General features: G+C 43.0%; 1 protein-coding gene across 1 annotated transcript; it reads right to left on the reverse strand.

The window, feature by feature from the left end:
- Nucleotides 1–5713: 5713 nt before the first annotated feature.
- On the reverse strand, nucleotides 5714–37774 carry COMTD1 (catechol-O-methyltransferase domain containing 1). Its single transcript, XM_073596780.1, has 7 exons — nucleotides 37577–37774; nucleotides 30015–30142; nucleotides 26217–26316; nucleotides 22196–22314; nucleotides 17278–17332; nucleotides 14613–14749; nucleotides 5714–8979 (listed from the first exon to the last, which is right to left on the reverse strand). The coding sequence occupies exons 1-7, from the start codon at nucleotides 37656–37658 to the stop codon at nucleotides 8827–8829; spliced, it is 774 nt and encodes a 257-aa protein (XP_073452881.1). The 5' UTR covers nucleotides 37659–37774; the 3' UTR covers nucleotides 5714–8826.
- Nucleotides 37775–72089: the final 34315 nt, after the last annotated feature.

Here is a 72089-nt window from a genome sequence, read left to right on the forward strand (position 1 = left end):
TTTGCGTAATCTCTGTGTATCACCTGAGGCTAGTCACTTCCCTGGGTATATGGAAGGGTTTATAACCACCTTAATTCAGGAGCTTTTTCCATTTACTAATTTAGGAAACTAGACACTAGTTTGTAACTTTTTCTTTGGTTGTTTTTTTTGTTCTTTTAATGCTATTCAGGGCACACACTCGCAAATAAATCAGTTTGTGCAGATCATTAGGGTAACACTAATGCCGCGTACACACGATCGGACTTGACGGCATACTTGGTCCGGCGTACCGGAGTCCGTCGGACAATTCGATCGTGTGTGGGCTCCAGCGGACTTTGTTTTCTCAAAAGTTTGACGGACTTATGCCGCGTACACACGGTCGGACTTTCCGGCATACTTGGTCCGGCGGACCAGAGTGTGCCGGACAATCCGCCCGTGTGTGGGCGGCGGCGGACTTTTCCGGCGGACTTCTTCCCAAAAGCCCGCCGGACCTAGATTTGAAACAAGTTTTAAATCTTTCCGTAGGACTCAGTTTCGGGCGGAAAGTCCGCTCGTGTGTGTGTTGGTCCGACGGAAAGCCCGCTCGTGTGTAGGCTGGTCCGACGGACCAGATACGACGCGAGGGCAGGGTATTGCATCTCGCGCTCTCTGCAATAGGAAAAACAAATTTTCCTATTGCGGTGAGCGCGGTGCATGCCAGGCCCTTAGGTCTGGTATGGATTATAAAGGGAACCCCCTACGCCGAAAAAACGGCGTGGGGTCCCCCCTAAAATCCATACCAGACCCCGATCCGAGCACGCAGCCTGGCCGGTCAGGAAAGGGGGTGGGGACGAGCGAGCGCCCCCCCCCCCCTCCTGAACCGTACCAGGCCGCATGCCCTCAACATGGGGGGTGGGTGCTTTGGGGGAGGGGGGCGCCCTGCGGGGCCCCCCCACCCCAAAGCACCTTGTCCCCATGTTGATGAGGACAAGGGCCTCTTCCCGACAACCCTGGCCGTTGGTTGTCGGGGTCTGCGGGCGGGGGCTTATCGGAATCTGGGAGCCCCCTTTAATAAGGGGGCCCCCAGATCCCGGCCCCCCACCCTATGTGAATGAGTATGGGGTACATGGTACCCCTACCCATTCACCTAGGGAAAAAGTGTAAGTAATAAAACACACTACACAGGTTTTTAAAATATTTTATTAAACAGCTCCGGGGGGGGGGGGGATCTTCCTCCGGCTTCGGGGGTCTTCTTCCGGCTTCGGGGGTCCCTCCGCTTCATCTTCTCCCGGCGTCCGGTTGGTTCTTCTCCGCTCTCTTCTCCCGGTGTTCCTGTTCTTCGGCCGGCTCCTCTGCTGTCTTCAAGTAGCTCTCTTGCCAGCAGAGGTCCGGACTTCTGGGCTTCTGGGCTTCTCTTCCCCAGATGTTGACACGACGCTCTCTCCTGCTGGACTGCTCTCCGAGGGCTGCGTTGTGACTTATATAGGTGGAGACCCCGCCCCCTTTTGATGTCACAGTCCCTGGGCATGCTGGGACTGTGACGTTTTAGGGGGCGTGGCCACTGGGTGATGTTGACCACGCCCCCTAAAACGTCACAGTCCCAGCATGCCCAGGGACTGTGACATCAAAAGGGGGCGGGGTCTCCGCCTATATAAGTCACAACGCAGCCCTCGGAGAGCAGTCCAGCAGGAGAGAGCGTCGTGTCAACATCTGGGGAAGAGAAGCCCAGAAGCCCAGAAGTCCGGACCTCTGCTGGCAAGAGAGCTACTTGAAGACAGCAGAGGAGCCGGCCGAAGAACAGGAACACCGGGAGAAGAGAGCGGAGAAGAACCAACCGGACGCCGGGAGAAGATGAAGCGGAGGGTCCCCCGAAGCCGGAAGAAGACCCCCGAAGCCGGAGGAAGATCCCCCCCCCCGAGCTGTTTAATAAAATATTTTAAAAACCTGTGTAGTGTGTTTTATTACTTACACTTTTTCCCTAGGTGAATGGGTAGGGGTACCATGTACCCCATACTCATTCACATAGGGTGGGGGGCCGGGATCTGGGGGCCCCCTTATTAAAGGGGGCTCCCAGATTCCGATAAGCCCCCGCCCGTAGACCCCGACAACCAACGGCCAGGGTTGTCGGGAAGAGGCCCTTGTCCTCATCAACATGGGGACAAGGTGCTTTGGGGTGGGGGGGCCCCGCAGGGCGCCCCCCTCCCCCAAAGCACCCACCCCCCATGTTGAGGGCATGCGGCCTGGTACGGTTCAGGAGGGGGGGGCGCTCGCTCGTCCCCACCCCCTTTCCTGACCGGCCAGGCTGCGTGCTCGGATCGGGGTCTGGTATGGATTTTAGGGGGGACCCCACGCCGTTTTTTCGGCGTAGGGGGTTCCCTTTATAATCCATACCAGACCTAAGGGCCTGGTATGCCCCGCGACGGGGCTCGCAAGGTGTCAATCTCGCCGATAAAAGCGGCAAGATTGACATCCTTTTCTAGTCCCGTCGCACCTGAGTCACGTTCAAAATGAACGGACTTGTCCGTGTGTGGGCAAGTCCGTTCATTCTGAAAGTCCGCCGGAACTCCGGCGAAAGTCCGTCGGAAAGACGGGCGGACTTAGCCCGCCGGAAAGTCCGGGTGTGTGTGGGCAAGTCCGTCCGTTTTAAAGTCCGGCGCACCTGGCGGACAAAGTCCGTCGGAAAGTGTGCCGGACCAAGTAGGATAGAAAGTCCGACCGTGTGTACGCGGCATTAGATTTGAAACATGTTTCAAATCTGTCCGTCGGACTCGAGTCCGCTTGTCTGTATGCTAGTCCGACGGACAAAAATCGACGCTAGGGCAGCTATTGGCTACTGGCTATCAACTTCCTTGTTTTAGTCCGGTCGTACGTCATCATGTATGAATCCGTCGGACTTTGGTTGATTGTGTGTAGGCAAGTCCGTTCATTTGGAAAGTCCGTCGTAAAGTACGCCGGACAAAGTCTGCCATAAAGTCCGCTCGTGTATACGTGGCATTAGGAACCAATTTAAATCAGAGTGGATACGGCTATCTAATTTTTGTGAGTTGTTGCACTATTGTTCCACACTACATCTTGCATTTTATATCTCATTTGTAGAATGCAGCCATACCACTGCTTTTTAAATGGATCCCCAAAGGTCTGGTTTGTACAGACCAAAACTGGTGTGATTGCAGAAATGCTGAATGATAGGTAGGCGATTTGTTATCTGGAGTAGTGGTTCTCAGCCTTCCTGACCAAGGCCTGGTAAATTCTTTCAAAACCTTTCATACGCCTACACTAAAAAGTTTACAGTTATACAATACAAGGGAGTATTCCCTTACAAATATGAGTTATTGTAACTTACACACAATTTTTCTGTATATTTAAGGCTCAGTTCCCACTCCTGCAACTTAAAGTAGTAGTAAACGATCACCTTGTAAAACAACCCACTCAGTTTGAAATAAAAAAAAGAAAAGAAATGAAAGGCAAAACATTTGTGTATAGATTAAAAAATAAAAATTTTAAAATACCTTTTTTTTTAATTTTTTATAAGTGATCACCTTCCCTCTGGTCTCAGTTGCATAAGAGCTAGGGGGAGGAGAAGCAGCAGCACACTGAGCTTCCCAGTGAAAGGCTGTGCAAGAGAGGCATGTCAAGACAAGTGTGATCCTTGGAGGAGAGCTCACTGAGTTCCCAGCATAACTAGAAAACTGACCACGATGTGCCCCCCTGCTTAGTGTGGTCAGTTTTTAATAGGAAAGCAGAGGGACTTGACAGGAACATCAGGGATTTCACATAAAGCAAGCATACAAAAAGAACAGGAGACTTTCTTATACAAGTACACAGCACAGCAGGCACATATCAGAAATATGAAATCTTGGGGTAACAAATGCTTTTTAGACCCAAAATGTGAACATGTGAAATGCCATGTATGTCTGAGAGCCATTCCAACTGACACTGCTGAAAAGATTCCTGCACCACTTTGATCCGACTTTGACACGGCTTCAATGTCAGAGAGTCTTAGGAAATTTGGACTCCAAAGTTGCACTGAAAGGAAAATCTTTGAACTTTGGAGTTGGCTAGTGTGGACTAAGCCTAAAGTTTTATCTTTCATTCTTATTGCTAGTTCTTTCCCTCATCCTTTTTCTTTTCTCTCCTACCTTCCTTTTTCTCTTTATTTTTCCTGTATGCCTTTGTGTCTTTTTGTCTCCTTTCTCTTTTGCTTGTTGATCTTGTCCATCCACATTTTTGTTACACACAGGCAAGTGGTGGATAAGCAAAGGATAGTGTTTAAACAGTCCATATAAACCATATAGTGGTATAAATGAGCTATGTATTTTGTTGGACTGCCAGCAGAGGGCGAAATTGCAACACATAAAAAGCAAGCATTTTGAAACATTAAAGCCCCATACACTATTAGATTTACTGCAGATTTGTGTCTTTAGATTTACCAAAACCATATAATATGAGGTCAAACCCAATTTGTATGCAATTAGGCAGGCCCTTGCACTACATGGTTTTGGTAAATCTGCAGAAAATCTAATAGTGTGTAAGGGGCTTTAGACGGTGACGGTGGGCCTGGTGTGACTTTACTTGAAATGAACCTCACCTCTGTCATGCGACTGACACTGGTGAAGATGTAAACTGTACGTTATTCCCCTCCTATTTATTTATTTATTTTTATCTGGAATGGATGGAAACCCAAACCAACCTCAGGGAGAAAGACGGAGAAAAGATGAGTGGTTCCAAAATAGTGTCAAAAGTGTCCGATCTGTCCGCTGCAATGTCACATCACGCAGATCACCACTATTACTAGTAAAAAAAATAATAAAAATGCCATAAATCAATCAATAACCTATTTTGTAGGCGCTATAACTTTTGCGCAAACCAATATACGCTTATTGTGGTTTTTTTTTTTTTTTTTTTTTTTTTTTACCAAAAATATGTAGAAGAATACATATCGGCCTAAACTGAGGTAAACTCTTTTTTTTTTTTTTTTTTTTTTTAAATTTGGGATATTTATTATAGCAAAAAGTAAAAAATATTTTTTTTCAAAATTTGCGCTTTTTTTTTTGTTTAAAGCGCAAAAAATAAAAACCGCAGAGGTGATCAAATACCACCAAAAGAAAGCTCTATTTGTGGTGAAAAAATAATCATTTGGGTACAGTGTTGTATGACCGCGCAATTGTCATTCAAAATGTTACAGCGCTGAAAGCTGAAAATTGGCCTGGGCAGGAAGGGGGTGAATATGCCCTGAATTGAAGTGGTTAATAATACCGAAATAGGGAAAAGAAGGAAAACAAATTATTATTTTGGTGTTAAAAGCATTCATTTTATTTGTTTTTAATCTGCTGTCTAGTTTACTTTCATAATAATAAAGTCTTCCAATAAATAAAAATGCATTTCCGGCTAATTCAAGAGGTCAGTAAATGTAAAATGAGCATTCATTTGATCCACAGGATCTCCATGAAGCATAACGTGTAAGATGAAAGTAAGGACAGGACAATGGAAACCTATTCTGTACCCTGCAGTACAATAGGTGTAGACGACACATGCAAGTTACAATTGGCAGGAACTTAGTGTGTGCCTAAATAGTGAATTATCTGATCTTCCAATCCGAATGAAGGTCTTAATCCAAAACTCTGGTCCATTTTAGAAATGCCCTCAGAATTGGTCATATTAATTGGGCATTAGCAGCACTGACTATTCATAATTGTTTCATCCCTTATCTGTGTATGCATTAAAGCAGACTTAAAGTGGTATCTAAAAACTAAAATAAAATATATTGCAGCTTACCAGTAATAAGAGGTGGTCGCTGAATTTGTTTTATTGTTCAGGCTTTTTACCTTTTATTTTTACCTGATAATCCTGTGAATAACACATTTCATGTTCCTGGTTGGCTAGACTCACTCCTCCACTGTGTCTATGGAGGGAGCCATGGTTGTAGTCCAGGTGGAACTGTTTCTGCTTTCAGTTTCTCTCACAGGAAGTGACAAGGGCACTGCATTTCTGGCAAGACCAACAGTTATTTTCTGTACTTGCTAAAAAATATTCCTAGCCTGAAAAAAAAACAAAAAACGAATGCAGCCACCACATCCAAGGAATGGTAAGTGGCAATATATTACATAATTGTTATGCTTTATAATGCCTTGAAAAAGTATTCATTACCCTTGAAAGTTTACATTTTTGGTTGTAACATGACAAAATGTGGAAACGTATTTTATTGGGATTTTATGTGATAGACCAACACAAAGTGGCACATAATTGTGAAGTGGAAGGAAATTTATAAATGGTTTTCAAAAATGTTTTACAAATAAAATATGTGAAAAGTGTGGCGTGCATTTGAATTCAGTCCCCCTGAGTCAATTCTTTGTAGAACCACCTTTTGCTGCAATTCTTTTTGGGGATGTCTCTACCAGCTTTTCACATCTACAGAGTGAAATTTTTGCCCATTCTTCTTCGCAAAATAGCTCAACCTCTGTCATATTGGATGGAGAGCGTCTGTGAACAGCAATTTTCAAGTCTTGCCATAGATTCTCAATTGGATTTAGGTCTGGACTTTGACTGGGCCATTCTAACACATGAATATGCTTTGATCTAAACCATTCCATTGTAGTTCTGGCTGTATGTTTAGGGTTGTTGTCCGGCTGGAAGGTGAACCTCCACCCCAGTCTCAAGTCTTTTGCAGACTCTAACAGGTTTTCTTCTAAGATTGCCTTGTATTTGGCTCCATCCATCTTCCCATCAACTCTGACCAGCTTCCCTGTCCCTGCTAAAGAAAAGCATCCTCACAACATGATGCTGCCACTACCATGTTCACGATGGGAATGGTATGTTCAGGGTGATGTGCAGTGTTAGTTTTCCGCCACACATAGCGTTTTGCTTTTAGACCAAAAAGTTCAATTTTGGTCTCATCTGACCAGAGCACCTTCTTCCACATGTTTGCTGTGTCCCCCACATGGCTTCTCGCAAACTGCAAATGAGACTTCTTATGGCTTTCTTTAAACAATGGCTTTCTTCTTGCCACTCTTCCATAAAGACCAGATTTGTGGAGTGCAGGACTAATAGTTGTCCTGTGGACAGAATCTCCCACCTGAGCTGTGGATCTCTGCAGCTCCTCCAGAGTTACCATGGGCCTTTTGGCTGCTTCTCTAATTAATGCTCTCCTTGCTGTCAGTTTAGGTGGACGGCCATGTCTTGGTAGGTTTGCAGTTGTGCCATACTCTTTCCATTTTTGGATGATGGATTAAACAGTGCTCCGTGAGATGCTCAAAGCGTGGGATATTTTTCTGCTTTAAACTTCTCCACAACTTTATCCCTGACCTGTCTGGTGTGTTCCTTGGTCTTCATAATGCTGTTTGCTCACTAAGGTTCTCTAACATACCTCTGAGGGCTTCACAGAACAGCTGTATTTATACTGAGATTAAATTACACACAGGTGGACTCTATTTACTAATTAGGTGACTTCTGAAGGCAATTGGTTCCACTATATTTTAGTTAGAGGTATTAGAGTAAAGGGGGCTGAATACAAATGCACGCCACACTTTTCAAATATTTATTTGTAAAAAATGTTGAAAAACATTTATCAATTTCCTTCCACTTCACAATTATGTGCCACTTTGTGTTGGTCTATTACATAAAATCCCAATAAAATACATTTACGTTTTTGGTTGTAACATGACAAAATATGCAAAATTTCAAGAGATACGAATACTTTTTCAAGGCACTGTAAGAGCCCTTTCACACTGGGGCGGGGGCGGCGTCGGCGGTAAAACGCCGCTATTATTAGCGGCGTTTTACCGTCGTTATTCGCCCGCTAGCGGGGTGGTTTTACCCTCCGCTAGCGGCCGAGAAAGGGTTAAATACCACCGCAAAGCGCCTCTGCAGAGGCGCTTTGCCGGCGGTATAGCCGCACCGTCCCATTGATTTCAATGGGCAGGAGCGGTAAAGGAGCGGTATACACTCCGCTCCTTCACCGCTCCGAAGATGCTGCTGGCAGGACTTTTTTTACCGTCCTGCCAGCGCATAGCTCCAGTGTGAAAGCCCTCGGGGCTTTCACACTGGATACACAGCAGCGGCACTTTCAGGTCGGTTTGCAGGCGCTGTTATTAGCGCAATAGCGCCTGTAAACCGCCCCAGTGTGCAAGGGCTCTAAGCGTAAACTTCCATAAGTTGTGCAATTTGTATCCAATATTACAACAAAGACTTAGGCTCCTTTCACACTTGTGCGACTTACGATCTGACTTGTGAGACCCCAAGTTGCAGGACGTGTGAAATTATTATTATTATACAGGATTTATATAGTGCCAACAGTTTTCGCAGTGCTTTACAGCACGAGGACAGACAGAACTGTTACAATACAATTCAATACAGGAGGGATCAGAGGAAAATGCCATGTATCACTATAACAGCCGTTCCAATTGACACTTGGACACTGGCTGCAACTTAAGAAAAGGTGCCTGCACCACTTTGATCCAACTTTGACATGGCTTCAATGCCAGAGAGTGTAAAAGTCTTATCCAAGTCACTTCAAAGTCAGACTCCAAAGTTTTACTGAAAATCACCAACTTTGGGGTCGGCTAGTGTGAAAGGAGCCTTAAGAAGTAACTGTTATTGAGATAGGAAAAGTGAGATTTAGGCCCAACTCAAAGAAATTTGCCTCCTTGAACCAGCTGCTGAGAAATTTCCCATTGTGCTGGTTATATTACTTACTGGTGATCTTCGCTGCTATATTACTGCTTATTCACAGGATTATGCAAAATCCACTTCTTGCCGTTGAAGCTCATTATGATCACAGTAGATGGCTTGCACAGCATTATGGACTTTCACTTTAAATATATTAAAATACATACAGCATCTAGTTTGAGGTGATAAAAAATAAACTTTACATCAAAGTTTAAAACATAACATCAGTCCATCAGCAAGAGGTAGCATACTTAAAAATATACGAGCGTCCCTTAGGATGGCTTCATTCAGCTGATGCATTCCCTGTACACTCTCAGTCTTAGGGCTCATTCTCAGTACAGCTCCACTGCACAGGACCTGCCAAATAGTAGAAAAGACTTTCATTGAAAAGACAACTTCCCAGTAGGAAAAAAAAATTAATAAGGAAACGGTCAATGCTGTGCAAGAAATACTGCTGCTATGCCAACGTGACAATGTTTTCCCATGATTCCTAGCAGCCAAACTGATCATGGCTTTTAATGTGCTTCTTTGAAGGATCACAGGTTCTTGGAAGCCATTCTTTGCAATCTTCCTACCTTAGCATTTGTAGCTGCCCATACATGTATGATTCAATAGAGATGCAGATTAGAATATGCCTGTGGTCTCAGATTGGCAGAGTGGAGAGCTTGGGAAAATTTAACCTGCTCATTTGCAGGCTAGATAACAAGCAAAACCTGAAGACCAGGTTGCAAGTGAGCGCAGGGGTTTGCAGTATGAAGTGCAGAATGTGTAAGGAAGAAAATTAGAAAAACTAGAGAATGTAGACTATGTTCTTCATGTCTATATACATGGTAAATCTCAATGTTTAAATGGAGAAGTGTGGGCTACATAACAAAAAAACCCTACATACTCACCTACAGTATATAGCTGCAGTATCGGTGTGATGCTGGAGCTCCCTTGCCAGATCTAACACTGAGAACTGAGCGATCACATGACTGCTGACCACTCAATTCTCGGTCCTCTCTGAGCAGAGACTGGTGACTGTCAGTCAACTCTCTCTGCCCTGCCCCTCCAGCGCCGAAGCACCAGGCTGGGAAGGGGACAATAGCATTTGGCTCAGGCTATCAGCAATGCGCTGACAGGCTAAGCCAGTTGCCAATCAGGCATCTGGGTGGATCTTGACATTATTGTCGGGATCTTTCCAGAGTCTGGACCAGCTCTGTGATGTGCACTCCTGCAATCCAGAAAGAAAAGCTTTGGCCATACTTCTCTTTTAACTGATGTGCACTGGACAAGTATGGAATATAAAAAAAAAACATTCATACTTACCTCCATGCTGCAACATCAGTGTTGAGGATCAGCTGTCGGCTCTAAGACCAAGAACTGAGCGATCACATGATTTTCTGATCACTCAGTTCTCTGTCTGCTCTAAGCCGAGAGCAGTGACTGTCAGTCACTGCTCTCCGTTCTGTCTCTCTGACTCTCACTGAAATGCCAGGCTGGGGAGGGGATGGGCATGGCTGGCTCTGGTTCAAACAGGTGGAGCCAGCAGTTAGGCAGTCAGGTGGATCCTGACAATATTGTTGGGACCCCTTCACAGCCTGGCACAGCTTTGCCCTGTCAGCTGATAGCAGTCAACAGCCCGCTATAAGATTACTCTGAATCACAGAAGAACGAATGTAAGTCTATTCCTGTGACCTACAAGAAAAGTGAAGTATAGCCAGAAAAAAAAACTTTGATCATACTTCTCTTTAAGTGTCTTTACACATTCAAAACAATAGTCCTTATACAGTATAAAAGCAAACAGTTCTCAAGAAGTGGTTGTTTCTATATATAAAAGGTCTACTCTTCTAGTATTCAGTGAACAGCTTAAGGAATCAGGGAAACCTGTTACAGCTTGTGTTCATTTCTCTTCTAGTAGGAATTTGGCAGCTTTACAGGTTACCTGTATACAATATACCTAAAAGGGAAGAAAAACACCAGCTGCTTCTAAGCTGGCCATAGACCACTCAAATCTTGGCTGATTCCTACTGAATGACCTTAAATTTGAGCCATGAGTGACCCTGTCAGCACCACCCAGCACAACAAAATTTGATTCAACAGAGAAGTTCACCTTTGGGAACATGTGACACGTTCCACCCATTTTTAGGAAGAACATGTACATTTGTTCCTACTCCTGCAGCAGCTCCCTGTGACAGTGGGTCGGGAATCTTCTCCCCGCACCCGCTGCCACTATTTGAAAAAAGCGTGGCCGTGCGGTGCTTCGACCCACATGGCCTTGTCATTCATTCACAGAGTTCTATGAAGGAATGAACTACAAGTACCAACAGCCTTTGCGGCTGATGGCTTGTTGTTCTCAATTAACTACCACGGCGCTGTTGAGCGCTCTAGGTAGTTCATTGATTCTTCCTGTCATTGTGTAACTTCCTGCCTATACGAGGTACAAGCAAACAACTTACACTGACAGTCTGCAGAAGCCCTGCACTGCACCCATGATCTGCTGATCGCTGGTGCAATGCTTGGCAAGCTCCTACAAAAACAGATAGTAAATGCACATTTCTTTTACCTGCAAATAAATGTGCATTTATTATTTTTTTTTTAAAAGGTGAGCATATCCTTTAAAGCTAAAGTTTAGTTAAAAAAAAAAAAAAACGTATAGTCTTAGTCAGATCACTTACCAATAATGAAGTATGTCCCACCCTGCGCAAGATATTATATCCTGGAGAAATCTTCACTGCAGGGATGTCTGTCCTCTTCTTGTCTCTGAACTTCTGGCACTGCAGTGGGTAGCAGCTTCACCTCTTCAAGAACAGCAGTACAGATAGTCCAACCCAGAAATGACCCTACTTCCTCCTCCTCCATTGAGAGGAATTCTTTCATTGATTAAAATCAATGAATGGGGGGAGAGAAACCTGTGTCTTATCAGAATCTCACCCATTCACAGATTGTTGAGTATTGTTACAGGCAGTGTAATCAGAGAAAGAACCAGATCATCTGTACTGCTGTTCTGCTTGAAGACCCGAAGCTGTTAACCATTGCAGCACTAGAAGTTCAGACACAGGAAGAGGACAGGCATCCTTGCAGTGAAGATTTATCTAGGATCAAGCTGCCTGAAAGGATGTGGGACATTCTTCATTATAGGTAAGTCATTTGACTAAAGCTGTAGGGAGTCTTTTTTTTTGTTTTTTTAGCTAAACTTCAAGCGGTATTAAACCCAAAACCAAAATGTTATATTGTACAGCTTACTGATGATTAGATATGGTGGCTGCATTCGTTTTCTTTTTTTTGGCTTTTCCCCTCTGTTTTCACCTGGTGATCTGGCCAGTAACACTCCTCCTGTATTAGAGTGCCCCCACTGTGAATAAAGGAACACAGGGGGCACCATTGGACATCAGCATTGCCAGTCTGGGGGGAGTGTTAAATGTACTAGCATACTTAGATACGCTAACACATTGAAGCCAAACTCAGTTACAGAAAACAGTTTTGTTCCTTTTAGGATAGAGGTTTTACATATTTAAAATATAGCTGTTCATCGTAAGCACCAATGGCAGTGTTAAATGGTTTCTCTCATCCCTGTAACTGATACATCTGCAGGAGAGCTTGATCTTTTGAAAAACAGCAGACTTACTAGCTTGATCACCAGGTGAAAATAAAGGAAACAAAAGCCTAAAAAAGAAAACAAATGCAGCTATCATATCCAAGAATTGGTAAGCTGCAATGTAGTCAATGTTTGGTATTGGGTTTAATTCCGCTTATAGCTTTAAAAATTGACTGAGGCAGGTGGAACAGTGACCGCAACAGATGCGACCATTTCTTTAGGTGATAAGGCAGCCAACTAAAAATCTACAAATTAAAGAGACAGTGTGACTATGTATAAAACAATCATAACAACCAAAGGAAAACATACAAAATATTATTTACAAATTATATAAATGTTTTGTTTTATTTTTTTGCAACTAACTTCTTTACCTAAATAGTTTTAAACAGTCCATAGAAATGGACTATAACGATACAATTTCAAGATGTAGTAATAGTAACTTCATCACAGTCCATATAAATGGTAAGCAGTCCCAAGTAAGGGCAATTCTTTATTAAAATCCAGCAAAGTGGGAGGAGGGGGCATTGTGGTACTCATGATTATTACATCAGATTCTCCTTAGTTTTGATTCCGGGACCACAGGACTCAACTCCAGGCTAGGGCTCTCCGCCAAGGGGGGAGAACCCACACAACCTTCTACATCCTGGGGTCTCCCCTCCTGTACTACAGTAAAACACAAAATACTTTTATACATGTGCAGCTGGGAAGAGGCAGAGGGCAGTTAAGGGAACCTTTTTTGTTATCATGCAGGATTACCCACCTGAACTCTGGAAGGTTTTACCCCCCTTCATGACCAGGCCATTTTTTGCTATTCAGCACACGTTTAACTGGCAATTGTGCACTCATGCAACACATGCACTTGCACAAAAAGAGCTTTCTTTTTGCAGTGTTTAATCACCACTAGTCTTTTTGTTTTTTTGCTATATAAATGAAAAAAGACAGACATTTTTGAAAAAAAACCCAATATTTTCCTTACCTCCATGACTAAGCCCCAAGGGTGGGGCAAAACATGTTGGAGGGCGTGGCCTGGATGGGGTTAGGCTATCATCACCTATTATATGCTGGGCTTGTATGGTGTGCTGTAGCTGAGATTTTTCTCTGCTTGTTCTGCGGATTAGATGGAGTCAGCCCCGGTTCACACAGGGGCGGCACGACTTGCAGGTCGCCTCACCGAGGCGACCTGCACACAACTTCCACGGCGACTTGCAAAACGACTTCTGTATAGAAGTCTATGCAAGTCGCCCCCAAAGTAGTACAGGAACCTTTCTTCTAAGTCGGAGCGACTTGCGTCGCTCCGATTAGAACGGTTCCATTGTACAGAACGGGAGGCGACTTGTCAGGCGGCTAGGTCGCCTGACAAGTCACCCCTGTGTGAACCGGCACTCAGGGTGGACTTCTAGTCTGACCTGCACCCTCAGTGGAATACATCGTATGGGGGACATAGATGCGGGAGTCCCTAAAGTTGGCTAAGACTTTATATAGTTTTAAACTCACCCCGTAGCAAAAGATAATGGCAAGGCCCTCAACTGCAGCTACCATGACACCAATCCTTGCCACAATCTTACTTGTGGCCCGAAGGCCCTCCTACCATCAAACTGGCAGATTAAACACCTGGAGCTGTTTCCTCGCCAACACTATCTTTTACATTACCAATTAAGCTACAGCTTCGCCCTCATCCGTGGGGGTCAAAGCCCTCCCTCATACACTCATGAATCTTTCCTCCCTGTCAAAGTGGTAGACCACAATCCTTGACCTACAGCTGGTTTTGAACCCAGGGACGGGACAAGGGGTGGGCAGGAGGGAAAGCTGCCCTGGGCACAGCAGAGCAAGAGGACAGAGAATGGACACAGGGCAGTAAACCCATTCTAAAAGGAATGCATTAACAATGGGGGAGGGGGCACAGCTCCGCATCCTTGCCCTGGGCACTAGACAAACCTGTCCTGAGACTGTGTGAACCTACAAAGGTATGCATTCACAACATTCTGTTTACCTATTGACTGCTTTTGCCAACTCTATAACAAAAACTGAGTACAATGCAAATAGACATCTGAAAAGCAATGGAAAGGTGTGGATCTGATTTCATAGTGGCTGAGGCATCTTCGTGCCTCTCTCACACTTCACATATATTTCAATAACAAATCTGGGAAAGTTACATTTGATTTTTCATAAAACATTCAGAGTGGGAATTTAAACTTAATTTGTACCTAATTTTTAAGTTTTTGCTTCAGTGAACTGAAGTGAGCCTAAATGTGCTTGTCTGGTGCTTTTCTAACAAAGCTGACCGCTTCAAGACTGGATGAATGATAACCCTAAAAACAGTGATATTGTTTCTGTTGCATTAAAGTTGAACTTCCACCATCTTCTGGGATTAACACTCTTACTAATTAATTACAGCATCAGTACTTTAACATACCCCATCTATGGCTAGTATTCCTCCAATCCTCAAGAGACGCAGACATTTTTCATAGCATTTTCTGCAATTCTGTTGATGAGCCATATTTATGGAAATTAAGTCAAATGTACCAGCTTGTCCAGTAGAGAGTAGGTCATCTATACCAACAAAAATATAACATTTTAACGCACTGAAACCTTTAAACACTCCTTTTACTAAATTATCTGATTTATTTTAACTAGACAAACTTGTTTGACATTATAGGATCTGACATTATAGGATCTTACTCACACCGGCAATTTTTGAATAACGAGGTATTCGTGAAACGATAATGAAGAGTTTTATAACGCACAACATTCTCATTAATCATATGTGGGACAATCACTATACATTCCAGATTTTACTGCAGCTGCCGTAAAATTTTAGATGACCTTGCTGAATATGTGATAAAGTGCACCTTGTTAGGTGAGAAATATGGGGGATGACCTTTCCTCCAGAAAATGTGTTTCCTGGCTGTTCTATTGATGTTTTGGCCTTAATGCTTTCTAGGCATTGACCCAGAAAAAGTTGAGAATAAAAAGAAATAATAATAAGAAATAGTAAGGAATTTCTAATTTTCTCCAATTTTCATTTGCTTAGTTTAATACTAGGATTTGATACAGAAAGGTTAAAACTAGACACAGCTGGGCAGCTATCATTTTCAGATGAAAGGCAGCAATGGCAACACAGCTATCACTCTCATGATAGATGCACCTTAACTGAAAAATGTTTCCCCTTTTTGTCCATGTCCCCACTGCAGTTGAAGGTTTTGCAGAGCAGTGTTCGCAGCTAGTGCAAAGCTCAGTTTTCAGTGTATCTTCTACACTGAGCATTTGCTCCCTATAAACATCTGAGCAGCCTATGTGACTTCTAAGTCACACATGTGGAAGTATACACAGTGGTAAATGACATCCCACTCCCTCCTTCCTCCTCCATGCCCGCTAAACAGCTAAGCACAATGGGGGTGGGATATTACAACTTGATTGATGGAGGCTTTGCCTCCCTCTTAGTCAAAGACAACAGGCTGGAGGGGCATGACACAGCCTGTGATTGGCAGAAATTTTCCCATGCCATGTTATTGCCAAAAAATAATAATCATTTAATTTCAAATGTATACTTGTATGACAATTTAAAACAGCTTATTGATTATTTATTTTACTCTGTATCCCAAAGGCTGTTTTTTTATTTTGAATATGTGACCAGCAGCAGAGCACTAGAAGTTCCTCCTGCCACTGTTTTCCTACAAACAGGCTGGGAAAGAGCTGGGTCATGTGACAGCTGTTTATCGATTAGTCAAAAGGTACTTAGATGTTTGTTTTATTAAAATAATTGCAGTGCCATCATCCACATAAAGAAAGAGAAGGGAGAATGTAAATTTAACAGCGTTTGTTTAGTATCACTTTAAGGCCTCTTTCACACTGGGGCGGTTGTCAGGCGCTATTGCGCTAATAACAGCGCCTGCAAACCGACCCGAAACAGCCGCTGCTGTCTCTTCAGTGTGAAACCCCCGAGGGCTTTCACACTGGAGCGGTGCGCTAGCAGGACGGGAAAAAAAGTCCTGCTAGCAGCATCTTCGGTGCGGTGAAGGAGCAGTGTATACTTCACCGCTCCTGCCCATTGAAATCAATGGGACAGCGCGGCTATACCGCCGGCAAAGCGCCTCTGCAGAGGCACTTTGCGGTGGTTTTTAACCCTTTCTCGACCACTAGCGGGGGGGGTAAAAACCCCCCGCTAGCGGGCAAATACCGACGGTAAAGCGCCGCTAACAATAGCGGCGCTTTACTGCTGCCGCCCCAGTGTGAAAGAGGCCTAAGGATAACGCAGCCAGGGCAAAGTGACAGAGCCAATGTCTGATAACCCTGTTGCAGCTACTACAAAAATAGTTTTTGTTGGCTGGTGTTGAAGCTCAAAGGACACAGTAACATCACCCCCTCTGTCATGTGACAATGCTGGGGCCTAGCAACTGGCCACTAGGCCCGAGCAAGCGGGAGAAGGTCACTTGCACCCCCATACCTGGAAGCATCACATACTTTGCTTCAATAAAACAATACCATTTAATTTCCATTTCACCCCTGAGTAGGCAGTATTAGGGTTAGTTGGACAGGACGACCAAGGATTCTCTAAATGCTCTGGCCACCAAACTCTTACCCTATTAGGGGTCAGCCAAAAAACAATACTTTTGATTTGGATCCTACAAGATCCTTCTCTACATCAATTCTAACAAAAATGCCAACATACCTTTTGAATGGAATGGTAGAGGTCGTTCTAAATGAATATACCCTTACAAAATACTTGTTAAAACCATAGGAAACCTACATTTTCAAATACCAGTCTACCTGATATCTGAAAAATGTATGTAATACAGATGTGCCAATGCTTCAAGAATAGTCTCACACATATAATATTACACCCCCAATACCCCAGTGAGTAATTATTAATGTTTAGCTACCTACTTCCTTACTTTTGTTTCCTGTTTAGCTATAATTTAAACAAAAACTAGTTATCAGTAATTCTCTGTGAAGCTTTTCAGATATAATAACTTTACTTGTCTTATTGAAGAAATATTCTGCTTGATTTACTAATGTAGCACAATAAAAATATTTGGTAGAACATTATTACCATTTAGTCACAGTAGTAAAATAATTACCCAATGTTTGCTCTTCAGACTGCACTTTAACATCAATTTTATGGTCCACACCGGCCTTTAAAAAAAAAAAAAGTAAACGTGATTTACAGGTACTTGAAAACTCGCAAATTAGAAATTTCAAGAGAAAATCAATAAGAGTCAATTTTATTTTTATTATTTTGAGTTAGGATATTTTAAACTCTTTTTTTTTTTACTATTTAATATTTTTAAATTGTTATTTTTTTGAGACCGATAGAGCTTTCTTTTGGTGGAATTTATTCACCACTGGGGTTTTTATTTTTTGCTAAACAAATAAAAAAAAGACAGAAAATTGTGGAAAAAAAAAAAGTTTTTCTTAGTTTTTGTTATAAAATGTTTCAAATAAGTAATTTTTCTCCCTCACTGATGTGCACTGATGAAGCTGCACTGATGGCCACTAATATGCTGCACTGATAAGGTGGCACTTTATAGGTAAAGTTGATCCAGGAAATATCCGATTGCCTCTCTTGGGAATCAGGAAGGAATTTTTTCCCCTGCAGGATCATGCTTTATTGTTTTTTTTTTTTGCCTTCCTACTGTGGGTATAGGTATAGGAAAGTATACAGTATATATTGGATTTTGTATATATATTATTTTTTTTACATTTTATTGGGTGAACTAGATGGACTTCTGTATTTTTTCAGCCAGACTAACTATGTAAGTGATGGGCACTGATGAGGCGGCACTGATGAGCACTGATAGGTGGCACAAGAGGTGGGGTTCTGGGAGGACATCCATGGCCGTCCCAGCTGTCGGTCAAATCCTGTGAGGGAGCGGAGGACCTGGCCGAGTATCACCGTGTGTGTCTATGGATCCACAAAGCACAGCTTAGGAGCTTGCCCACGCGTGTGCCCCCACAGCACAGGGCTTACTATGGGGGTACCCACAGGAAGAAGGGGAGAACAGCACTGGTAGGGAACTGCCAAATAAGACGTAAGAGGCCGTCCTTTGCAATATTGTTGCACAGAGCAGATAAGTATAATCCTCTTTTTTAAATAAAAAATCACTATTATGCCCCATACACACGATTGGACTTTCCGACAACAAAACCATGGATTTTTGTTCGAAGGTTGTTGGCTCCAATTTGTCTTGCATACACACGGTCACACAAATGTTGGCCAACAATTACAAACGTGGGAACGTGGTGACGTACAACACGTACGACGAGCCGAGAAAAAGGAAGTTCAATAGCCAGTGCAGCTCCTTCTGCTTGATTCTGAGCATGCGTGAACTTTTATGCGTCGGACTTGTGTACACATGATCGGAAATTCCAACAACAAAGTTTTGTTGTTGGAAAATTTGAGAACCTGCTAGCCAACATTTGTTGGCGGAAAGTCCGACAACAAATGTTCGATGGAGCATACACATGGTCGGACTTTCAGCCAAGCTCACATCCAACATTTGTTGTTTGTCGGAAAATCCGATCGTGTGTACGGGGCATAAGCCTTTACAACCACTTAAACCAGGGTGAATCCATGACATTTTGCAGATCCTTTTACATTTTCTAAACAGAATATAGCCGTAGCTTTTTGATGGTCTTTCTCTAGTATAATATCCTTCTAAACAGGACAGGCATAGGGAAAGGGGAGGTGAGGTGGAGGGTTAGAAGAGTTAGTCACTCCAGCTGTTTTTTTTAGCTGAACTCCGGATATGTATATATAGTTTAAATACTGGAGTCATGTTTATCCTTATTTGAATCTTGGTGTGCTTTGTGTATTCCTTCCAGATCTGTGTAGTAATCCAGTGTGAAACTTTGCCTGTGTGCAGGGGATTCCTGTAATAAAGACAGACCTTGTGCAGGGTGACTGGTCTTGTCTGTAGGTCCCTCAGCTCTGCCCTCTGCACAGGCTGCAGCACAGTAATAATGTCAGTACTATTTTTGAAAGTTAATATCTGTGTTTGCAAAGGTATTTAATGCACACAAAGTGGATTTTTATTCTTTGTGGCTACTGATGAATGTACTCAAATGAAAACTTTGGTGCCTGGAGATCAGTAAAGGGATATTAGCGGATTTAATCACTTACCAAGTATGGAGCTTCTTCATCTTGAAATCCTTGCACATGTTCCTTTTTAAGCTGGTGCCCTGACCACTGCCTCAGGTTTTCTGTTTCAGAGTGGCAATTTTCTCTTGCTATGTCCTATAGAGCCACCCTTACATACTGAGCTAGATCTCTGTCTCCCTACACTGTGTGCATCAACAGAAACACACAGCCCCATTGCCAAGGATGGCAACTACCCTGCTTGTTCCTGCTTGTCCTGCCTCCTCTCATCTACAAGCTAACAGACTGAATGGAGACTTCACAGTCCACTGTTAACTCTGTTCTGTGAAGACCGGAAGTTCAGGGAAGCAGCACAGATAGAAAGATTTCCCAGCACACTTACCAGCCAGCCTGCACAACAACCAAATTGACCCTAACAGTTTACATTAAAAACAGAGGGTTTTGTTTGCACACATTTGCAAATATATACACATAAGCCACAGTACCCCCGTCTATCCACTGCTATATGTGCTCCGACATGGGCGACTCTGAAAATTATAGAGTTAGGATATCAGTATAAAGAGGTGTCTTGATGGGACACTGCGGCTTACGCATGTATTTGCAAATGTGTGCAAACAAAACCCTCTGTTTTTAATGTTAGTTGGTAGACAGGGCCAATTTGGTTGTTGTGCAGGCTAGCTGGTAAGTGTGCTGGGAAATCTGTGTTTGTGATGTGCATTGCCCTTCCATGTGCACCTTGCTGCAAAGGCTAGTTATAGGTTGGGGTGGTTGCCACTTCTTGTAAAGCAGTACAGAGAGCAGCATTGAAAGTTGTAAACTGCAGTTGCTGGGGTGAGAAATTTAACAATTAGTTTACCGGGGAATGTTTATTTTATTGTGCTTGGTGTGTTAATGTCTGGTCTAGCCTACTGTCTCCAAGCTTAAATTTTCTCCCAGCTCCATTCCAAGCCCTATACTAACTAGCCTGTGAAGGAAAGATGTCTATACTTTCCTAAACTAAGGACACTCCAGTCCGGTCATGTGATTGGCTTCCAGTGCCGGCTTCAGGGGATAGCAGGGACAGTGGACAATGGATGCCCCATAGTAAGTATAAGGGTGACGTCACTGCTCAGACACTACAGCTGTCGTCGCTGCTTTTTCCTCCCCCCTAAAGCTGGTTGCTATGGAGATCACATGACCATACCAGATCCCTTAGATTAGGAATGTATACACAACTTTCCTTTAGTCAGGCTAGCCACGCTCTTGCCGCTGCTTCTTTAAGTTTACATTTACATAGTTTAAACCGGACTTCTACTTGAAGCCAAAAAAAAAAAAAAAAAATGAGGGTTTAATACTTCTTTAAGGTTATCCCAATGAAGAGAAGAATTCCACCTGCATACTAAAAAGTATTATTTATATAATATTATTATGCAATGTTTCAGATTTATTTGATTTAAAGTGATTCTAAAGTAAAAAAAAAAACATGTTAAACTTACCTGCTATGTGCAATGGCGTTACACAAAGCAGCCATGATCCTATTCTTTTTGGGTCCACTGCAGATGCTCCTGACCCCTCCCCCTTGCCAATTGCCCCCATTGCAAGCCACTTGCTATGGGGGCACTCGTGCAGGCTTGCTCCCAAGCCACCCTCTGTGTGTCCATTCACATACAGAGCGTGGCTCAGCCCCGCCCTCTGCTCTCTCCTCATTAGCTCACTTGTTGTGATTCACATCAGCCAATGGCTCCCACTGCTGTATCTAATCCAATGAGGAGAGAGAGAGACTTGGGAGAGCTGCTGCTCTCGTGCACATCGCTAGATCGAGATGGGGCTCAGGTAAATATTAGCGGTCACTGGTTGCAGAAGGTCTTTTTTACCTTAATGCATAAAATGCATTAAGATAAAAATCCTTTAAAACCACTTTAAAACACACAAAAAAAAAATTATTGTTTCGACCTGAGCATAATAAATGAAACAATATATACAGTATATTAAAACACTACATAGTCCCCTTAATACCTGTGATGCCGGAGATGTTGAAATTAATTTACTTTAAAACACTTTTGACAACACTTAGTAGATGAACAGGCATTCCTGGGCATAAAAGAAAATGAAAGTAAACTTCAAAAAAAATAGTTGCCCATCAGGCTTTCTCTTTAGCAGCTCCATTGGTCTTGCCAGGATCCTTTTAGACCCAGCTCTCCCAGTTCTCTGGGCTCTCCTGGCCTTTAGTTACAATTAACACACTTGTTGGATTTATTATGATTTTGCCTTAGTTTTCACAAAGTGCTGTTTAGTATTATTTACAGTTTATCACCATCACTTTTATATCTCCTGATTATTAAAAGCTTTTTTTTTGTGAATTGAGTTTAGTGAGGGTACCGCTGCACTATATAGTTTGGTATTGGTACACATTGAGGTGGAGATTTATCACTTCCAAGTGCTAGCTTGCACCCTGGTGTGATTGTGATAATTGTGCAGATTGATATTGGTTATTTCATAATCTAGGGACAGGAAGAGGTCAGGGTTGGTGGAGGGCAGAAAGACTGACCTCAGGAACAAGCTGAGGTCAGTGCAGAAAGCAGACTAGGGAGTATTCCAAAGACAGATAGAAGTAAGGGTATATAAGAAATAAGGTATTCCAGCGACAGACTAGCTAGCTAGGCTCAGAATCACAGATCAGTGAAACAGTATTTAGAACCAGTGTAGACAGAACTATCACAAGCCCAAATCCCTACAGCCAGGAGCCCGGGCGAGGGACCCGAGAAGAGGAGGATCTGGGCTGCTCTGTGCAATACCATTACACAAAGTAGGTAAGTATAACATGTTTGTTATTTAAAAAAAAAAATGGAAACTTTAGTACCACTTTAATATTTTAAATCAACCTGAACACTTCACAGTAACAAACAAGTACAGTTATGTACCTCACTCCAGTATTCCTTCGCACTGCTGACATCCTCTGTGTCTCGCACATTTGCCACAACCTTTCCATCAGATGGAAGTACCAATGCCAAGATCAAAGGATTGTAACCATAGCTCCACCCTTAGCAAAACAAAAGACAGAGTGGTTAGCAAAAGGAATATAAAAATATTACATACACTTTTATAGGAAAAAAAAATAGCTAAATGAAAATGTCTGCAGTGGACAGTGTAAATATGTCATATAACAGTGTTTCTTAACTCCAGTTCTCAAGTACTCCCAACAGGTCATGTTTTAAAAGTTTCCTTCACCTTGCACCAGTAATCTAATCAATATTGCTGGTTTGGTAGTTATAACAGCCATTTCATATAAGAAAAAGCCTCACCACATCACTTGCTGGGACTACTTGAACTTTTGGGAAGCTCTGGTATAGGGTGTGCAAGAGTGACGCGGCTATGGAAGAAGGAATTGTAGTAATAAAATCCAAGAGAGTCAATACTATAATCTAGGACAAATGATAATGTGTATTTGTTCTATATAGCATGTGGCAGAGCCGATCAATAATACAACACAGGAAATTTGAATGGAATTTGTACTCTCACAGATGGTTTGTAGCAAAGGAGAACTACATTTGTTATGAGTCAGGGCCAGGTATAAACAGGGAAGATCTGCACTAGGAGAGAGCTTATCTGATATGGGATCAAGGTACATGATAGGAAGGAAATGAGCACAAGGTAACACATAAAAGCAGGCCATGCAAGATAGCTAAGGAAACTAGCACAACACAAATTAAAAGATGTGGCTGATTTACTAAAGGAGTTGAGAATCTTCACATTATAGGGTTCATTTACTAAAACTGGAGAGTGCAAATTCTGGTGCAGCTTTGCATAGAAACCAATCAGCTTCCAGGTTTGTTTGTCAAAGCTTAATTAAACAAGCTGAAGTTAGAAGCTGATTGGTTACCATGCACAGCTGCACCAGATTTTGCACTTTCCAGTTTTAGTAAATCAACCCCACTATTTACTAAAACTGGTGCACACAGAATCTGGTGCAGCTGTGCATAGTAACCAATCAGCTTCTAACTTCAACTTGTTCAATTAGGCTATGTTCACATTGATCCAACACGGAAGTCGCACAAATTCCAATCCGACTTTGCCCAGCGACTTCAGGTCCGACTTCCATGCGACTTCAATGAACGGGATCCAACTTTGAGATGATTGCGACTTGTCCTTTGACCAATCAAAACAATTCTTTTGCTTCAGGTATGAATGAAACCTCACACCAAATTTATAAAAAACAAAACAAACAGCCCTTTGAGTCTGGTATGGATCTTGAGGGGAAACCCCACTCCAAAAAAAAAAAAAAAAAGTGTGGGGGTCCCCCCCAAGAACAACCCAGGGTCTGGTATGGATTTTAAGGGGGAAACCCCACGCCAAATAAAAAGGTGTGGGTCCCCCCCGAAATCCATGCCAGGCCCTTATCCAAGCATGCAGCCCGGCAGGTTAGGAAAAGGGCGGGGGGGGGGACAAGCGAGCGCACCCTCCCCTCCTGAACCATACCAGGCCACATGCCCTCAACATGGGGGCGTGGATGCTTTGGGGCAGGGGGGCTCTACCCCCCTACCCCAAAGCACCTTGTGCCCATGTTGATGGGGACAAGGGCCTCTTCCCGACAACCCTGGGCGGTGGTTGTGGGGTCTGCGGTCAGGGGGCTTATCAGAATCTGGAAGCCACTTTAAGAAGGGGGGCCCCCAGATCCCGGACCCTCCCCCTAGGTAAATGAGTATGGGGTACATTGTAACCCTACCCATTCACCCAAAAAAAAAAGCAGTGTAGTGTTACAAAAAACAAGAGACGTTTTTTGACAAATACTTTATTAAATATGTAGAATGTCCCCCGTTGTAGCTCTAACGTCAATCACAATGTCTTCTTTCTCTAGTTCCTCCACCAATGTCTTCTTTCTTCGCTTCCTCCACCGATGCCTTCTTTCTCCGGTTCCGCCACTGATGTCTTCCTTCTCCGGTTCCACCACTGATGTATTCTTCCTCCGCTGCCCCCCTGCTGAATATTAAAAAACGCTCCTCTTCCGACACTGGCTCCAGCCATTTTTTCAGCTCCGGTGTCTGTCAGTTCTTATATAGCTATGGGGCGTGGCCATCAGGTGACGTCACTCTGAGACCCCACCCCTCGTGATGTCACGGACCCAGGCATGATGGGGCACAAGTGGTGGGGTCTCAGGGTGAAGTCACCTGATGGCCACGCCCCAAAGCTATATAAGGAACTGACAGACATTGGAGCTCACAGAAGGGCGAGAGCCAGTGTTGGCAGAGGAGCATTTTTTTTATTGTCAGCTGGTCAGCGGCAGAGAAAGAAGACATCTGTGGAGACAGAAGACATCGGCGAAGGAAGCGGAGAAAGAAGACATCTTGCTTGATGTTGGGGCTATGACAGGGGACATTCCTTGATTTTTGTAAAGGATTTGTCAAAAACTGTCTCTTGTTTTTTGTAACACTACACTGCTTTTTTTTTTTCCGGTGAGTGGGTAGGGGTACAATGTACCCCATACTTATTCACATGGGTGGGGGCGGGATCCGGGGTCCCCTTTCTTAAAGGGGGCTACCAGATTCTGGTAAGCCCCCTGCCCGCAGACCCCCACAACCACTTGCCAGGGTTGTGGGGAAGAGGCCCTTGTCCCCATGGCGACAAGGTGCTTTAGGGTATGTGACCTGGTATGGTTCAGGCCCCCCCTTCCCTGACCTGTCGGGCTGCATGGTTGACTAAGGGTCTGGTATGGGGGGAGGCCACGGCTTTTTTTTTTTTTGGCGTGGGGTTTCCCCTTGAAATCTATACCAGACCAAAGGGTCTGGTATGGTCTTGGGGTCGGACTCCATGCCTTTTTAAAAGTTTTGGCATGGGGTTCCTCCTCAAGATCCTCAGAGCAGTTAAGATGATGATCGGACTTGGACGCGACTTCAATTCAAATCAATGGGCTGAAATTGTGCCCAAGTCGGACAAAAGTAGTGCAGGGCCCTTTTTCAAAGTTGGAGCGACACAAGTCGGACCAGTTGAGACGGTTCTTTGGGATTTTGACATGTCATGCGTCTTGTGCTCTTGAAGTGAGAGCGCATGTCGGACCAGTGTGAACCAACCCTTAAAGTGGATGTAAACCCACCACTCACCCAGTATAAACTAATGGCACAGTATTAATTTATATATACATGCAAGCCTCCTGCATGTATCCCTACCTTGCAAATGTCACCCCCTTCAGCAGTAGGAGCCCCACAAAACTCTGGAATCAGTGTTGTGATGTCACAAGACTCCCCGCCCACCTCTACACTCTCCTTATCCTGAGTTTTAAGTAACATCCAGTCAAAACGCAGGAAAGGCACCACATGACTTCAGCATGCCCAACCATGCTGAAGTGTGGAGCAGCCAATCCTGGGAGAGCTGGAGAAGAAAGGAGGGGGAATGTGAAGCTGGAATCGTAACACTTTCCCCCTCTCATGCTGTTCAGAGATAAAGAAATCAGATGTCAGTCACAACAGTGGGGGATGTGGCAACACAAAACTTATCTGTGTGTCCTTTTTTATCTTACTACAAAAAGACAAGATGATTGCTCAGAGCAGGATTAACTCTTTGTGGCAAGACCGGGCAAAGATGAATTGACATCCTCTACTGTACCAGGTAGAAGTCTTCATTAAAACATTTTTTTCAGGTTTACATCCACTTTAAGCTTTGACAATTAAACCTAGAAGCGGATTGGTTACTATGCACAGCTGCACCAGATTCTGTGTGCACCAGTTTTAGAAAATCTCCCCCATTGTGTGTATTTTCACTTCAATTATCAATGTGAAAAACAAATTCCTGTTTACAGATTTCACCTGTACATCATTGGATAATTGAAGTGAATATTCACACAATTTGTTTGCGTGAAGATTCTCAATCTAGTAAATTTGCCTCAATGTGCCATAGACAAAATGTATGTGTTTGATTTATATTTTCTGGCAATGTTCCATGCATTCTTACCCATATCTAAAATCTTCTTAGATTTAATTATTTTAGCCAGGTTTGCCAATAGTTGGATGGCATCACTGCTTATATCCTGTGGAGTGATCCTTGAAAGATGCTGAAAGGACAAGTCATCATTACTTTACAAGGTATTTTTTATAGGATAAAGCTGTCATGCATTTTTCCAAGGGAACTCATTAAAAATTAAGCATGCCGGTTAAACGCCTACCTGTGTTGTGTCATAAATACCTTAGGTTGATGTCAGACAAGCGGGCTGACATTCATGTCTACTTAATAGAAACACGGTGTGCTATCTCCCACTGGGCTACATAAGCTTCCCACTGAAATACATGGAGATTGCTCTCCCTTCAAGTAAATGTAAACCGAACCAAAAACTGAATTTCTAAAGCACTGTGTATCTAAAACAACTGCCATTTTATTAAAAATTGAAATTGGATACTTTTTTCCCCTTTTTTATCCTTCATCTCAGTGCTGCTGATCTCCTGCAGCCTCTTCCTGTCTACATGCAAACATACCAGTAATATCTACATGGCATTTTTCAGGGCATGTTTCTTGATGGTAAAGGACTGGAGAAGGTCAGCAGCACTGAGATCCAAAAAAGTTGAAAACAGTATTTTATGGAAAAATTACATAGCAATTGACAATATATACAGTGCCTTAGCAAGCTAATAGTCTTCCAGTTGGGGTTTAGGTTTACTTTAGTTCAATCTGATTTTATTAATGTTTTGTAGGTACAAAAGGAGAAAGTATTCATATTACAAGTCATCACAGAAAAGTTTTACGAAGCATCATTGAAAAACAACATAGAGAAGTAGAGAAAAGGGGAAAAGTTCTACAAAACATCCTCCCAGTGATGCAGTACAGTGAGATGAGTTGACATGGATGACATATACAGATCAGTATATTTGCTTTTCATGGATGGACCAATTAGGCTCATGGGAAAGAGACATATACTCTATGTATTTTAGGTAACTCTTGCACTATTCGTCAGGTCACATCAAAATAATTTACAATATTGCCGCGTACACACAACCGGTTTTGCCGTCGGAATAAACTCTGAAGGTTTCTCCAACGGAATTCCATTCAAGCGGTCTTACCTACAAACGTTCAAACCAAAGTCCGACCATCAAGAACGCGGTGATGTACAACACTTACGACGGGACTAGAAAAAGGAAGTTCAATAGCCAGTAGCCAATAGCTTCCGTCTCGTACTTTCTTCAGAGCATGCGTCGTTTTTGGTCCATAGGAACAGCATACAGACGAGCGGTTTATCCCGATAGGAATTGGTTCCGTCGGAAATATTTAGAACATGTTCCATTTCTAGGTCCATCAGAATTTTCGAAAAAAAAAGTCCGATGAGGCATACACACGATCGGAATAGACAATGAAAAGCTTCCGTCGGATTTTCCTGTCGGACATTCCGCTCGTGTGTACACGGCTTTTGTCACTGTATAAGGATTAGGTCTACTTTAACCACTTGACTTCTGGAAAGTTTTACCTTCTTCATGACCAGGACACTTTTTGCTATTCAGCACCATGCTACTTTACTTGGCAATTGCACGCTCATGCAACACTGTAGCCAAATTAAATTTATATAATTTTTTTTTTCCACACAAATAGAGGTTTCTTTTGGTGGTATTTAATCACCACTGGGCTTTTATATTATTTTTTTCCTATATAAATGACGAAATACCGAAAATTTAGGAAAAAAACCCCAAAACAATATTTTCTACTCTCTGTTACAAAAACATATCCATTAAAACCAAATTTCTTCATAAATTTAGGTCAAAATGTATTCTGCTTCATGTCTTTGGTAAAAAAAAATCCCAGTAAGTGTATACACAGGCAGTCCCCGAGTTACGAACACAATAAGGACTGTAGGTTTGTTCGTAAGTGGAAGTCGGAACACTGCATTTGTAAGTGTAACGTCCGCCTGTGCAGGGATGTGGGATGTTCCAGGCGCTTCTGGGCATGCAGTACATGTTATCTGGGGCTCTTCTGGCCATGCAGTACATTTAGTACTGCAGTGTGGGATGTGTCCAATGCTGCAAAATAGCTGCTCGGAGGTATCCAGGACCAGTGCGGAGCACAAGCGGCCGGCATTGAGGCCGTTCATAAGTAGGGGTCGTTCGTAACGCGGGTGTTTGTAACTCGGGGACTGCCTGTATTAATTGGTTTGTGTGAAAGTTATAGCGTCTACAAGCTTGGAAAATAGACAGTATGAAGTATTTAGTAAGAGGCATGGTTAGTTTTTTTGAAGTTGTAATTTTTTTTGTCACAGTTTTTAGCAAAATGAAAAAAGTAGATAAAATGTTTTTTTTTTCACAATTCTTTTTTTTTTTTTTTTTGCATACTATCAGTATACCATCAATATCAGTGCAGTACAGCATCATCATATGACAGTGTGGGCAATGATCAGGAATACTGACTGGTGACAGTATGTTAAAAAAAGAAAAAAAAATGAAATAATTTTTTATTTAATTAAAAAAAAAAATGTTTTTTCCCTTTTTTTTTTTTTTTTTTTACATACTTTATTAGAGTAGTTCTTTGTCACCATAATGACCATAGGGAGCGGTGTGCTGCATGCCTCTAACTTGGAAGAGACAGTATAATGTACATGTACGTGATCCTGCCTGCCAGTGCTTCCCTGCCGTAGTAAATGCACTGTGGCCATGTGGCAAGCGGTTAAAATTTAACTGAAGGCAATTTTTTTTCATTCTGGTTAGAGTAAAGGAGGGTTTTTTGCCATCTGTGTGCCTATTTTTAGACTGGTAAGTATGACAGGAAAAGAGAGGAAATCCCTCCAATTTGAGGGAAATTTCTGATGGTCACCCGAAATAATGGCCTCCTTTGGAAAATTTCCCAATTTTCTCTATTCCTGTTCCCATGACCACCTAAAGTTTGAAATTTTTACTTTAGGTGACAATGGTCACCAGAACAAATAGCGAGGGTGACTCTCAACAGCAGGGGCACAGACAGCAATAAAAACCTGACAGGTCTTCTAATCCTTCTTCACTCTAATATTAAAAAATGTTGGTCTTCAGTTATACTTTAAAGCCTCACTTTGGAATGGTTTCCGCTTTTCCCTCTCATCCACCTACCTCCCCAACTAATCACTAGCCATTTTTACTGACCTAAAGCCACGGTCATGTGATAATGCAGTCCTGAGCTTCTCATTGTCCATTGACAGGGGTTCTCTCAGGATCCAAAAAAGGACTGATGTCAGTGGAGGGGACCAGTGGTCTTGGGTGCCATTGCAGCTCTGGATATGTGGTCCTCTGCACTGAAACTGGAAATGGCAAGGCACCTTAGTGGAGTATAGCTGGTTTTACTAGATAAGGGGGTAAAAAAAGCCTGCCAGGATGGGTTAGAGGGGTTTGCAAGAAAAGGGTGGGAAAAAAATTCCCCCCCCCCCCAGAGTGGAGTTTTCAAGCCTCACTCCAACCTAATGCGCGGGCATTAGGTTGGAGTGAGGCTTTAAAGCCCGACTCTCCAACCCTGCCTCCCCCACAACTGAAAATGATATAGGCAAGGGAACCTTTGCTTAAAAAAGGTATTCTGCCTGGAGATGGGCTTAAATGGTTTTATGTGGTGTGACATTTCTGCTCTTTCAGCTTCTTCTAGTTTAGCATGCTGAATACCTCTCCTAGACATCTCAGAGTTTAATCAAGTGCAAGCAGGCAGATCGGAAAGGTAACTGGAGCGGAAGTGCCCACTAACCTTACATCCTATCATCAAATTTTATTTTGCTTTCAATAAAGTATCCTCATTACAACCCGATTTACCATTCCATACCTGTTTTAGCTTCTTCGCAGATGGGTGCTCTCTAAGGGAAAGGCGGAGCAAGTATGTTCTACGTGGGTCATCCTGTCCATCAAACATTTTCTGTGACTTTTTCCTTCTATACATAAAATATTTTTTACCTAGGAAAAAAAATATAATGATAAATTCCTAAATGAGGCCATTATCACTACTTTATACACTTTTACCTCTCTAAATCATTCTTGATTGGCGACCATGACATTTATCAGAAGAGCCTGTAGTGGTTGTGGCGGAGGATCAGATCAAGTCTGATGATGAAAGGATTAGTGGTTTTGACCTCGGCTACTCTCCAATTAAGTTCTATCCTGCCTAGTTGAAGGCCTGGATGGGTGAAGAAGCAACCCGTTCCCTTTTTGTCAATTTTTCTAGCTAAAAAAAAAAAAAAATGCAAAATTCCACTGCATTTCGGCATGAGGTGGGTGGGTGGCTGATGTTCCTTTCTTCAGTACTATGGTAGAATCAGGAGAATCAGAAAAGCGGCTAGATATTTCATGAAGAACTGTCTGGTAGATGGACAATCTTTCAATTTAAAGTCTAGACATTTCTGAGCAAACTTTAATGGTTTAATTCTTTTAAAGACTTTAAGGCTCCATTCACATTTTGGTGTTTCGAATCACGTGCAGAATCACTGTGATTCTGCCCGCAAGTCGAAATAGCGGCAAATCAGGGGACGTTCGTGTGATCCCTGTCACTTCCAATGGCACCCTGCTCACGAGTACAAGAACTTCTTTTGGGCGGCAGGCGTCCCACAAATCTGTTTGCGCAATTTCACCGCGATTGTCGCCCAACGAATCATGGCAATATCGCGCTGCAATCGGGGTGCCATTGGAAGTGCCGGGGATTTCAAATTGCTGTGATTCCGCCAGCGATTGGGAATGCAGCCTAAAGTAGAACTGTTGCGAGGCCGTGGACAATCAAATATTTACACATTTTTAACAAGCTGCAAATAAACTTTAAAGCAAGCCCTCACTGCTGCTGCAGGCACTGTATAGCCATTTATCCTCAAGTTTGCAGGCAAAGCACAGAAAGGAGGGGAGAGAGAACAGTGCTGGTACTGAACTTGAATAACCTTTGTGTTAACATTGATGATGATTTGCTCCACAGTAACTGTGATTGCAGAGGTCAGCAATGCTTATTTTAACTACCTTAGTACTGCGTCAATGTAAAAGAACGTTGGGTTGGTGTCTTTTTTTTCTGGACAGTGCAGATCACAGGAAAGGGTAAAGGAAAAGGGTGGCTCTGTACCTGCGATCACCTTAGTAAGCAGTCATAAACAGTGTTATACCTAGTTAAATTTTCTCTTTTACTGTGTTCATTCTTATTTGCTAATTTAGCAAAATAAATAAGTAAATAAAAACAGTGGTTAGGGGATGTAAACCCTCATGTTTTTTCACCTTAATGCTCCCTATGCATTAAGGTGAAAAAACTTCTGACACTGAGCAGCCCCCCAGCTCCCCCGTTTTACTTACCTGAGCCCGTTCGTTCCCTCGGCGGAGACGCGCTCTACCTCTCTGCCCGTTGTCTCGGCTCTTGATTGGATAGATTGATAGCAGGGCAGCCATTGGCTCCTGCTGCTGTCAATCAAATCCAATGACGTGGGCGCCGGGGCCGAGTCCTGCCTTCTGTGTGAATACACGCAGAAGCAGGACTTGGGAGCGCACCTGCACGAGTGTCCACCAAGGAGAACGCTTCTCCAACGTGGACACCCGATGCGGGGAGGAGCTACCAGCGCCACCGGGGGTCCCCAGAAGAGGTGGATCGGGGCCAGTCTGTGCAAAACAATTTAAAAGAACCGCGCTAAAAATTTTGTATAATAAGTGAATTCCCGAATACCTCAAATAATGTGATAGGATCAAGGCAATATATTATATTCCGAACCCAAATATCAACACAATATAAATGTGATAAATTAAATAATTAAAAAATGTGACTGTATCAAAAAAACTATAAACAAATAAAATATAAAAAGTGACAAAAAAGATAGAGTCCGTGACTTTAAGAGTGACTTCAGGTACAAACAGTCCTTATTGCAAATACTTCCACCAATAGTGATTGGAGACTTTAGTGAGTGAAAACATCTCGTGAAAAGGATCCACCACCTATGTAGATATATGCTTACCAGAGGTAAGCTTTAATAAAGCTTATGCCAGAAATCCACTCTGTGGGGACACCACCATCGGTCTCAGCATAGAGGGAGGATCGCCCGGAACTCTCCGACAAAAAGGCCAAAAAACTCAGCAATAGGAACCCAGGGAAATAAAAAACACATCCTCCATAGTGTGAATCCGCTTAAATAGTTTATTGAAAAAAGTAAAAGTAGCGCACTTACTAGAAATAACGAATAAAACAGCATGTATAATAAATCAGCCGGCCGGCCTGCATGCACCCGTTCACAGTGGGATAGAAACGATGACGTCAGCGCGTCTGCCTTCCGACGTACGTTTCGTCCTATTGGACGTCGTCATAGGCCGGCAGCACCAACCGGAATGAAAATCACTCTATGTCTCCAGGCATTGCGGCTCTAAAAGAAAGTTATCAAAGTTTGGGGGCAGGAACTTATCAACCCAGGGCTAAAAAATGTTTGTATACTTGTGGATTCTACCCTGTAAAATGGCTTCAATTTTCAATTTATGTTTGGTAGCAAGAATACAAAGTGTTTTCCAAGATCTAGTAATTGTTTGCTTAGCAGCTGTTGTGATTTGGAGTAGGTGTTTGAATTGGTTTTTGTTCAACTCGGATGGGCAACTGTTTGGCAGAGCAATCTGAGGGTCCGGTGGGATATCAATATAAAATAATTGGGAAAAGAGTTGGAATATTTCGGACCAGAAGGACCACCAAGTAATTACTTAGCCAGTCTTGTTGGTACCTGATACCACTGAGATAGTACTTTGTAGGATGTTACAAGTGCTGAAATATTCTGAGACGATTTATGGGTGACTAGCCAAATCCTCAGCCTCTAGTGGTAGATTCAGATCAGCTGTCCATCGTATAACATAGGCTGGGGGAGGGGCCCAAGGCCTAGTTAGGAGGGTCTTATAGACGTGTGTGGGTCTTCTAAGCATAGGATGTTCGAACATGGTCATACTGTCAAGGTCAGTTTGTGACTAAATTTTCATGGTGCAGAAATGCTGAACCTGAAGGTAACAAAATACTTCAGGACTTGGGAATTTATGCTGTCCTTACAGTTGTGAGCAGGGTATAAAACCAGTGGAATTGACAGGATGATGTAGTTTCGTTAGACATAGGCCAGTCATGGAAAGCAGCTGGAGAAGCAAATGCTGGAGAAAATGCTGAGTTGCAAAGAAAAGAGAGCATCAGTTTATGTGGACATAACAATCCCAATGTGTACTTTACCCTGTCCAAAAGACAATGTACAATGCAAAATCCCTTCAGTTGCAATTATTTGTGGATTTGCTTGCATGAACTGCCCACTTAAACTATCCCCATGAAAATCCCAGTGGGGATCAAATCAGGGCTTTGACTAGGGTAGTCCATAACAGTCTATTTCTTCTTTTTGAGCCATTCCTTGAAGGATTTGTAAGTGTACTTCAGGCCATTATGGTATTGAAAGACTGATTTCTAGTTCAACTTCAACTTTTGGACAGATGGTCTCACATTCTCATCAAGCACATTTTGGAATGATGCAGAATGTGTAGTTGACTTGAAGACTGAGCTGCCCGGGACCTGAAACAGCATAGCAACCCCACATCCTAACATTTCCACCACCATGGATCACAGTAGTTATGAGGTCCTTATCCTGAAATATAATGTCAATCTGTTACTGTGACTAAACAATTCTATCTTTCTTTCTTCAGTACATTGTTCCAGGAGGCCTGGAGAATCTTCTTTTTGGGCAGCAAAGATGTCAGGAACCTCAAAAATGTCAAGAACCAGCCATGCTCATGTTTGTGTGCAGGAATGCGCACATACCCATGAGCGTAGGTGTTTGATAAGATGTACAAGATTGAGAATGCATATGCGCATGTACATGCATGCATGGCCATGCCCACAGATCTAGGCGCTCAACAGCCTACTTAGACCTGAGGTCTGCCTAGCATTATCAGATTGTCTTCTGCTCATATCCCGGTGTTCTGTCTTCCTGAAAACCAACTGATATTGCCACTGACCACTCTATGGTTGATGCTTCTCTATGGCTTCTCTATGAATTTCCCTTGCCTGTTATGCCTAAAGCTTGTCCATGTTACTGACCCCAGTCTGGACTTTTGACTACAACTTTGCCTCCTGACCCTGTACCCATCTGTCTGGCTGCTGCTGACCTGATTCCACATTTCCACCCAGTGGATCTCTGCACTTCCAAGCTCATGTTCACTGCTCCAGCTTTCTGGCATCAGCACGCTTTCAGTGCCCTAGCTGTCCCTGTTTCCACTACCAAGGGTGCTTGAACGAGAAACGTGCAAGAGGTTACGCTACAGGTATGCTACAAAAGAGTGCTTCCTAACACACCACACATACAGATTGAATTGGTGCAATTTCTTTCTGATTGTAGATGCATACACTTTGACTCCATCTATTGAAAGGGTTACCAGAACACTCCACAATGTAATTTTGGGTTCTCGGAGACTAGTTTTAGCATCAAATTGTCACTTCTTGGTTTGAGTTTACTGAGCTGGCCAGTCCTGGAGAAATCAGCAGTCGAATAAAACCTATGCCACTTGTAGATTATTATAATTACAGTGAAATGATTAATTTCAAATACTTTGGAAATTATTTAAAATCCCTTGCTTGGCTCATAGGCATCTACAACCTTATTTCTGGGGGCCTTAGAGAGTTTTGTTGATCTTGGCATGATGATGCCACACATGTCAATAGCAAAGTGAACACCAGACCCTAGGTATCTTCTGAATAAAAGAGGTTCTACCTGCATACACCCCAGGGAGGTTCTAATCACTGGCACCTAGTCTGGAACACTGGATACTAATTTCATAGTTTTGAAGTGGTAGTAAATGTAGGGGTGCACTTAATTTTTCCATATCTCAAACCTACATTTTTGTTAATTTTTATCATGAAACTAAATACAGTGTCAATTTTATGTGTCATTTGTTCAAGTACATCACCTTGATCTGTAGGCACTATTTGAATCAAGATCTACAGTTTACCTGTTCAAATATGTTAAAAAAGCCAACAATATCCATGGGGTGTATTCATTTTTTCACATGACTGTATTTCCTATTACAGCAAGTCAACCGACGAAGAGGAAGGAAGGGGTGGGCTGTATTAAAACCATTGACTGGATTAAAACCAGCATGAAAAAAATAAAGAGTGCCAAAATTACAAAAATTGATTACTCCTGCATTAACTCCCAGGTCCCAACAAACACAGGACACACTGGATGACATCTATAGGAACAGCATCATAGCACCAATTCCAATCCCTACCTGTGTCCACCAATGCAACCTACCTGTGTCCACCAATGCAGCCTACCTGTGTCCACCAATGCAGCCTACCTGTGTCCATCAATGCAACCTACCTGTGTCCACCAATGCAGCCTACCTGTGTCCACCAATGCAACCTACCTGTGTCCATCAATGCAACCTACCTGTGTCCATCAATGCAGCCTACCTGTGTCCATCAATGCAGCCTACATGTGTCCATCAATGCAGCCTACCTGTGTCCATCAATGCAGCCTACCTGTGTCCATCAATGCAACCTACCTGTGTCCATCAATGCAACCTACCTGTATCCATCAATGCAGCCTACCTGTGTCCATCAATGCAACCTACCTGTGTCCATCAATGCAGCCTACCTGTGTCCATCAATGCAGCCTACCTGTGTCCATCAATGCAGCCTACCTGTGTCCATCAATGCAGCCTACCTGTGTCCATCAATGCAGCCTACCTGTGTCCATCAATGCAACCTACCTGTGTCCATCAATGTAGCCTACCTGTGTCCATCAATGCAACCTACCTGTGTCCATCAATGTAGCCTACCTGTGTCCATCAATGCAGCCTACCTGTGTCCATCAATGCAACCTACCTGTGTCCATCAATGCAACCTACCTGTGTCCATCAATGCAACCTACCTGTGTCCATCAATGCAACCTACCTGTGTCCATCAATGCAGCCTACCTGTGTCCATCAATGCAACCTACCTGTGTCCATCAATGCAGCCTACCTGTGTCCATCAATGCAGCCTACCTGTGTCCATCAATGCAGCCTACCTGTGTCCATCAATGCAACCTACCTGCGTCCATCAATGTAGCCTACCTGTGTCCATCAATGTAGCCTACCTGTGTCCATCAATGCAGCCTACCTGTGTCCATCAATGCAGCCTACCTGTGCAACCTACCTGTGTCCATCAATGCAGCCTACCTGTGCAACCTACCTGTGTCCATCAATGTAGCCTACCTGTGTCCATCAATGCAGCCTACCTGTGTCCATCAATGTAGCCTACCTGTGCAACCTACCTGTGTCCATCAATGCAGCCTACCTGTGCAGGGGAAGAGAGGAGAGGAAGAGGATTGAGCCTCGAGGATCATCGCTGTAACAGCTTTCATTTCAATTGCTGTGTGTTCCCACCACTCGCCGTCACATACAGCCCCGCCTCCTAGCCCGGAGGCAGGGCTGTATGTGACAGCGAGTGTGGGGAACACACAGCAATGTTCCTCGGTGCTCTGATGATCCGGCTGGCAATCCTCTTCTCTCTTCCTCGGGGCGATCACTGGGAGAAGAGCTCCCATCAACCCTGCCTGCCGGCTGTGCCCCCCCAATCCCAGGCAGCCCTCGCTTGCCAGCCCTTATTTTCTACTCACAAAATACGAGTAGGCGAGTGGAAATTGGAATTTGAGGGCTGCCCTTAGTACCAACTGAGCATCATTTAAATGCCACGGCCTACCTGAGTATTGTTGCTGACCATGTCCATCCCTTTATGACTACAGTGTACCCATCTTCTGATGGCTCCTTCCAGCAGGATAATACACCATGTCACAAAGCTCCAATCATCTCGCCACTGGTTTCTTGAACATGACAATTAGATCACTGTACTTCAATGGGCTCCACAGTCACCAGGTCTCAATCCATGAGAGCACCTTTGGGATGTGGTGGAACGGGAGATTTTCATCATGGATGCTCACCCGACAAATCTGCAGCAACTGCGTGATGTTATCATGCTACTATGGACCAAAATCTCTGAGGAATGTTTCCAACACCTTGTAGAATCTATACCACGAAGAATGAAGGCAGGTGAAAGGGGGCCCAACCACGTACTAGCAAAGTGTACCTAATAGAGCGCCCAGTGAATGTCAAGCTGGAGAGAAAATGACCAGAAAGACATTGGCTCTAATGTATTTTGTTCTTTTCTTTTCTATAAATCTAGAAGTAATAAATGGATCCAAATCTGATACGAAAGCAAATTCCCATCCCACCCAAAAAACAGCTCTATCATTTATTAGGAGAATCTACAACACAGAAATGGTCATCACATCTCCAAAACTCAAAAGCACTCTGACACACTAGGAGTTAAAGGTTATTAAAGGTACTGGAACGTAAGTGGTTAATAAAGCTGTGCCGTGTACTCACCAATGTAGACCCCAGCCACAAAGGTGACCCCCAACACAGCTATGCCAGCCACAGCATCTCGGGTGCCTGCAGAGAGAGGCATGACTGCAGAGCCAGGAGCAGGTACAAAGGACAGCAACAGTCACATTGCACATCCTCTCATTGCTCTGCATTGGCTTCACCTGTCACATGACCTTCTCCAGGAGGAAGTAGACACTCAGGAAATTAAAACAGTGTGCTGCTGCTTTGTTTGAAGACAATGTGTTAGTGTTATGCTGCCACCTTGTGGTGAATTTCAGGTAATACACCTTTGTCAAGCAGTGAAAATCTTGTACTGGGTAAGCCAGCTTTTTTCAACCCTTTTAACATTGAGGAACCCAGCAAATAACTTTATGTCATAGTAGGGGAGGTTGAAAAAAGACACAAGTCCATCGAGTCCAACCTATGTGTGTGATTATGTGTCAGTATTACATTACATATCCCTGTATATTGCGGTCATTCAGGTGATTATCTAATAGTTTCTTGAAGCTATCAATGCTCCCCGCTGAGACCACCGCCTGTGGAAGGGAATTCCACATCCTTGCCGCTCTTACAGTAAAGAACCCTCTACGTAGTTTAAGGTTAAACCTCTTTTCTTCTAATTGTAATGAGTGGCCACGAGTCTTATTAAACTCTCTTCTGCGAAAAAGTTTTATCCCTATTGTGGGGTCACCAGTACAGTATTTGTAAATTGAAATCATATCCCCTCTCAAGCGTCTCTTCTCCAGAGAGAATAAGTTCAGTGCTCGCAACCTTTCCTCATAACCAAGATCCTCCAGACCCTTTATTAGCTTTGTTGCCCTTCTTTGTACTCGCTCCATTTCCAGTACGTCCCTCCTGAGGAATGGTGCCCAGAACTGGACAGCATACTCCAGGTGCGGCCGGACCAGAGTCTTGTAGAGCGGGAGAATGATCGTTTTATCTCTGGAGTTGATCCCCCTTTTAATGCCAATATTCTGTTTGCTTTATTAGCAGCAGCTTGGCATTGCATGCCATTGCTGAGCCTATCATCCACTAGGACCCCCAAGTCCTTTTCCATCCTAGATTCCCCCAGAGGTTCTCCCCCCAGTGTATAGATTGCATTCATATTTTTGCCACCCAAATGCATTATTTTACATTTTTCTACATTGAACCTCATTTGCCATGTAGTCGCCCACCCCATTAATTTGTTCAGGTCTTTTTGCAAGATTTCCACATCCTGCGGAGAAGTTATTGCCCTGCTTAGCTTAGTATCGTCTGCAAATACAGAGATGGAACTGTTTATCCCATCCTCCAGGTCGTTTATGAACAAATTAAATAGGATTGGTCCCAGCACAGACCCCTGGGGGACCCCACTACCCACCCCTGACCATGTCCTTTCCTTGGGCACTGTAAAATTTTATAATGCCCGAGGAAGGAACGTAAAGAAGGTCCAGGAATCTTGCATCTGTAAAGTATATCTAAACCCAAAAACAAAAATGTGTTATATTGCAGATATTATATTATGTTTTATATTGTAGATTACCAGCCCTTGGCTTATGGTGAGTGCATTCCTTTTCAGTTTTGATTTTTTTTTGCTTTATTTTCACCTGCCTAGGGTGACAACACTCACATACCACTTTGGGGTCGATTTACTAAAGACAAATAGGCTGTTCAGATGGCAAGGGAATTTTCCTCAGAGCTTATTTATTTATTTATTTATCTAAGGTACTTATATAGCGCCATCAATTTATGCAGCGCTTTACATATACATTGTACATTCACATCGGTCCCTACTCTCAAGGAGCTTACAATCTAAGGTCCCTCACTCACATTCATATAATAGGGCCAATTTAGACAGAAGCCAATTAACCTACCAGCATGTCTTTGGAGTGTAGTGAATGAGATGAAACTCTGCTGATTTCTATCATCCAATTATGCGCAAGCAAAAATGCGTTTTGTTTTTACTTGAGTATTCTTTGCAAAATGAAACTTCCCCTTATTCACTATGCTCTGGGGTATATTCCCATGCAAAGTGCAACTTCCCTCGTAAAGTGAACAGACTATTTGCCTTTAGTAAATCAAGTTCACTGTTTCTATTAAGGAGCAGTGTTTTCACTCTAGGACTTGCCATGTTTTGGGACTACAGAACAACTTCTCCTCTTCATTACACAGAGGGAAATATTTCATAGTTCACAGAAGATAAACTAAAAAAACTGAGAAACATTATCTGAAATTTGAGTTTGGATCAAACATCACAGCTGAGAACTGTTTTTTTGTTATTTGCACTAAGTTTAATTTTCAGGACAAGCTTTAGGGGTTTATTCCCTTCTTATAGGGACTAAGCAGTACTCCGTAGAAGAAGGGGGTATACCCTAGAAGTTTGTTAACAGGATCAATAGGTATTTTTATATACGTGCAAACAGGGGCGTAGATAAGGGGGGAGTCAGGAGTGTTCAACCCCCCCCCCGAGCATCCTGACAAAATGCCCAGACAGTGTCCCTGCTGTTTAGCCTCAGCATCAGCACAATCAATCTTTTGACTACTAAACGCACACCTCACCCATTATTTCTAAATGGGAAAGGGACCTGCAACAACCCCTGGATAAATCTCACTGGGTGCAAATTTGGGCCAACACCATATCCGGTTCTAGAAACACGGTAGCAGTGGAGACTACTTATAAAGTAATATTCAGATGTTATATGATCCCCAGTAGACTGGCACATGCCTCATTTGCGTCCTCTACCACTTGCCTTGCTTGGTCAGAAACTAGGACTTTTTATCACATTTGGTGATCTTACCAAGTGACTCAATGATTCTGGCAGCAAGTGCGTCAACTCCTAAACAAACTTTTTCACATCAACCTAACTAAAACACAAGGCAGTAGGACTCTCCAATTCCCAGTTCAATTCCCAGTTATTACCCACATACTGACTGCCGCTAATCTAGTTATTGCTAAAGCCTGGCTTTCACCAAGCATTCCTATCTCAGAAGAAAAAATGAGAATGCATTGGACCCTGATAAACAAAAGGTTGACAGCATGCTTACAGAACACCATGCCCAAAATTTCTGGAAATGTGTGATTCTTGGGTTACAACATTCCTTCCGAGACACTTTGACCATAGTCTATGGAACCTATGACAAATCCAACCCACGCTCTAGAAACAGAAATAAGCGCAGCACTAAAGATTCTGTACTGCTACAAAATCATCTGTAAAAAGAATGTGTTCAAAATCGATATAAATCCATGTTAATATAAATTATATATTAAACACTAAATGAGTCCATATAGTGTCCTAGAATTAATAAGTCCATAGAGTGAAGAGATGAATAACGGTGAAAAGAAATTAACTGGATCAAGTGAAGAAAAAACGTGTTCCACATGACATCAATGTTGAGTAAATATACAAAGCGACCACCACCGGTTGTGAAAAGGCTTACTGGAGTGAATGGACTCAAATGGACATACGCTCAATGAGTCAACAAGGCTTATGGTGTGAACACCAATACATGGGACATGCACGCTTGTACTTCTGACCAAAGTGGAAGATGATCCCTCCGTCCAATGGATGGCTCAGATAGACATTTCGCAGATGTGTCCAACAAGATGAGCAGAGTCTTTCTCATGCAGTCAAGCAGTGTGACCAAAAAAAGAAACAGATACTCCACATAGTGTGAACCCGTAAAATTAATTGAAATTTAATAAAATTGGGAACACCCACATTTGGATGAAAAAACAAGCGCTTGTAATGGACAGTATAGGCAACACAATCGCATCAGCAGGGCTCGATCTGATGTGTTTCGTCTAAGAAGACATCATCTGGGGTATGAGCCTGCTGTAGTCACTGCATTTATATAAGACCCCAAATTTGTAAATGCCAACCTGTGATTGAAATTGAAGCCTCCAACATATTGTCACAAGCACTTCCTGTTTAGCAAGATGGTGCTGGTGCGTGCGTTCCAAGCCTCGCTCTGAGGTAGGTTGGATATCGCATTCAATTCTATGAGACAAACTCATGCGGGTCAAGCCTCACATTGATCCACACGCCAAACATCCTCTCCATTTCCCAGTTCGTTCTTATGGCCCACATACTGACTTCCGCTAATCTAGTTATAGCTAAAGCCTGGTTTTCACCAAGCATTCCCTTCTCAGAAGTAAAATTGAGAATGCATTGGACCCTGATAAACAAAAAGTTGACAGCACGCTTACGGAAAACCATGCCCAAAATGTCTGGAAAACTGTGATTTTTGGGTTACAACATTCTTTCCAAGACACTTTGACCATAGTCTATGGAACCTATGACAAATCAAACCCACGCTCTAGAAATGCCAATACCCGGAAGCTTTCCTAGGCTGACTCTCCCCTTCTCCTCCCCTTTCCATCGACCTGAATCAGCCACACTGTTGAAACTTGTTGTTTGTAACTTATATATATCCTTTGATACTATTTTTTATACTTCTGTTGTGAATATGACAAATACCTAATTGTCTATCAAGCTGTGATGCTGTATATAGTTTTTTTTATAAACACGCAATAAAAACTATTGAACAAGAAATGACAGATTAGGCCCAGCGCATGAAGAGTGGAGGCACCCCTTCATTGTAAGGAGGGCTGGCTTTAGTTGATTTGGGTGTCCATGGCTTGTGACGAAAGGACGTGTTAAGCCAGGTTTGGAAATTGACACCTGGGGAGAACAAACCGATCCCTTTCACCAAGTAGAGGTAGTAGCCGTAGTGGCAGTAGGAGATTTATGCTTTTTCTGATGTGGTAGGAGTACCTTTCCCCCAGTGACTTCCTGCATGAATTTATCAAGGGATTCTCCAAATAGGAATTTACTTTCAGAAGGCATGTGTAGAAGATGCTTTTTAGAAGCAGGTTCAGCAGACCAAGCTTTTAACCACAAGATCCTGTGCATATGCAATATGATAAGGGACATTCTAGAGACATGGCAAATTACATTCTCTAGATCAGGGGTCTCCAAACTATGGCTCTCCAGCTGTTGCGGAACTACAATCCCATGAGGGATTGTAAAACATTCACAGACGTGACTAGACATGATTGGAATTGTAATTCCTGAACAACTAGAGGGCCATAGTTTGGAGACCACTGCTCTAGATTGTCAACACAAAACAGTACTGCGGAGGGAATCAGCTATAATTGTTTTAAGAGAACAGGGTCCTCAAAGACCTGATCTCTGTTTATTTCTTTTGTCCAGTTAGCAATAGTCTGTCAAATAGACATAGCAGCAATAGTTGGCAACAGGCAGTACCCGCAAGGAAAAGAATTAAGGTTTTAAGAGAGTTTCCAGATGCCAATAAAAACTTACCATGTGCTAATCACTGTGGCTTGAGTTATAAAAAGCCAGGAACCGGTGCCAACATACAGGGAAACTCTGTCTTACATTATGCATGATGCTGGGCCTACAAAGAGTCCTGGATTCGTCTGTTACAGTTGGTATACCCCCTGTCACTGTGGCTTAAGGGTCTGGGAACCATAGAGATGAACAATGGCCTTGGACTTGGATATCACCCAGTGACTAAGTAAACATGTTGCATTATGTGCTTGAGCAAACTTTATAGGATGGCCCTACATAGTAAGGTCCTCAAGGTACTCACCAAGGGTAGCATATCTGTAAACTGCTAGATAGTCCAGACAGTAAGCAGTCAAGTCCTGAAAGAAGCTTTTGGAAAAAAAAAAAGATATAGTTAAAAAAGAAAAATAATTCTCCAGAGGAGAACAGGTCTATCACCTAAAGACACTAGTAAAAAAATGGAGTGGGCAGGGTTATATTAATACGCTCCGGGGGGGGGGGGGTTGGGGGGGTTGTCCTAGCAAGTTTTTTGCCTGTGTCCAAACACCTGAAGGTAGCCTGCATATAACATATGATGGTCTATGGACCATCCAAGTCCTGTGTCCTGTACTGTATGATCAACAAAAGTTTTTTTTTATAATGTTCCTGTTTAACTCCTTTTTAATCCTTAGTTATCCCTGATCTTTCCTAGTTAACTTCCCCTCGTCTTCTCACTTTAGCTATTTTTTTAAACTGTTCTATAATGTTTTTACCATCCTTTCTGCCCATTGGTGCTTGCAAGACCTTGGTGGGGACCCGCCCACCATCTTGGGTATTTATAGCATCCAACGTCCAGCATTTCAATTCCCATGTCTCCACTGCAGAGACACTTTGATTTTTGTTCACTCAGGCAATCACCCTACACCAGTAAGTTTTTGTTGTAGAATTTTTTGTTCACATATTATTTTATTTATTTATTTATTTTTCCCCTCTTTGCGTTTATTATTGGGCACTTGTTCACTCCTGTTTTTTACATTGCAGATTTTACTAATATACACCCATTTCAGGGGTTATCACCCCCGGTATCTCGAATTTATGCAGTGGGGCCGTTTTTCACTTGGGATTTATTCACTTGGGGCAGGACACATTTTCAGATACAAACACTTTGTCACATTTACTCATTACACTTTTTATATGTGTACATTTATACTTTCAGATTCAGTGTGGATCGGGTGTGTCCTCCCACCTTCCCCTCACATTATCACTTAATGGTTATCTGGTTCGTTGCATCGCTGCACCCTTGCTTTGGGTGGGGGGCCCCCGCCTCAGCCCCGGACCTAGCATTGTATCTGGCATCCTGCGTTTCCCCTAATCAGTGTCTGGGCCTGTTTTCTGAGCTGGCATGTGAGTATGGGATTCCTTGCCCCTTTTTTTTTCCAAACCTAGGTAACTTTTTACCAATACACAATTTTTCTTTTAGGTCTATAACTATTTGTTGCATTGTACTCCTGACGATTGGACAAATCCACGCAACGTGTATAGAGTTCACATCATGCCCTCAATCTTTCGATTTCCATAAGGAACACTCATCATGTACCTATGGTTGCAAACATCACTATGTATTTATCTTTATGAATTAAGCTTTATTTGTTATTTATCATGTGTCAGCTTAGAATGGCCTTTTTTGGGCTCTGTTCTTATACCAATTGTATTTTGTACCTTCATAAAGAGAGCATGCACTGAGGTGCATTAAGAGACGTCCCCTTGGACTTTGATGGCAGAAGTAAAATGTAAAGGATCAAGGTAGGTAAAAAAAGCACAAAGGTGCCAACTTTATTAAAGTACAAAATAGTAGAAAAAAAAAATATGTATCACATACAAACACATGGCTTAAAAAGTATTGCAATGGTACATCAGTAAATCAACATGAACAAGATATAATTAGTACATAGTAACCCAAGCTGGTAGTCAAAGTATCACTAGCTTGACCAGGAAAGGTCAGCCAACTGGACTCTTAGACATAACCCAACATGTTTTGGAAATTGTTTGTGCAATGGTGTGCATTTTCCTTCTTCAGAGGTAATTTTAGAATGGGTAATTATGTTCTTGTCTACAACATAAATATAGGTATATAATAATATTTGCATGACAACATCCAATAAATATTAATACTATCAACAACCTTCTATGGATAATACCGAGTAGCAAAACCAAAAGTACTTACATATAATAGATTCACTGCATGTTTGACAAAGATGACGGACAATACAGGAAAGTTTTACATGCCGGCTGTGCACATCCATACACATACACGATATGGGTGGTTAAAGCGTGTATCCACAACCCTGTTGTCAGAACGTGTTCACAAAAGGCGCCTGACAATAGCCACAGCAGCAGAATGTGCACTGTGGAGACAATGGTAAGAGAAGAGGGATGAGTCCCTCTCTTGGCAAAGGTGCATGTATATATACAAAGTAGGTTGTATAGTAAGTAGCAAAAGGTACTGTGGATAACTGATCCAAAGTTTTGCTCAACAAGTTTAAAGATCAAAGTATTTACCTTCAGAAGTGATGGCGTAAGTGGTGTTGACATCAGGTCAGCAGCCGGCATACTGACAAAGCCGTGTGGGCGTTGGTAGTTAAATACCAGGCTGTGTCTGACGCCAGCCAATCAGAATTGCACCTGCCATCTCCCTTGATCAGCTGTAGGGAAGCAGCTGATTGCGAGATCCAGGCGCCTTTCAGACATGGAGGTGCGCGGCGTAGCCACGCCCACCGGGGCATGATGACGTCACGCATCCCAGCGTCACCGGCGGGAGGGAATTCCCAGCTCGTCACGCTACGGGACAATGAGGGGAACACAATTGCTCCTCCCAGCACATAAGGCCGACACAGAGACAGAACATTCCATCGTCCAGTTGGCCTGCACTGGTGGAGCTTACCTGCCGGGTGTCTACGTAGGGACAAGGGCAGGTGGAGATGCGGCAAAGAGCCATCTAGTGGATGGATAAATGAACAGCCAGAACGTTTACAAGTTACAGAAAATCATCACACAATACAGGACATATTGGGGATGGCAAGAAGAACAAAAAAGGGAAAGAAGAAGGGTGATTAGAGAGAATGGTAAAAATAATAGAGACTTGTTAATGAAATTACAAAATAAGATAAAAATGACATGAGGTCCTACAGGTTTAGCTCACAAACCCCGGATGTAAATCCTGGGAGAAATGATCTAAAATTGACTGCTTCGTTCAATCCAGGTGGTTGAGTGGCCTGTAGGCTGAAAATTCACCTGGATTCGCACTGGAGGAGGCGGTTGTTAAAGTCGCCTCCTCTGGGGCAAAAATGCACTCGATCCAGTGCCAAGAAAGTACCTTGGGAAGTCATTTTGGGTGCACCATGGCCATATGTCTGCCAATTACTGCATCAAGATCATGTTTACGAATTGTTAAAGTATGTTGGTAAATTCTTTTCCAAAATTCGTTAATCGTCTTCCCCACGTAGTAGCAGCCACATTCACAAGTGAACAGATACACTATGCCGGGAGTTGTGCAGTTAACATAGTGTTTTGGCTGGAATCGTTGAAATTAGGTAGGTCAATGTTATTTCTTATGTCCATGTGTTGGCAGTATGGACAGCCCCCACAGGAGAAAGTGCCTAGCATTTTGCATGCATCGCCCCTGTTAGGTTGATATTCACTGCTAACTACCCTATCACCCACAGAACTGGCTCTTCTGAATGTAACAGCTGGTGTGTTGGGGACAAACTGAGACAAGGAGGGGTCCATGGTCAATAAGTGCCAGTACCTATTTAGGATTCGCCTGAACTGCTTATGTTGTACTGAATATGTGGTGATGATCCTACTTGTGTCCTCTGTGGGCGCTTCTTTTTGTACATTAAGTAGGTCACGACGGGACAGTTTAATAGTTTTTTTGTAGGCCTTTTTCAGACAGGTATTAGAATAACCTCTTTCGAGGAGTCTTTTTCTGAGAATATCCGCTTCACTTTTAAAAGTAGTATCATCTGAACAATTTCGGCGAACCCTAAGGTACTGGCTGTAGGGTATAGACATAAGCAGGGGTTTTGGATGGAAACTCATTGCATGAAGCAGCGAGTTCCCTGCTGTAGGTTTACGATATATTTGACTTGATAAACTTCCATCTGGTTGTTTCTTGACAAGTACATCAAGAAATGTAATTTCGGTAGTGCTATGCGACATAGTAAAACTAAGACTGAATTCATTAGTATTAATGCACCCATCCCATATATGAAACACATCATCTATATGAAACACATCGTCTCTGTGATGGAAGGGCCCGTGGAACTCAGAATCCCTTGGAAAGTAGGGGATGCCCTTGTTTCAGCTCCCCATACACCTCTAATGTCTAACTCACCCTGTGCTATCCTGGCACAGGGTGAGTGAGAAAATATATCTCGGACTACTTAAAATGGGACAGTAATATTTGTCCACAATATCTCCAAGGATGTATGTAGAGACTATTATTGGTTTGTTTGATTCTGAACTCAACCTCAATTGAGTGAGCTGATCACATTAGCCTCCAGGACTGGCTAGGAGACGAACAGTCTAGTCTGGCTTACCACAGGTTCTAAGGGTATTCCACACATTGTTGTTTGTCTAATTAACCCTGTGTTGATGTTTACGGTAATGTGTATTGAATAGTCACCTAGTCTGGGTAAATGATTTAGTAAACTAGCTCATGTTAATTAGGTTACAGTTGTATTGTTAGAGGAGGTTCTAACGGCATATAAAGTCTTGTAATTTTGATTCTAAATAAAAATAGTCCATGTTAGCAGTGAAACAAGTGTCGCCTTGTTTTGTGCTTATGAATGGTTGGAATATCTGATATCTGTGTACAGACTGGGAGGAAGTGGTATACTGACGGAAGCACTCAAGCGGAGTGTGGGACGTTCCGTGACAGTCTCCATGTGAGTACATGGTGCATATAGATCGATAGTGATTCATTAGTAAGCAGTGAGTGTTCCCACTCCCCCAGGTACAGGTTGGCGTTCAATGGGGCACAACATGTCTCCATCGCAACGTCCTGTACCTGGAGGTAGTGGGAACCGTCAAAGCAAAAGGCATTATAGTATAATATAAATTCAAGAGAGTTCAGAATGAATTCTGTGTAGGCAGGTTCACAGTCACTAAATTGCGACAACACACAACATATTGTCGCAAGGCCTTTCACATGAGGGATGGTACAATAGAGTGATTCCACATCTATAGTGACTAGTTGAACACCCTCCTCAATATGCAAATCCTGAAGAGTTTGCAGAAAGTGAATTGTATCACATACATAAGATGACAGACACGCCACGAGAGGTTTTAAATGGCTGTCTACTACTCTAATGAGATTTTCAGTGAAGTTGCCGCTGCCAGATATAATGGATCTGCCAGGGGGATTAGTATGTTGCTTATGTAGTTTAGGTAGGGCGTAAAAAGTAGCCTCCTTAGGGCAACTAGTTCTAATGAATTCCCACATTTGTTTTGCAATGACATTGTGATGGAAGGCTGTATCTACCATTGAATAGAAGTCCTTAGTGAATTTATCGAGAAGTGACCGCTTGATAGGTCGGTACCATTCTGGGTTGGAGAGTATATTCATGCACATCTCGATGTACTGAGCGTTGTCCATGACCACGACATTACCACCCTTGTCGGATGGTTTTATGTTGTGGTCACGGGCCAGTGCATCAAGTGCAGCCCGCTCAGGGGGCTCGCAAGATTGGTTCGAAGTTTGGGGAAGTGGTGCATCTTTCTAATGTCTGCTGTTACAAGTTTAAGAAAGGCAGATGCATTAGGGTTGGCACTGGGTGAGGTGTATAGGGTAGATTTCTTTTTTAGAGAGGGATCATGGACATTTGATTCAATTTGTCCAGTAGGGGCATCGTTCACTGCTGAGAGGAGGACCTCTATATCAACAGAGTCGATGAGATTTTCAGGTTCATTTTCTTCCAATAAAATAATTAGATTGTTCAACGCTTGCATATCCTGGTGGGTATGTCCCGATTCTAGATTCTGTTTCTTGGCATAAAGGCTCTTCAATAAAATCTTACGAATGAAAAGATGAATGTCCTTGATTGCCCCAAATTTGTCCAGATTGGAGTCTGGGCAAAAAGTGAGTATTTTGTACCTTGAGATACTGAAATGTTTCAGCTTGTAAAATAAATATTTTTACTTATGTACCCTTCTATGTGATTTACTTTTTCATTTGTGACACGCCTCATTCAAAGTCCCATGACCAATTTCTCTCTGCAAATACATGTTCTATATTGTTTTTCTATTCATTTACCACATGTAAGCATAATGTCTATTCATGATAGGGGAATCTTTTTCTCTTCTGTTCTATTTTAATTTTGTGACAATGTCACGTTAATGCACCTATTTCAGGGCTCATTTACACCAGATGTGCCATGTTGCATTTGCTGCATTTCCCAGTGCAAGCGAATTGCATTGACATGAAACAATAGGTCTAGGAACATGAGCATTATATATCATAAAAGCTGTGGAATGCACAACTTATTGCAGTTAGCACGCTGCATATGACACAAAATGAACACCATATACATATATCAATACTGGACACAAAATGACGGGAAGGGTCCAAGCTCTACCTCTGTTTGCAAAAGAGATGACAGTAGAAAGTTGTGTCGCCAAGGAATGCGTTCAATGTACCAATACAGCATTATCAGAGGAACATCTGGGAGCATTGCCTAGAATCATTGATTGGCGTAATGTCTGTAATAATTGAGTGACATTTTGTTTGTGTTAATTACATGTAGAGTCGACTGCATTAATTCATTGTGGTGTTTCAATAATTTGTTGTTTTATTGACTGTAATTAATTGAAGCACTGGGTCTTCATCTGAATTACCTAATTGGATAACTGGGGTATTTTTCTAATGAAGTAGTACCATGTTAATTGTTCTCTTAATTGAAAATTAAGTTAAAATTTCTCCAGTGATTAAGTAAAATGTGTGGCTGCAGTTCTATGGAGAAATGTCTTATGTTTTCACACAAGTTATCATTTTGCAAAAAAATGCTACCCATAGGAACATATTTATTAAACAGTGAGTTGGACGTTCATCTAACATTTACTGCAGGTGAATCTTCCAGGTAAGAAAAAAAGGAATGCACACAGTTCCGTATTGATTAATAGTTGTAGATTGTAGCAGAAGTGGCAGCCATTCTCAGAGTGTGACCAGCTCTGTGGGGATATGAAATAAACAAGGGGGGGGGGGGGGGGGCGGGCAGGTGACACCTACGTGTAGTATCTAAAAGTAAAATTTATTGACATATGATTAAAAAGGCCCACAAGATGTCGGTGGAAAGGGTCGCTCAACACATTTTAAGGGTCGGCGGCTCATCTCAGTTCTTAGCAGACCACCAAGGGAAGCCTACAGGGTAGAGATGAGCTGCCGACTCTTATCATGTGTTGAGTGATCTTTTCCACCGACATCTTGTGAGCCTTTTTAATCTTATGTCAATAAATTTTACTTTTAAATACTGCACTTAGGTGGCACCCCCCCCCCCCCTTCCTTTATTCTTATTCCCACAGAGCTGGTTACACTCTGAGGATGGCTGCCACTTCTGCTACAATTCACAGATATTAATCGATACGGAACTGTATGCACCCTATGGACTTTTAAAGAATTTATGGACTGGGCCCTTTGCCCTATATATAATAATTTTTAGAACTGCCTTTGAACGATACTAATCAGCTGGATACACACACTCTGTGCGCCGATCCCTTGAATCTTCCAGGTGCATGTGTTTTCAGTGACAGTGTTTGATTCACCACCAGTGAATGTTAAGTGAAAGTTGCATTTTCTATAAATATTCCTTATAATGGGCACTGCCTGCGCTCCTGATTTACCAAAATAAATAAACAAGAGCAGTGATAAACCATCTAGGCACACCAAGATCATGGGCTCACATGTGGGTAAACATTCGATAAACATTCATATGCAAAGTGATCATGATCTCTGAATGTATCTGCCTTCCTCTGGATCAACTGTGGGTATAGAATTGGGTATATTGGATTGTACGATATTTTTTATTTTAATTATTTATTGTTTTTAAGGTTGAACTGGATGGACTTGTGTCTTTTTTCATCCTAACTATGTATCTATGTAACTATGTACCTGATGGTACACCACTGATGTTCAAAGTGTGTGATGCCATGTGCATTGACCATGCAAATTTGTGTTTCTTTTAGTTGCACCACAAAATGCACATTAACAATTTCTTGAAAAATGAATTACAGTAATGAAAAATTAAAATGAAAAAAAAAAAACAGCTCACTAAGCTCTGGGAAATTTTTTTCCCATGCAGTGGGGCTGTGCCCACACTGCATGGGTTAACTGCTCATTTATGCCTAGGGGTGAGAAGAGTGGAGATATACGTAGCTAATCTGCTGATTCTTCGGGTGCAAGACTGGTTCAGCCAAAGTGATGTTGCTCACATGTTGTGAACGGGAAACAAGGGTGCTGCACAGCTCGTCTGTGAGATTCAGTAACATGCACAAGTCCGAAATATTGCTGTACTCCTTGGTATCTTTATTAAAGCATGCGTGCCCCCCCACCCCACCCACATGCTAGCAGTCTTGTGCATGGACTGTTCCTGACGTTATCATGCCCATAGATGACAGGAATAGTCCACCGATGGACAAACGTGGGGGAGCGCTATTTTCGATCGAAGGATCAGATCAAGTATTGCCTTTCGGTATGCTCCTGGACAAGACGAGCAGCTAACCCATGCAGTGCAGGCACAACCCCACTGCATAGGAGAATTTTTTTTTTCCCAGAGTTCTTCTTTAAATGAGTATGAGCCAAGCTAAACAGCATTGGTAATAAAACCTTGTATGCTATGCTATTTTATGAAGAAGTCTGCATAAGCAATGATATTTATCACTGACATTTGACTACTTCTTGAACATCAGTGCATGCAGGATTAAATTCCACACACATTTCATATACAGTGCTTAGCATAAATGAGTACACCCCTTTTGAAAAGTAAGATTTAATTATTAACCTTACTTTCATGTAATGAGCTACAGAAATGTTCTATAAAACTATTTCCAAAATTTTGCCAAAATGTAGTTTTATAGAACATTTCTGTAGCTCATTACATGAAAGTAAGGTTAATATTATAACTTAGATGACAAAATCTTCAGTTTTACTCAAATTAGTTGATGCAAAAATGAATACACCCCACAACAAAAACTACATCTAGTATTTTGTATGACCTCCATGATTTGTAGACAACTCCAAATCTTCTAGGCATGGAATGAACAAGTTGGAGACATATTGCAACGTCTATTTTTTTCCATTCTTTAAGAACTACCTCTTTTAGAGCCTGGATGCTGGATGTAGAGTGATTCTCAACTTGTCTCTTCAGAATTCCCCATAGGTGTTCGATTGGGTTCAGATCAGGAGACATATAGTACTTGGCCACTGAATCACTTTCACCCTGTTCTTCTTCGGAAATGCAACAGTGGCCTTAGATGTGTGTTTTGGATCATTGTCATGTTGGAAAAGTGCATGACGACCAAGGGCACAGAGTGATGGTAGCATCTTCTCTTTCAATATAGCGCACAACATGTGTGAATTTGTGATACCACCAATGAAATGCAGCTCCCGACACCAGGAGCACTCATGCAGCCCCACAGAAGGAAACTGCCACCACCATGTTTCACTGTAGGCACAATCCATTTTTCTTTGTACTCCTCACCTTTGTGATGCCATACAATTTTGAAGCCATCAGTGCTAAAAACATTTATCTTGGTCTCATACTCCAGTGTACAGAGTCCCAGTAGTCTTTTTCTTTTTGAACATGGGCCCTTGCAAATTCTAAGCGGACCTTTTTGTGCATGGGCTTTAGGAGAGGCTTCCTTCATGAACGACACTCATGCATGCCATTTCTCTGCAGTGTATGTCTTATTGTGTTACAGGAAACAATCACCCCAGTTTGGCTTTCTACTTCTTTAGCTAATTGCAGTGAACTTGCACGGCGATTTTCTGCAGCCCTTCTCATCAGAAGACACTCCTGTCGAGGTGTTGAATTCTGTGGATGGTCTCCGGTCTTCTCTGGACGTCTCTGTGAGATGGTTGCAGTTCCATCTTTGTTAAATTTTGGTATCACTTTTGCTACAGTATTCTCACTGATAAGTAAAGCTTTGATGATCTTCTTTTAGCCTTCACCTTTCTTGTTTAAAGAAATGATTTTCTTTCTCAGGCCTTGTGACATTTTTCTCTTCCATGTGCTGACATTGCTGACACTATGAAATTAGAAAGGGTTTTCTTTGTTAAGTAACGCCCTTTTATAATCACCTGTCTGCTGGACACCTGTAGTTGAATTCTTGTTAATTAGGATTTTGTTGCCTAAAATTTAGCCTTGCTCCTAAGACTTTCATTGGGGTGTATTCATTTTTGCAACATGGTCTTGAATGAATTTGTTAGGAAAAATCATTTTTAGTGTGTGCAAATTAGCAAATCTTGGTTGCAATCAATGGCCTGGATTTGTGGGAGTATTTTTTTAGTATAGTGTCCTATAGAGAAGGTTGATTCTAAAAGAAAAGAAAAGTAAAGGTTTTCTGACAAATCACTTGGGGTGTACTCATGAGTGATGAGCACTGTATATATTCTGTAGATTGAACACACACATTTGCTAAAAATAAATTCTGTGAAAGAAAGAACTAGCTTGAACAAATTCAGTGCTTCTGCTATAACCTTTGAGAATGAATTGTTTCATATTGCCTACAGCTACAAGGGGTGACTCATGTGATGTGCTGCTGGCTACTACTAATAGTGACATCAAGATTTTTTTGTAGCAGTCTGTCTCCTTTCAGACCAGTGTTGGAAAAGTTAATATCTGTTCATGTTTGTGGATACTTTAGGCGAAAGACAGAAATGCAACAGAGTGATAGGTCTGATTTCAGGGGAACTGTTCCATGTTATTTTTGTCACAATAGATTTTAATACCTTTGGTATGTTTTTTGTTTTTACAATGCTGAGAATTATGGAAATACCATATTAAGCTCTCCCAAGCCTAATATGACATTTTCCCCTTCCTGATAAGTGGACTGAGACCTAAAAAATCTAGGTACAGAGTGGATATTATTTACAAAAGGGATAGATCACACTCAGGGCAGTTTTAAATGTTTGATCACCTAAAAGCCCTGCCAATAAACACCTTAACATTTTTTCAGTTTTATAAAACATGCATATTTGCAGTTAAGTAGTATGCTGCCATCTGGTGGTAACATTCTAATAATACAGTTGCTGGTTTAGTGACACCCACCTTTGCAAAGGATGTGTTCCTTTTTTTTGTATATAATTTATTATAATTGTTTTATTAAAATAATAATTTGCTTTGATTTTTTATATTACAAAAAATAATCCATGCCAAGCCACAAGAACATAGCCATACGAAGCATACAAAAAAATATGACAAATGCGTAAGCAAAAAGGAAGAAAAGTTCAGGGGGTGCAAGATTGCTGGGCTATACTTATGTTCACAGATTCTGGCTAATGTCTTCCTCGGTTTTAAAGAGATATTAAACCTGTAATTTTATTTTATAAAATGTGTTGCTGATAGCAGGACTTACATGCTCTTTGCCCTTGCCCTTTCCCCTTTGTTCTTGCTCTTAATACTAATTCCAGCTGTGTGACCTGACTTCAGGTATATGAGTACCCCCTGTACCTGCCAGAACCTATGAAGTCCCACAGGAGTCTCCACCTTGTGCACGCACTAGTTTCAAACTAATAAGTTAACTGTAGCAGTTCCCAGTGCTCCCAGTCTGTTGGCAGGTGTTAGTGCCCCTTTAATGGCTGCCCCTCCTGTAGTGATGTAATGGGTAGAGATAGTGCCTCTTGATATGCCAGCTGTGAATGGTGTCCAGTGCATACGTATGGGATATGAGAGCAGGACTCCCCTGATCTGCAGAGATGTAGTGCTGTACTGGAGCTGAATTAAAGAGTCCTCCGCAGAGCTGAACTGCCAGGGTGATGAGAGAGGACACTTTGGAGCAAACAGAGAAACCTTGCCATCCCTGATCCTCAGTTGTGGGTTTGTGGGTAGGACTGGGTGGCCCTGGGTCTATATAGGATCTCCTTTGTGTGGAAGGTAGGACACCCTGAATGAGTAACACTTTACTAAATAGACTGTAACATCTGGGGAAGATGGATTTACTAAACTGGGAGACTATTAAGTGTTCTGCACTTGTGTGACTATTGCTTAGCGAGTTATGAGAAAGAAAAGAATGTTTTGTACTGTGAACTGTTATCAGTGAGCTTGAACTGTCAGTGTGCTGCAATGTTCCTGTAACTGAAGAATTAAGCTGGAGTGATGTTTATACAGTAAAGCAGTGAAAATGCAACTTGCCTGGACATTTGTTTATTCCAGGTAACAGGCCTCAGACCGGGAATATGTGTGTGAGTGGGTGGTCTTAGCAAGTTTTTTGCCAGTGTCCAAACACCTGAAGTCAGCCTGCATATAACCCGTGGTTTATGAATACAAGTCCAGTGTCCTGTACTGTATGATTAAGGTATAGTCCTCAGGCCAGGAATATGTGTGTGCACGAGCTTCATGCTGAGAGAAGTGTCCCATAATATGGAAGAGTTTCTCAAAAACAACAGGTGGGTGACAGTCCTATGCAGAAAAAGCGGGACAGATCCAGGGTCCACATGCCATCCAAAGTAGACCTATCTAACATAAACTGAAGAATCAGTTTATGGACCCCAGACCAAAAAAAGACAGGCTAAAGAACAGTTCTTGGTTCGAACTGACATCTTCAGCAAATATTCAGGACCTGTGGATGCATTTTATGGAGAAGAGTCGGAACCTGATATCGGCACAAAAATTTGTAGCTTTGTTTAATGGAATTGATTAGCAATAGAAGGCTTGTGTGCAAAAGTAATAGCTTGGGTGATGAAGTACAGATTCCAATTTATGTAGGTAAGGAGGGGTAAATCCTTCCTGCAGTGCAAAGAGGATTGTAGCCCTGGGTCTTCAGTGCTCCTGCCCACTGCTGCATGAACCAGGCAGTCATTGGATATTTTCTCTTCTTCTTCTTGGCCGCCAGTAAATGGAGGAGCAGCCATGTGGGGAGCAGAGGGAGAGAGAGAGGATAGAGGGCATTTTGCTATGGCTGGGACGTAGCCACAGTGAGACCGAAAATAAGTCTCAGAGGACACAGCTGTGCAGCCTGGGGAGAAGAAACAGATTGCTGGTTGCATCCTGGAACTTTGGGGTATGCAGTCCCCAGAAGACACTTCTCTAGCAATCCAAGGACTGAATGTGACTATAAGTCCCAGGAGGACAGAAAACTGCAGTCAAGGAAAACAGAAAGAGAAGACTGGGCTTGGGACAGTCTCATGTGGGATGTGAGAGGTGACCAGAGATTTGCCTGCTGAGTTGGCGGGCAGCCTGTCATGAGTGTTTGCTGTGGTGTGAGACTGGGCTGCCACATCTGTGCAGAGGGCACAGTTTCAGGGAGTGTAAGGAAAGGGCCGTCACTGGTTCCAATTAAAGATCATTACTACAGAGTCCTGAGTTGTGGCCATTGCCACCGGTTCCTGATGCCAGAGAGAAGGAGGAAGATTAAGTACAGATTACATGGTGGTAACAGGCTACACGCTACAACTTTATTATGCATTACACTGCATGATGGGGTAAGACTGCTAGCCACAACTTACCCATTTCCTAAAGGAACTGTGTCGTCTTGCCTTGGTATACAATTTGGATATTTAGCTCTGTACCATGCCCTTTAACCTGAGGCTCCAATGCAGAAACTGCAGAGAGACTGAAGGCTCTTTTAGTGTCTTGTACAGCCCCTTTAGTTAGGAACTCTCTAGATTCAGGATTCAGGGTTAGAGTTCAAAGATGCTTAATGTGGTCTTCTCATTGTTTGTGATGTTGTACAATCCGGTGTTGTTATCAGTCAATGCTTAATACTATTGCCATTGTGTATGTTACTTTGTGGGGAGTATTTCCCCAAATAAAACCTCTTTTTTAGCCTTGGTGTATCAGAAGCTAGGGCATTGCTTGAAGGGTTGTTGTCATATGAAATCAGGGGACCCATCCATCAGTGGCTCCTTCAGAGGTAAACGTACAGGATCTGATAGAGAAGAGTTAGTAAATGAGGCTAGGGAGTTGAATCTTGACATAAGATGTTGAAACGGGGAAGAGGTCTAGGGACGTGGTCCTGGACTGCTACAGGCCTTAAAAATTGTCAGACCTGGTATGCAGCCCAAGTGAATGCAAATTTTGGTTAGCCTCATGACTCAGCCATCAATTTGGGGCTAAATAGTGTAGAAGTTTCCTGTATCCATAAGGTGTTTGAGATGTTTATTTTTTTTATAGGGGAGGAGGTGAGGGAATATTGGGGGTAGATGTAAAATCTGTTGGACTACTTTATTGGTGGCCCCTATGGTTGAATGGGATTTTAAGGTTTTAGAGTGCCTGGCTGGAAGAAAGCCACAGGAGGGGGGGCAATGAGAGGGGCGGAGTACTGTTCCACCTGCAGCCAGCTTGTGAACAGGCTGTGTACACCAGGTCACCATAATAGAAAGATGGAGTATTTTATAATATTAATAGATATCAGAAGACCGACGTTGCCATTCCCTTTGGGAAGAGTAAGATAGGACATGTACGTATGGGTAAATAAGTCGTACCAAAGAAAGGTCAATACCAGGGATTGTATATGAGAAAGGTACGATAGTGGTATAAAAATAGGAATAGTTTGAATTAGGTATAAGATCGGGGGCAAGGTAGTCATTTTAAAGGCTTTACTTTTTTTTTTTTTAATTCTTTATTGTGAGTGTGACACCAAAAAATTGAACACAACCACATCGCAAAAAAACAACAGGTCTGACAGTTAAGCCTAAGGACTGTAACAAGAACCCCAGTTGAAGGACCAGGTATACAATTCAAGTGCAATTTTGTGAACTGGCGTGCAAAAGCTGTGTAGGTCTGCGGTTGGCCCAATACCAAACATTCAGAAATATATAAAATACCAACACTCATGCAGAAAAAGGCATTACTTTTAACAAACCAAATCAGGGTCAATGTCTGGCAGTTACGAAGATTTGAGCGAATCTTGTTTATCTGATTTATGAAGTTGAAAATATATGTTGTTCATGCTGTTAAGAGGGAATGAAATGAAAAAGTTAACTACAGTTATGTGTGGGCTCCAACTACTCCTTATGTATCATATAAGGTCACCTGTCAGAAGATAATGTCAATACATCAAGAAGGGAAGGAGTAAACATTGGTTACAGAGGGATAGAGAACACAGTCAGTCAGGAGTGGACCAAGGGAAAAGCAGCAAGGGCCAAACAACATGGGGAGTCAACCAGCTTTTGCATTGGGAATCAAAAGTTTCCTCTGGAAGCCTAAAGTGGTATCGGTAGTTTACCTGCTGTTTGCATAGAAGAACCTTTACAAACAGCATTTTGAAGATGAAGGAGTTATCAAACAGGTCTGGAATAAAATTTTGGAGAAGCATCATTCAGGATTAAGTGAATATTAATTCCAAAGTTTGAACTTCTCCTGAAATGCAGTTAAATTCATTATTAAAAAAGAAAGAACCTTGAGCCTAGGTTCACATATGTGCGATCTGAGACATTGCATTTGATTTGCACCAGCACCGCAGGTGCTGAACACATACGATGTCTGTGCAGTGCGAGTTCAGCCATACAGTTGTATGGCTGAACTCGCATTGGTTTTGCACGAAAATAGTGCAGGGACTTTTTTCCCCGCACTAGAATTGGATCGCATGGATGATCTCACCCATGCAATCTGATTCACATGCGAGTTCACAGTTTGCACTACGATCTGTGAACCGATCTGGGGGTGTCATTAGCAATGTATTGACACCTGCAGTAGTTCGCAGAGGACAGTGTGAACTGCCTGCGGGAGAGATGCGATGCAGGAATCGGTGCTGTAATCAAGCTGGTTCCCGCATCACACATATGTGAACCTGGGCTTAAACTATTTATAAAATTGTGTAAAATGGTAAAATCCCAATTAAATCAACTTTAATTGAATGTTGTACCAATATAGAATGTTTATAAATCCAAGAGGTCAGTGAATACTTATGCAAAACACTAATGCCGCGTACACACGGTCGGACTTTTCGTCTACAAAAGTCCAACGGACGCTGACGGACTAAAGCTGGCTGGTAATCCGATCGTGTGTGGGCTTCTCCGGACTTTCAACGGACTTTTTCAGCCTCAAATCCGACGGACTTTAGATTTGAAACATGCTTCAAATCTTTCCGACGGACTCGAGTCCGGTCGAAAAATCCGCTCGTCTGTATGCTAGTCTGACGGACAAAAACCCACGCTAGGGCAGCTATTGGCTACTGGCTATCAACTTCCTTATTTTAGTCCGGTGTACGTCATCACGTAAGAATTCGACGGACTTTTGTGTGATCGTGTGTAGGCAAGTCTGTTCGTTAGAAAGTCCGCCGCAAGTCCGTCGAAAGTCCGTCGAAAGTCTGTCGGACAGGCTGTCGGACTTTTGTAGCTGAAAAGTCCGACCGTGTGTACGCCCCATTAGTCCCATTCTTGCCATACCCCCCATCCAATAGAAGGGCATGTACCCCATCCAACAGAAGGGCAAGGTCCATGCATGCGAGCAACGCTCATGCCCCTTTTTAAATTGTTCCTATGATCCACTACACTGCTTTGACATGACTTGCATGAAAGCAAAGCATGGGAGGATTTAAAAATAATTATACCTAATGGGAATATGAAATCATAATGGGAAAGGCTATTACAGATCCTATTTTTGTTTGTTATTTGTGTGTGCCATTGAATGCCTTCTGGCAACATTTATTTTGAAGACAAAGGTAAGAAGAGCCCAGAATACAGCAGAATAATATACTAAAAGTCAGATGCCTTAGTAAGCCTAAAACGTTTCTCTGTGTAATGTATGCGGTATCACAACCTTCTTCTTTGTGGTGATCTCCTTGAATGATTCCATCTTCAGAATCAGCCATATGCATACAACACACTATTGTGAATCAAGTGCATATCTTGGGCATAATACATATGGTCAAGTTTATATTAAATAAGCTTTCCAGCTCCTTATAGTATTTTTGCAAGACAAAACTCACAATGTGGTTTGAACTTAGATTCCAAATAAATTTTTCCTGATGCCAACATGGCAGCATACATTTGATATAGCCCCATCCCTATATCCACCCAGAGGACCTGTTTAAATCTATAAAAGGAAAGCTAGAGCAACCTCTCCTATTTTCCTCCAGTGCTGACATCCTTGCTCCAATAGGAACTTTCTGCCACATAGCCAAGACCTTCATATGCTCAGATAGGGACTATCAGTCTGATAAATAAGAAGAGGAAAAGAGTGCCTTTCAATGAGTGTGGCCTTTGTCTTCTGGTGCAACCTAGCCCACTCTCGCTCTTGCTTAAGGTCCAACTAAAAGAACCAGTGTCCAGTGTGGACAGCAGCTCATCCAGCCCCGCAGGTTTCCTCCAGGCCAGGAGGTGCAGAAAGTTACCAGTGAGTGTCGGCATTCCTCCTTCCTTGAGTACTAACAGTGACAAAATAGTAATAATTGCTGGGCCTGTGAGGCAGACCTATTACCAGACTAACATGTCTGTGGATATTGCCGCAGAGACCTCTCTAAAGACAAAGGATGCTGTGAGCCGGCAAGTAGTTAATAAGTCTCTAACTGAGTTCTCCAGACACTTATGCCAGCAGACTCCAGGCGCAATGTCAAGGACTCAGCCCTGCAGATGAGTTCAGTGCATCACAGTTAGCCCTCCTAACCTAGGGGAGGCCCCAAGCCCATTACTAGACATGTGCAGAACGGAAAAATTTCCTTTGTTTAGTTTTGGATAGATTCAGTATGTAACTAATTTTGTTTTGTTGATTTGTTTCGGAATTAGTTTACTGTAGTTTTGTTTAATTTTGCTTCAGTTATTAATTTTCTATTGAATTCCACATTTTTGGAACAATTTGAATTCAGCTCAGTCAAAAAATTATCGACCGATTCGAACTCTGTGTGAAGAATAGTTGGGTGTTAAGGAAGGGGCCAGGAAGCCGACCACTGCATCCTTTAAGTGATTGTAAAGTCTCATTTAAAAAAAAAAAAATATATAACATACATGTTATATTTACCTGCTCTGTGGTTTGCACAGAGCAGCCCCGATCCTCCTCTTCTGGGGTCCCTCTCCGCTGCTCATGGCCCCTCCATCCTGTCGAGTGCCCCCACAGCAAGCAGCTTACTGTGGGGGCACCCGAGCCGAGCTGCAGCTCCGTGTGTCCATTCAGACAGGGGGCTGTCGTTCAGCCCTGCTCCCTCTCCCCTGATTGGCTCACTGACTGTGATTGACAGCCGTGGGAGCCAATGGCGCCGCTGCTGTGTCTCAGCCAATCAGGAGGGAGAGTCCCAGACGGCCGAGGGATTTGTGGACATCGCTGGACAGAGATGGGGCTCAGGTATATATTAGTATATATGTGTGTTTGGTCACTGTGGCTTGTCAATAAATATTATAATTCTTAAGAGCAATCACCCGAGTGCGGTTCATCTTTTCCTCATATATTGGGGGGTGTTGGGGGGGCTACTACACACAGAAGGCTTTTTATCTTAATGCATAGAATGCATTAAGATAAAAAAATGTCTGCATTTACAACCCCTATAACAGCCGATGACTCATCAGCTGTTAGCCGGCTTCCCCGCTGAGAGCTGAGGGTAAACAAAAGAACGCTGGTAATAGAAAAGTCCTCCCCAGTCCATACCAGGCCCTTTTTTCGACCGATCGGAATTTAAATTGTTCTGAAAATTTGGAATTCGTTAGAAAACAAATAAACAAAACAAATTTCAACTAAATTCATTTCTATTTCATTTAGGGATTCGGATACAACTGAATCTCAGAATGACCAAAAATTTGTCTGAATTTACATTCGGACCAAAACAAATTACACATGTCTACCCATTACAGCCATCTTTATTTCCGGCTCTGAGGGCACCTTTATCCAAGCCATTAACCTCTGACTTACACTTGGCTTCACCAGAGGTAGAAGAAGGTCGGTCATCCTCCTTGAAGAGGCTAAGCAGGTTTTAAGTGTCTCTTGGGTCCAGTCCAATCAATTAGGGTGGTTAAGAAGGCCTAGAATGGATTGACCCAGATGACTGCCTTCGAAGTCAGAACATACTTTAGGTTTCACAGCTCCAAAACAGCCTTCCTCCCAAACAGACTTCTGCTCCAACAGCATGCTAGTGACTCTATTATAGTCCTGTATACCAGAGACCACCCACAGGATGAAGTCACCCTCTTAACCACTCATAGGTCATTTTGTGAGTGATGTTCGCAACACATAGTTGCACTTCCCCCCACAGCCACCTGGTCAATTGAATATGCAGCAGCCATTTTAAAACATGACGTCAAAGCTTACTAAAACCACCTGTGGGTGAGAGATATTGTTACACATGTATGGGGACATTTGTCATAAATCAGTTAAAAATATCCATAAGTGATACAGCTACCATTATGCATTTTGTCAGGAGTGTTTTTTTTTCCAAGGAAAGCATTTCCGTTGACTGTATCCTCGATTCGTGAATTGACAGAAATCTGAGAGAGTCGTGTCAAGAGGCAAGGGGCACTTGTAAGCCAGTGATCGTAGGACTTTGTGGCTAGTGTGATACAGTTAGGACCCAGAATCTCAAAGTCACCATCAACCATGAATTGCTGAAAAAGCAGATTATTAGTGTTATTGGTGGGCTTAAGTGGATGAAGTAACATTTATTGTTATCAATGTTCCCCTGTGGCAGTCCTGCATTCAATGACAATGAAGAGGGCTATAAAGCCCAGTCCTTGGTCAACAAACCCATTCTCAGGCAAGGTGGTAAGTGCCTGTAGGATGACAAGTTTTTCCCTCTGACTAGAAGTTGTGACTATTCCAATACACTCACTGCTATTCTACCCTGGATGCCCTCAGTTTGATGTGCAGATGGATGGTGCTCGCAGTCGGCTCTTGTTTGTCATGTAACAGTGTTTAAATTTTATAGGGCAGCACACATCCTTGGAATGTTAAAGACTCTTTGTTGGTCATGATTAAAAGTCACATGTACACCCCAACACTAAGCACTATTTCAAGAGCAATTGGTGGTTAGTCTTGCCTTCCTCCTCATAGGAGGTCGAGGCTCTGGTGAGTTCTCTCTGCTAGTTTGGTCCTCTCTACATTCCAGGACTCAAAATCCTTTTGCCAGAATGGAAAACTTCAAGAGCAAATGGAAGGGTGTGCAAGGGCACCTTTTTGAAGGATGTACAGACATTGTCCTTTTCAATCCCTTCTTCTCCTACAGGAATCTTGTTGATGGGAGACCCCCCAAGGCTAGTGTGGTGGGGGGCAGGGTGGCTTATTGTGAAAGACCAGTGTTTAATTTAAAGAAACTGAGTCTCAGTGAGAGATGGACATTTTCAGTTCGTGCTCCTTCCTTTCAGGGCTTTCAACCTCATTGATGACCTTTATGGAGGTCCTAATCTCTGTGTAGCCCCTTTGAGGAAACGGGGGTGCTTCAAAATCCATCATTACTTGGATGGAATTCTACTGTTGGCTCAGAGTCCAGATGACCTTCTAGTTCAAAAGGAGATTCTTCTGACCAACCTGAGACAGTTGGAGCAGACCTGACTAGTTATTGATACAGAGGCCCAGTTCAATGTCCAAGCAAGTACTTTTCTACTCCTTCTTTGAATGAGTCAAGCAGTTGTCAGCTTCCCAATGCAGGGGTCTCCTGAAAACGATGATGTCTTGCACCCCTAGGCTACTTTAGGCACACTGGATTCTCTGGATGTTCCAAAGAATTTCCTTTTTGCAATGCAGAAGGCAGCACTTAAGCTGATTCAAAGTGCTTCTCCTCAGATGCACGGGAGCTACTAGTGATGGGAATGTCAGGGGACCCTCACTTGATCCCATCTGGTAGGTGGATTATCCTGGATCATTGTCACTCCTGATGCCAGTACTTGGTTCCCAATGAATGGGTCTTTAATCGGAAGATCTTGCCCATATCACTCAAGTATTTGACCACTGTCAGCTGAGTCTGTTTGCATCACCATCCATTCACAAGGTGCCTCCCTCTCTTGCTACCCTCACCCATTGGTGGATGAAGTGGAAGTTCTCACTCACCAAAGGAATAGTCACCTAGCAGATGCCTTTTCTCTACTGCATTCGTCATGAAGTTTCAGAGGAGACTGTTGTCTGAGGGTCTCACTGTGACAGCAAGAATGCCAATTGGCCCATAGTCCTTGGATTTAGCCTAGCCATGGAACCTAGTCAGGACCAAGCACTTCCGCTACCAGTGTTTCCACACCTGTCCCGGGATGAACTGGAAATTGAGAGGGAAAGATTGGAGGACTTGGGCCATTCTTTGAAAGTGGTTCAATCCTGGAAAGGGTCCAAAAAAGGACGTCAACAAATGCTTTTAACTTTGAAGTCTGGAACAGGTTCACAGTCTTCTTGCAGCTAAGCAGAATTTTGATCATCGCAACCCGGAGGTTGCCCAGTTGCTATAATTTTTTTACATGGATCTGGATTTAGGGCCCAGCCTGGTTTCATATGGGCTCAAATTTCAGCCATTTTAGCTTCCATCAGGGTAAATGGGAGTGTGAGCTGCCGGGGGAACACCTCAGGCCGCCCGAGACTTTGACCTGAGGAGGAATACCATTCCCCAGTGGGTGATAAAAAGAGGGAGAAGGGGAGAATAGAGGAGAATAGGACTTCTGTATAGCTGCTCCTGATGAGTGGAATTAACCCACGAAACGCATCAAGCTATTTTATTTGATGCTATGCCACAATAATCATGTGTTTATTATGGGTCTAAATGTCTGAATCAATCAATGAATTTTACTCTCTGTTATGTTTTTTCATATATTGGACACGCCGCTGGTTCATTATTTATCATGTGCAATATTGTCATGTTATTTTTATTACTATATGATCTACTAACCATGTTTTTCATATTCTGTATTGTACATATTGGTTTACTATTAATGTTACCTATGCACCCTGCCCAAGTATGATAATAATAAAATTTCTATTATTACTTTTGTTTGATTCATTCTACCCAAATGTTGTGTATCATATAAAGTCCCATTCTCATCTATTCTCCCCTTCTCCCTCTTTTTATCAAATAACCAGAGATGGAGACCTGTGTACTGTACAGTCATGGTCTCATACAAAGTCCCAACAATTTTTTCGATTTATAATTCCCCAGTGGGTTTTTATTCTGCTTCTGGATTGCCTTGCCAGGACTCTGTTTGCATTATCAGAAAGCAGTCCTCAGTGGGACATCACTCGAGAGGCAGTGTCTCTAGATAACTTCAGACAATAACTTCAAGTGGCAGAGTATGGGATCTGCAAGCACTTGGGACTACAGAGTCCTACATCTTATTCCTTCCAGACAAGTTGGCGCCTTTGTTCTCAAGGTGGCTTCTGTTTCCATCTTACAAACAAAGTGGTGGTTCCATCCTTACCGGTGTTCTATCGAGAAATGCCTCCCGTTGAAAAATGATCAGCTGGCGTGACCTAAACACAGCGCATGCGCAGATCGTCAGAGGCATTTTTCGAACGGTGGGTTTTGCCTGTGTCTAAGGGCGGGTTGCAACACACACAAAACCCACCCATCAACACACCCACAACCCACCCCGCAACAGCGAGGCTCAAACTGACAACTAATTTCCCCTGCTGTTTGCATAGCGCCGGATAATGCCTCAGACGATCTGCGCATGCGCTGTGTTTGCGTCATGCCAGCTGATCAACATATCAGCTGGAGTGATGTTTCTTACTGTGCATGCGCTGACCCATTGGGGGCATTTTTCAACAGGAGGAATTTCTCGATAAAACACCGGCAGAGACAGTACCTAACCTACACTGGATGTACCAAGTGTTTAAAATGCCTACCTTCAAACAGCTTCCTAGTTAAAATCCTCTGGAAGGTGTTTTGTTTGGTGTCTATTGAAGGTTCTTGTGGCAAATCTGGCCACATGTACCCAATTGTTTTACATGGTATCTATTAAAGGTTCTTGTGGTAAAATCCAAGGAAGCTTAGACCTCTGTAGTGAATTAATACTTTTACTAAACAGAAAAGCTGCACATACAACTGCAGGATACACAATTAATAGCAAAGTATTACAAAATATGCCTAAAGCATGCACAAGCCAATTATCCTTTCTAACAAAATAAGCATGTACAATATGCTTGCAATAAGTAAACTAAACAGTTACTCAACTTGGGCTTTCCATTTTATTGAAATCCTCTTCATGATTCTTTGTTTAGAGTCCAACTGCTTTCTCCAAAGTCCTCGAGCTTTCAGCACACATAGTTTCCTTGTCCACCAAAAAAACTCTGTCCTTCGTCTCACCACATGCCTGTTCAAAGGCCGCTCTCCCCTTAACTTCCGCGACATCATATCCTGTAAAGAACTTCATCTGCTTAGCTCATAAACCAGTTTGATTGGTTCATTTGCATATCAATATGGGGAGCCTTAGCTTCTTAATTCAGCACATGGTCTTAAAAATCTAACAATTAACATACATTTTCTATAAAATCACCCAAAAATATCCATAGCAACACAGAAGGCTGTTTGTGTTTCCATCAGGCAAATTCAGAGGAGGCGGCTACAGAAAAACCTTGTCATCTTGGAGAGTCAAGGTCACCCAGAAAACTTAGTGCAGCCAGGCAAGCGCCTCCAGAATTCATAGGGGCTCATTCAGCTAGGTTCATTTTTACATCTTTAAAGAGGAAGTAAACTTCCTCTGCAAACTTTTACCTATAGGCTTTTCAATGTAATGCAGCATAAAACACCAGAAGCAAGAATAAAAATGTATAAAATGTAACTGTTCATGGACTGTCTGCGTGTCATATCTGTGAGGGAGAGGGGGTAATGGAACACACTTCAGGGAAGAACGAACTAAGGCTTACTTATAGGTATTGAAAATATCTCCTAAACCTGTACAGTTTGGGAGATATTTCCAGTGCATGCAGCCAGTGACATCACTGGCACATGCTCTCTGAAGGAATGGCCCATGTGTGCCTCCGCGCGGGAGTGACATCATCCTGGCTCCTTTCAATCACAGTGCTGAAGTCCACAAGCCCGGAAGAAGCTCCGGACAAGATATCAGCTGTGACAGCGGTGTGCGGGTACCACTGCAACAGCTTCGTTTTTAGGTAAGTATTTCATAATGAGCTAGTATTTGATGCATACTAGCTCATTATGCCTTTGTCTTGCGTTTTTTTCTTTTTTGGGGGAATTTTTTTCAGAGGTTTACACCCTCTAAGTTGGGGCATCACATAGAAAATGCCTAGGGAGACATCTGCAAAGCAGCAGGCGGGCTGGCACAGTGCACATGCCTCAGGCACTCTGAATAACTTCCAATGATTTAAGCGATGACAATACAACATTCAATCCAGAATATATGAAGCCTTTGTGAATAAAACCTCCATGTTGCACCAGTTCCACATTGTATAATGCATCTCTCCTTCTTCCAGTTAGTCACTATTTCCTGACTTCACAGCACTTCTAGTTTAACTCTGTGGGCGATACTCTGAATAAAGTCCAAGAGATGACTTTTGGATACCTCCAGGGTATTAGTTCTCTAAGGCCCAGCTCTGTTCTCCTGAACCTGCACACTAATCCCCAGGGCTTTTATTCTCAAACAATAGGTGCTGGAACTCAACCACGACCCCCCAAAACCCTTCACCCCACACACACCCCCAAATCACATCAAATAGTGGGTGTGGTCATATTTCACAAACAGTAGAAGGGTCTTAAATATCAGGATTGCATTACATACAGAGTGCAGAGTTCATGGGGGTTACACACAGAGTGCAGAGCTGTCACTTCTAAACACAGAAACCAGACTTCTGGTGAGCAGGCACCAAAGGGTCTGAGCCAGAGGTGGTGGAACTGAGTTCCACCAAGTTCCCCCTGAAAAAAAGCCCTGCTAATCCCTATTAAGTCTTTAGAAGCACTGTTCCCCTGGGTTACACTCACGTGTGTTACCAAGCGATCATCCATGAAGCACACAGAAGATCCTCTCCCAGTCCTTGTGTTTGTCAGTAGTAGCATCTGTCCCATGAAGAACCTTCCTCTGAAGTCTCATCTCCACACCGCATGCTTCCCCTCCCCCACAGGGGAGAGCATCAAAGCTGTACCCGAACTACATCCTTCTCCTCTGTCTCCAAAACTCCCACAGACAGAACCACCCCAGGAAGCATGTGACCAAGCCTTTTATAGAAGTCCCTCCTCTGCCCAAACAAATTAATAATGATTGGTCCAGAGAGGTCTTCCAGAAACTACCTGCCACTCTATACTTGTATTTCTCCCCTCCTCCAGATAAGTCATGGAAAATAGAAGAAAACTGCACAAGCAGAGCGCAGGGGGTCACACCCTCCTCTACTCTAGTAAACCTCCCATGCCAATCAAACCCACCAGCTTACACCGCAGGGTAAAATACTGGTAATTTGGCCTAATTCTACACCTAACTCTCTAATCTAGCACTCACCTAAACAGGTGCGTGCTACATATACCCCCCTTAAATCATAACTGTCCCCAGTTGTGGGAAAAACCTTTCCCCTAACCAGGAAACAGTCTTCCTAAAATTTCCCCACATAGAAGTGTTCTGTGCAAAAGCATTTGAATTTAAACAAAAGAGTATGTGCAATAATAATCACAATTCCTATCTTATGAGTCCCTATCACTACAGGTGTTTACACATAGACAGCCGTCTTGAAGGTACCTGTAAAAGAAACATAGATATGCATCCTAATCTTCAACCTATCTACACATCCATAATTTTCTTGGCATGTGTAATACCACCAGGACTGCTGTTCCCTCAAAAGAAGTTTATAGACTCCTGCAGAACAGAGCCTGTATGGTCACGCCAGGTATATACTTTCAAGTCCAAAAGCACAAACACTTTCTGGATGACTCCAACTGGGAGTTCATAACATTTTTGAACAAACTACAAAGAGACAGACAGGGTCAACAGCAGAAAAGTGTCCCTACTGATCAGGTAGGCATGCTGGCTGTTGCCTTGCATTGGCAGTTATTGGGAAATCCCACCCTAGCCCAGCTACTCACTTGTAGTCATAGAATAGAACATTCAAAAGATATATTTGTGGCAGCTCCTACGCCAGAGTCCTGTTCACAAATAGTAGCGGGGATCAGGCAATCTCTTCTGGGAATCTCCTGGCCCTTTAACTGAAATGGAAAAACTGCGCGGGTGCTGACCCGCTTTAAGGACCAAAACCCTGTCCTTATAAATAGCCCTCCCCAGCTTCCATTCTCTGAAGATGTCCTGAAAACGGATCCATACTTCACTGTCTGGGGTGCGTTTTCGGCTTGGGCGCGTGCAGATAGTCCCATACTAGCTCCCCTTCCCATTCCTCTCTGGAAGCTTCAACAATAGCCATTATTGACTCTGGAACATAGGGATAGTCATATCCCCATTCTTGTGCCACTCTCCTCTGAACATCCCTCTGAAATCTTGATAGGCGAGGCAACTCCCTTGGCTTTCCCCGCCTGGGCAGAACACAAGCATCCGAGGCCTTGATAGCCCTCTGCTGGAATGAGGAAGTGCTGTGAGAGGGAGTCTTTTGAAATTTTGAAGAAAGTTAGATGGGGGGTACGGAAGGTTTAACAAAGATGGTTGTGTCCCTTGCAGCTCCTGTGGAAGCCTCCATGGATGTGGAACTCTCCAGGAACACTTTATCATTAGAATTACCTTCCTCCGGGGATGACCACTCAAACAGGTGTTCGACAGACCCATACCTGTCCAACATTTCTGGCGACCCCCAGTCTATGGCCCGGCCCTTATCTTCCCTGTCCAGCTCACCTGAGATATCTCCATCTCCTTCACCTAGCTCCCTCTGGACAGGTTCGACAAGGGGCTTATTTAAACTGACCGCTCTTCAGGGGATGCCTCCGAGGGTTTCCCAATCACACTCTCAGTCCCCGGGTCCCCAGCCAAGTCACAGGCTTCCCCATCAGGTCCTACCTGAACCTCCGGCACCTCCGATTCCTTTGGATCAGACTGGAACTCCTCTGTTGCTGCAGGTGCAGGCGACCCTCTGCCCTTTCCGGCCATCTGTACTTGCGGTCCGGTTTTAGGCCTGGCATAGTAGTACCGGGCCTCTTGCTGCACAGGTCCCAGGCGTGTCAGTTGTGCTCCGCAGTGTCCACAGCGGGCCCAGGCACGGACTCCCACTGTAGGCTTTTGACATGTAGGGCACAGCATGCAGAGCTTTTCCACGCCATCTACCACTCCAAGTGCCAGTCCTCTGGTGAGTTCCAGGTGAATATTGGTGTCCATGAGGACTTGGTCCTGCTCGTCAGTTGATCGCTGCATAGCGGGTGTACTCTGAACAGACGCCACCATCCTCCTCCGCCTTGTGTATGGCGCGTAGCACGCTGAATGCTGATCTTCTCTCCTCCTGGGCGTGGCTCCGCCCCTCCACTTGTTGGCTCAGCGCGCGAGGAACTGTAACTCTACATTTGTTGGTCGCACCACAGTGGCACCTGGTGGCAGGCTTTGTAGAACTGCAGGTTACAGCAGCAAACTGACTTTACACAGTGGAAATGTTCCTTGTGATGCCCCAAACTGTAAGAGAAATAGTCCCTGTATTGTCTCCGGTACCACACCACCCCCTGTGTCCATGTTTCCAAGGGCAACAGCGGCACCCACAACTCCATCACATTCCCGACTGTGTGCAGGATAATTTGTAGCAAACAATGGCGATGCCGGCGCTGTGCCCACGCCGGGCATCTCTGTATAAACCAAGTGCCGCCTGCAATAATCCCCTTGGGACTACCCGGGATACAGTCACTGTATTGCTGGGACTGTCTGCGAGGTTGCTGCGAGTAATGGACTTGCAGGAAAGTAAAATCTCGGTGGGACCTCCATGAAGCACCCTACTCCCGTAGGAGCGGCTAATAGTTCCTTCTTCCCTGAAGTGTGTTCCATTACCCCCTCTCCCTCACAGATATGACGTGCAGACAGTCCATGAACAGTTAAACTTTATACATCTTTATTCTTGCTTCTGGTGTTTTATGCTGCATTACATTGAAAAGCCACTCTGAATAACTTCCAATGATTTAAGCGATGACAATACAACATTCAATCCAGAATATATGAAGCCTTTGTGAATAAAACCTCCATGTTGCACCAGTTCCACATTGTATAATGCATCCCTCCTTCTTCCAGTTAGTCACTATTTCCTGACTGCACAGCACTTCTAATTTAACTCTGTGGACGATACTCTGAATAAAGTCCAAGAGATGACTTTTGGATTCCTCCAGGGTATTAGTTCTCTAAGGCTCAGCTCTGTTCTCCTGAACCTGCACACTAATCCCTATAAAGTCTTTAGAAGCACTGTTCGCCTGGGTTACACTCACGTGTGTTACCGAGCGATCATCCATGAAGCACACAGAAGATCCTCTCCCAGTCCTTGTGTTTGCCAGTAGTAGCATCCGTCCCATCAAGAACCTTCCTCTGAAGTCTCATCTACACACCGCATGCTTCCCCCCCCCCCCCACAGGGGAGAGCACCAAAGCTGTACCCAAACTACATCCTTCTCCTCTGTCTCCAAAACTCCCACAGACAGAACCACCCCAGGAAGCATGTGACCAAGCCTTTTATAGAAGTCCCGCCTCTGCCCAAACAAATTAATGATTGGTCCAGAGAGGTCTTCCAGAAACTACCTGCCACTTTATACTTGTATTTCTCCCCTCCTCCAGATAAGTCATGGAAAATAGAAGAAAACTGCACAAGCAGAGCGCAGGGGGTCACACCCTCCTGTACTCTAGTAAACCTCCCATGCCAATTAAACCCACCAGCTTACACCGCAGGGTAAAATACTGATAATTTGGCCTAATTCTACACCTAACTCTCTAATCTAGCACTCACCTAAACAGGTGGGCACTACAAGTATAATTCTGGATCCATTTCAAGGCTAACACTGGTCCAAACTTCAACTTCATAGTTAGTAAGGGCTAAAATATATATATTTTTAACCAAGAACATAGAATAGAACATTTCATAATGTAGAATGCTATGATCACAAGCAGCAATAAAGGCAATTTTATATCTTCAAGAAATTTTTCATAGAGAATATATCTATTTCCTAATATTATATCTGTTTTGTTTTTTAGATTTAATGACATACGTTGTCCTTTACTAACCTACATGCTGAAAC

Source organism: Aquarana catesbeiana, linkage group LG08, assembly GCF_042186555.1.
Source record: "Aquarana catesbeiana isolate 2022-GZ linkage group LG08, ASM4218655v1, whole genome shotgun sequence".
Taxonomy (NCBI): Eukaryota; Metazoa; Chordata; class Amphibia; order Anura; family Ranidae; genus Aquarana; species Aquarana catesbeiana.

What these genes read in the sequence shown, in the direction of transcription:
- COMTD1 (XM_073596780.1), bottom strand. Translation starts at nt 37,658, where the DNA reads ATGCCTCTCTCTGCAGGCACCCGAGATGCTGTGGCTGGCATAGCTGTG. An exon ending in TGTGGCTGGGGTCTACATTG is followed by an intron (nt 30,143 to 37,576) that starts GTGAGTACACGG and finishes TTTTTTTCCTAG; the next exon opens with GTAAAAAATATTTTATGTAT. An exon ending in GAATACTAGCCATAGATGGG is followed by an intron (nt 8,980 to 14,612) that starts GTATGTTAAAGT and finishes ACTATTTGGCAG; the next exon opens with GTCCTGTGCAGTGGAGCTGT.